At 38.5% G+C, this 72,089-nt stretch overlaps 3 protein-coding genes and 1 long non-coding RNA gene across 6 annotated transcripts; 1 reads left to right on the top strand and 3 right to left on the bottom strand.

The window, feature by feature from the left end:
- Positions 1–25,789: 25,789 nt before the first annotated feature.
- LOC149768438 (putative disease resistance protein RGA3) lies at positions 25,790–30,998 on the bottom strand. The gene has a single exon (XM_089929249.1). The coding sequence runs from the start codon at positions 30,943–30,945 to the stop codon at positions 28,132–28,134; it is 2,814 nt and encodes a 937-aa protein (XP_089785375.1). The 5' UTR covers positions 30,946–30,998; the 3' UTR covers positions 25,790–28,131.
- A 1,129-nt stretch (positions 30,999–32,127) lies between these two features.
- Positions 32,128–36,107, top strand: LOC149768437 (ADP-ribosylation factor 2-like). Its single transcript, XM_089928509.1, has 5 exons — positions 32,128–32,316; positions 33,532–33,651; positions 35,405–35,523; positions 35,659–35,740; positions 35,843–36,107. The coding sequence occupies exons 1-5, from the start codon at positions 32,128–32,130 to the stop codon at positions 35,846–35,848; spliced, it is 516 nt and encodes a 171-aa protein (XP_089784635.1). The 3' UTR covers positions 35,849–36,107.
- LOC149768436 (putative disease resistance protein RGA3) lies at positions 33,381–41,469 on the bottom strand. 3 transcript variants are annotated; one of them, XM_089929248.1, is made up of 4 exons: positions 37,703–41,469; positions 37,464–37,549; positions 37,081–37,183; positions 33,381–35,836 (listed from the first exon to the last, which is right to left on the bottom strand). In XM_089929248.1, the coding sequence occupies exon 1, from the start codon at positions 40,898–40,900 to the stop codon at positions 37,820–37,822; it is 3,081 nt and encodes a 1,026-aa protein (XP_089785374.1). In that variant the 5' UTR covers positions 40,901–41,469; the 3' UTR covers positions 33,381–35,836; positions 37,081–37,183; positions 37,464–37,549; positions 37,703–37,819. The 3 variants fall into 3 exon arrangements, with proteins under 3 accessions (XP_089785374.1, XP_089785373.1, XP_089785372.1); XM_089929247.1 differs by lacking the exon at positions 33,381–35,836 and having other exon boundaries at positions 36,742–37,183; XM_089929246.1 differs by lacking the exon at positions 33,381–35,836 and having other exon boundaries at positions 36,742–37,549.
- A 9,979-nt stretch (positions 41,470–51,448) lies between these two features.
- Positions 51,449–52,675, bottom strand: LOC148714300 (uncharacterized). The gene is made up of 3 exons (XR_016399612.1): positions 52,600–52,675; positions 51,813–52,497; positions 51,449–51,710 (listed from the first exon to the last, which is right to left on the bottom strand). It is a non-coding gene; the product is annotated as an uncharacterized LOC148714300 (long non-coding RNA).
- Between the last annotated feature and the right edge of the window lie 19,414 nt (positions 52,676–72,089).

Raw genomic sequence — 72,089 nt, 5'->3', positions numbered from 1 at the left:
CAAGGACACCCATGTGAGGCAATAAGAAGATTTATCAAAGTCAAACCAATTTCTTATTTTCAGAAGCAATTTAGCTTAGATTCTATTTGCTTAAGATAATTATCAATAAGATATACCAGTTAAGTTTTAATCAAATTATCTTAAATAGTTGTTTCTATCAAAATTCTGGTTATGATTCGGCTTTCAATACAAATAATCTTGTTTCAGAGAGATAGGCAATTTTCTTTTAGATTAATTAAGATTTTATATTTGACTTATGGGAGATGGTTCAAAGGAATTAATATTTATACTTTTAGAATATTTTTATGCTCAGATTAAACATGACGTGTTAACATTAATCAGTAGAATTTGAGATAATTTTATGTAAGGATATTAATCATTCAATCAAGGATACAATGATTATACTAAATGAAATACTTTAAAGATCAGATTTATTAATCTTAGATTTTTAGAATAGTCTTGAGAATTACTTATAAAGGAAAAACAATCCATTGTTATAAAACTTTTTAGTAGAATTCCCATTATGATCACGACACATTAATCATTTATGATTGAAACATATGATGCATACATGCGACTTATAGAGTAAATCATAATATATTTCAAATAATCACATAAGGAATGAGTGATATAATGATAAATTATACTCATACCTTCACAAATAATGAAATAAGATTTCATAAGTATTATGCTCAATAAAGTTTTAACATGAAGGTATGAAATCAGCATCAAGTGTTTATACTAGAGAGGGAATTTAAATTTTGTAAACTTGAAAAAGAAGGTTATATATATATCCATTCATTGTTTTCTTATCATGATGCAAGCACTAGAAAGTTTCATGCTAAAATCGTTGAGATAAGATTTAACATATGAGGCATTTAAGAAAAAAAAAAAAACTTTGATGCAGAGAGTATCGTAATTTCATAAAAAGATAATTTCAATACACGAAGTAGAATGTTAAACCTTATACTAGATTTAATGAATAAATTGAGACTTATCTTTAATTATGTGTCAACGCACCCATTTGTATGAAAATTTCATTTGTTCCATGGGTAGCTTGGCACATCTACATCTACATCCTCATATTTTCATTTTGGGTACCCAAGCTTGCTTGGATCCTTAAGGGTTAGTGCATATGGTTCCTTTTGGAATCCAAATCTGTTTAATCGTAATAACTTTACCATTTGATTTATTCGTATTAGAACCATAGGTAAAGTTGTTATGCCCATTCTTTTCATGTTTGAGATAAGTTATCTTATTTAATGGTTTGCTTGGTGAATTGATAATCTTTTTCTCTAGAGATTTATTGTTAAGTAAGGAAGTCGAGCCAAATTTTGATTTATCATAATCAACATGTTGGCTTTCAAACATCATTTTTAATCTTTCTGAACTTACAGTGAATTTGTTAATAAAAAATTTTAATTGGTTGATTTCTTCATTTAGGTTTTGATTTTCTTTAATTAAATTCTGATTTTTCTGAATCAATTGTTCTGAATTTAACCTTAAGCTTTCATTTTCAGAATTTAGTTTGTCTTGTATGTCACCAAAAGAATTTCTTTCTTTTGAAATTTTCAGATGTAGCTTTTTATTCTTTAAACTAAGCTTCTTGTATTCTAAGTATAAATCAGAAAATGCATCATGAAGTTCATCAAATGTAAAATCAGATTGAGCTTCAGTATGTACTTGATTTTTGAATGAGAAATCACTTTGTATTCGAGTACATACCTCATCTTCATGTGCCACAAAGCAAAGATCTTCAATTTCAGTTTGCTGCTCTTCTTCTTCTGAGCTAGTTTCAAATTCACTAGAAATGTTAGTGCATTCATATTTAACTTCAAGCATACTCCATATTTCCTTAGCAGTCATGCAAAAAGATATGTTATTAAGTTCACTATCATCCAATGCACAATATAGAATATTCATGGCTTTTGCATTTTGCTGAGCCATTTTCTTATCATGATTAGCATTTGTATGTAGCCCATTGACTATGATACTCCATAAATCATAGTCATGTGCTTGAATGAAAATGCGCATGCGTGCTTTCCAATGTGTGTAGTTTATACCATTAAATAGTGGAGGTCTATCAATTAATTGTCCCTCACTCATAGAACATCCCACTTGGGTTGTCATGATCTTTAACTCTTGATTGTGAGATCAATAATTACTATTGGAGCACCTTGCTCTGATACCACTTGTTGCCCAAGGTGACAAGCCAAGAGGGGGGGGGTGAATTGGTTTCTTTTAAATTTAAACTATCTTACTCAAGTCAAATAGATGGTTAGTAAGCTTAAACAAATCACAATACAAACAACAAGAAGTATAGTGGTTCGGTGCTCTCCTTAGCACCTACGTCCACTCCCCAAGCGACCCCTTGGGAATTCACTATAATCCCGCGGATTACAGTTGGATTGTTTTCCGGGCTCACAATCCAAAAATCTTTGTTGGTTTTACGGGCTCACCAACGAACCTTTACACTTTGGTTTTCCGGGTTCACCAAAAACCTTTGTTGGTTTTACAGGCTCACCAACGAACCTTTACAATTGGTTTTCCGGGTTCACCAAGCAACCTACGTTGGTTTTAGGGGCTTACCAACAACTTATGTTGGTTTTACGGGCTCACCAACGAACTTTTACAATTGGTTTTTCGGGTTCACCAATCAACCTATTCCGTTGGTTTTGCGGGCTAACCAACCAACCTTTACAAGTAGTTTAATAAACAAAGGAAGAAGATTTAAACTCCTAGATGAGCAAATATAACAATATAATCTACAAAGAAGAGTTTAGAGAATATTTATCGCTTGATGTGACTTCTCTCTTCTTTGTCAAGGATGCTTCACTCTTCAAGGGTGGATGGAGCTCTTGATGACTCTTTGAATCTGCTCAACCACTTTCTTTTGATTCTTGAATGAAGCACTTGGATGAAGCTTGCCTTGCTAGGGTTCTCTCTTGAATGCACTTGATGTATTTTCCCAAAGCTTGCTTCCTCTGATGAATACTCCCTCTTAAATACTTCTCCAACCTCCAAATAGTCCTTCCTGACCGTTGGATTGAAGAAACTAGCCGTTTATAGCCGTTGGGAGTCCAAAAAGCACTTCTGCACAACTAGCCGTTATGCTTCAGCCCGTGTTTGGGTCGGCTCAACCTGTCCTTGGGTCGACCCAACTTTCACTTGGGTCGACTCAAACATTCCTTGGGTCGACCCTCTCAGAAAACACAGAAACTTGAAATTCAGCCTTCCTTCCCTTGGGTCGACCCAACCTTTCTTTGGGTCGACTCAAAGTTCACTTGGGTCGACTCAACTTCTTCTTGGGTCGACCCTCTCAGTAATTCCAGAGAACCATTTTCTGTCTTCTTTTCTGTCTTGCCTTTGGGTCGACCCTCTCAGGGTTTGGGTCGACTCAAGCTTGGGTCGACTCAACCACTGTTTGGGTCGACCCTCTCAGTAAATCCAGAGAACATATTTCTTTCATGTTTTGAGGATCTTGATCCTTGGGTCGACTCATGCTTTCCTTGGGTCGACCCAACTCACTGTTCATCTGTGCCAATTTTGCAGAATGACTTCTTGATGTGCCGGGGTCGACCCAATCATCTTTTGGGTCGACTCAATCCACACTTTGCTGCATCTCAATGTTAGATTCATTCAAATGAACAATGAAATATATCTATGTCAATTCATACAAATATACTGAGAGTAATGGACTTATAAATGAAGTATTGATTTAACTTATAACATACTCTAGATAATTGCTTGTTAATCATCAAAATAACACTATCATCCTCAACTTGCAACTTATCTATGGTTTATTGCACTATCTCTGGGCCTAATAATTTCTCTCGCCCACATCATCCCAACAAAATAGAAGATCCATGTTAAAATATTCCAAATCTAAGATCAAACAAGAAATCACCAACCGTTAACGCTAAATTTAAGATGCCCAAGGTTCTCCCAAAAATTGTCAACAATAGGAGAACCCACTGGTGAAAATTACATAGCTACCTCTAGATCATCCATAGAATCAATAATATTCTCCTCTGCTAGAAACTAAATCAAGTATTCCATCATAATACCTTTTAGATCAAATATTAATGTCCTTAACCAGTTTCAAAATAACTCAAACCACCACACTTCCGCTGCGCACTCTGATCTAATTCATTAAATACTCTAGAGCCTCTAAATGATTTATGACTGAAATATCACTTTGCACTGGGAGTAAGAAAAATCTTTAAAACTTTAATTGAGCAGAACCTCCAGATCTCTCTGTTCTCAATTTATGTAGAGTATACTAACCATAGCTAACCCTCAAGCCATTAACCAAGTTTAAGGTTACTATATAATATTCACAATCATTTTAGAATTCAAAATATCTAGATTTAATTTAAAATAAGTTAACCTTGGATTTCCTCAGCAATTCGATTAGACAATCTACGTTGATCTTCTTTCAAAAAAAAAAAAAAAATACTTCAAATTCAATGGGTTAGAAGTTATTGAGCCAATATTACTATGAATAGAATTAACTCCATTATCCTCCAAATCTTTCTTCACTAAGATTCTTAATGTTTAACATCAATGCTACATGTGATAACTCATATAAGCATCTCAAAATCGAAATCTCTACCCAATATTGTATTTTACAAAGATTCCTGGTTAGATCATAAATCTAGACTTGTGTTCAAGTTAACACATCCAATAGTCTCCAACAATTATAGAAAAAATTTCAGTAGCCCAATCTGAATATACAAATTCAAATAATTAGAATTCTCCACCAATTTGCATACTAGCCTTAAGAATCTAACCCACCAATAGAAATACACCTATTTAAAATATCCAAACATACCAATACCACGTATAGATTCACCAACATATTCAACTTCGAAGAACATTTCTTTCAATATTATGAAATCTTCTTAGCTCACTTCAATACTATGGAAGATCTACGTACAAATCTCACTCTAATAATTAGCAACAAAATCAAAAGTACAATCACATCAAAACCTATATCAAGTTTGAACTTTCAAGTCATTTAAATAATATATGAGCATGGTATAACCGATATGCCATTGTTGACCTTCCTACACTTATCTTAGGTCAAACCCCTCTTATCATGATCAAAGACAATTTATACTTTCCTTCCACACTCATCAAAAACCAAATCCGATACATACATTATATCACAATGCCCAGTGATCTTACATCTTAAGCACTGAATTTAATTGTCATGTTCCAAGTGATCATAACCTTAAGCTATGATATATTCCTGTCACAGTACCTAGTGATCTTAAACATATACTCAGATTTCGATTTGTCACTATCCCCAATTATCTTAAACGTCAAACTTTAATGCCACTAACGCCACAGTCCTTAGTGATCTTAAACCGTAGATTATAATATCATTTTTGTTACAATCTCAAGTGCTTATAAACCAAGGCTCTGTTAGTTTTTCTATCATAATTTCCCACTCACACTCATCTGAACCTAAACCTTAGGATACCTTAACCTTAAGCTCTGATACCACTCTGTCACGCCCCGAACCCAGCACCCGGGTCCGGTACGCGACCGGCCGCATGAGCCCGAGAGCAGTGCCCTAAAGATCATGCAAGGCCTATGATTAACAAAAATTCCAATAAATCCACAACTAATTTAATAATTCAAATAGACAAATCCGACATGTCCAAATAAACAAATTGGTTCAATTACAAAGTCTTCAAATGTTCATCGACATCAAAGAAGGATAAACAAACTAACTAACTAATAACTTTGGTACTCGCACTTTGCGCCCATCCCATCCAAATCTATGCATCCTGCAACTCTGGTAAAGAAAAAGAAGAAGAGGGGGTGAGCTTTACAGCCCAGTAAGAATCCCTACACATCCATACCAACACAATAATAATATGAATTCGAAAACCACGACAAATCGATGCACATTTCATGAAATCATAAACAGTTTCCATAAGACTCAAATAATCAATATAATTATGAACATCAAGCATCAATAAAAGTCCATAATTATACATCAAACATCAATGAAAGTCTGGCCACATAAGAATGATATAGTATATATATAGCTTATAAATCACTATGACTATTTTCAATGCTTTTTCTTCCTATTCCATGTTAACTTGATCCGGATCAATTATCTTTCCGACTTTGGGCTACATCCCGGTCACGTTTCCGGCCCGTGACGGGGCAATCGATAGTATCACATTTCCGGCCTGTGATGGGGCAATCGATAGTGTCACATTTCCAGCCTGTGACGGGGCAATCGATAGTATCACATTTCCAGCCTGTGACGGGGCAATCGATAATATCACATTTCCAGCCTGTGATGGGGCAATCAATAATAACGAGATAAGCCCAAAGTCCCTGTTCATTTAATCAATTCACAAACACACATCCATTCCCTTTTCCACTTTATCCGACCTAGACTAACCATGGTCACGTTTCCAGCCCATGACAGGGCAATCAATATAACATGGTTAGTCCATGCCACCACATCCATAAATCCAATTATGCAGATATAGGTTATACACATACATGCATCCATCATAATTCCAATCACAAGCCAACACGACCAAAATATAATTTAATATAAACTATTTTTTTTGCTTTGTCTGGATCATAGCATATCAAACATATATATAGTGCAAAATATTTATATCATGTAGGATTGGCGTACAAGGAATCTTATCCTTTATTGAAAACTCAGACAACTAATCACCCGCTCTCACGGCGATCTATAAACCGGAACGCACAGGACTCCGCTCAGCGTTCCTCCCGTCCAATAGATTGTTCCCCTACAGAGTCAAATCTCGCGGATTACAGTTGGATTGTTTTCCGGGCTCACAATCCAAAAACCTTTGTTGGTTTTACGGGCTCACCAACGAACCTATACACTTTGGTTTTCCGGGTTCACCAAAAACCTTTGTTGGTTTTGCGGGCTCACCAACGAACCTTTACAAAGTGTTTAATAACAAAAGGAAAGATTCAAACTCCTAAATGAGCATATGAAACAATATAAGCTACAAGGAAGAGTTAGAAAGTATTTATCGCTTTGAAGTCGCTTTGCTCTTCTTTGTCAAGGATGCTTCACTCTTTAAGGGGGATGGAGCTCTTGATGCCTCTTTGAATCTGCTCAATCCCTTTCTTTGATTCTTGAATGAAGCTCTTGATGAAGAAGATTAGGGCACTTTTGTATTCTTGGGTACTCTTTGATATTCAACTCAAAAGTTGTTCTCTCTGATGAATAGTGCCCCTTTAAATAGCTTCCCACCTTCTTAGGACAAGTCCCAATGGTTAGATTTGAAAAACTAGCCGTTACTCACCTTGGGAAGGACAAAAAGTACAGTTGCAGAACTAGCCGTTACTGTTCAGCCCGTGTTTGGGTCGGCTCAACCTGTCCTTGGGTCGACCCAACTTTGCCTTGGGTCGACTCAAACATTCCTTGGGTCGACCCTCTCAGAAACCACAGAAACTTCAATTTCAGCCTTCCTTCCCATGGGTCGACCCAACCATTCTTTGGGTCGACTCAAAGTCCACTTGGGTCGACTCAACTTCTTCTTGGGTCGACCCTCTCAGTAATTCCAGAGAACCAATTTCTGTCTGTCTTTCTGTCTTGCCTTTGGGTCGACCCTCTCAGGGTTTGGGTCGACTCAAGCTTGGGTCGACTCAACCACTGTTTGGGTCGACCCTCTCAGTAAATCCAGAGAGCATTCTTCAGTTGTGTTTTTGAGGTTCTTCAAGGTTGGGTCGACTCATGCTTACCTTGGGTCGACCCAACTCACTGTTCATTTGTGCCATTTTTGCAGGAGTGTGCCAAATGATTTCTTGATGTGCCGGGGTTGACCCAATCCACACTTTGCTGCATTCTCAAGGTTAGATTCATTCAAATGAACAAGGTCATGTATCTATTTTCAATTAACCAAATATACTGAGAGTAATGAACTTATAAATGAAGTATCAATTTAACTTATAGCATACTCTAGATAATTGCTTGTTAATCATCAAAATAACACTATCATCCTCAATCTCCCCCTTTTTGATGATTACAAAATAAAGAGTATAAGTCTATTGATACTTGTCTTTAAAATCAGTTTATAAAAGGGATTAAATTGCTGAATTTCAGCTTTTCATATATACTTGTGAAATCTCCCCCTATATCATTCAAATGTTGCCAATTTGACTTTTTGAATTGCTCCCCCTTTCATTTATAATTCATTAGCAATGAAACTTCAAAAATTGGAGATAAACTCTGAGTTTCAGGTTATGTATCGGGGTGCGAGAGGTGCGTGCCAAATTCTGAATTTATATGTGCCAAATTCTGAACTTTGATGGAAATTTTTGATTTAGTCAATTTCATTGTTACAAATTGCTCCCCCTTAGATGTATAAGCTTTCTTATATGATTTTCAATTTGTTTGCCCATTTATTTCTCTTTTCTTTACATAACTTTTATCTTTATTTCTCCCCTTTTGTTATATTTCTTTACTTCTCCCAAAATTAATACTCTTTCTTTACTTCTTAAATAAAATACTCTTTCTTTACTTAAATTGAATACTCTTTCTTTTCTTAATACTCTTTCTTTTCTTAAATACTCTTTCTTTTCTTCTCCCCCTTTTTGTTATCATCAAAAATATATATATGGGAAAAGATGCAATAAATAATAAACTTCAAACTTCATTGATCAAAATAGGAACATTTTCATACATTCATGTCAAAAACAAAGACAGATACAATGTTCCTTAATCAAGATTTAAAGATACATAAGATAAAAACAAGATACATAGGAGAAAAGCAAGATACATGTGAGAACTAGATATCTAGCCTAGGCTCTAAACATAGACGCTAAGATCAGCCTAGGGGGAATCTAATGGCTGGGATCTAGTCCTCATCCTCCTAACATACGTGGCGAGGGGAGGTCGAGCCTGGTGAGACTGTGTCTGGCGTGGAGCACGATGAGCGGGATGACTCTGTGCCGATATTTCTGACTCAGCAGCCTGTGGCACAGACGGTCCATGTGTCTCTCTCTCTCCGGAGTGCTCCTATCTGCTGCCTCAGATCACTGATCTCAGCAGACATGACATCCAACCGGGCGTCCAATCGGCTCGTGAGCCCGTCAGTAATAGTCCTCGCCTGAGCTGTCATGAGCTCTGTCATCCTGCTCCAGAAGTCATCCGTATCTGTCGGAGGAGCGGATGACGATGGTCCAGCCTCTGAGGGTACAGTAGGATGATCCATAGGCTCCTCATCCTCATCCTCTGGTGCCTCTCCCTCTGGTGCCTCACCCTGAATGCCTGCACCGGTGTGAATCCACTGCCCGTTCACTTTCGCATATCCCATGCGTATGAGTGTCCGTGCAGTGTACGTGTCCGTGTGATGCAGACTCTTGGATGCCTCCTCCTCAAGAGGTAAACCATGCTGACGGAAGATCAATGTAAGTATCATACCATAAGGTAGTGATACCCTGTTGCTGCACATCACCTTCCTCATCTGCCTTAATATCATAGCCGGAAGATTTAGAGGAGTCCCCCGAATCATACACTCCATAACTGCTAGATCTCGCTCTGAGATGAGATCAAATCTCCCGGTCTTCGGAAATAAAATTCTATTTATCATATTGAGCAATAACCTCATCTCAGCGGAAAGAGAACTAGCTATTACCTTCTGAGAAAAATCGAAGTTCTCGTTTTCCATGATCAATTGCAGAGCTCTCATTTTGTCTTCTGGCCTCTCCGGAGTGGCTCCTATGCAGGGTAGGTGTAGTAACTCACTCAAGCTCTCCTCGGACACACGGATCCGAACCCCTCGAACTTCCGACACAAGCCCTCCCATACCAGTCTTGAGGAAGGCATAGAACTCTTGTACCAACCCGCGGTAGATGACCACATCTAGGGAGCAAAGATACTCCCAACCTTGTCTTTGGATCCATTCCCGAATCCGAAACCCTTCTTGATTGAAAAACTCCGAATGGATCCTTCTCCCGGTAGTAACCGGCCTCCCCGCAAATCTTGCAAGGATCACTGAGGGGGAAGGAGGAGGAGGGACCTCCGCACGTGCCTCACGTCTTGGAGACACGGGAGAAGGCTCGGTAGGGTGCCTTTCCTCTGGTTGGACCCGGGTCACTCTTCCGGATCTCTTGGCTACGGCTCGTTTGGGTCCCATTTCTCCAAGATCCTTAGGAAATCTACTGTTTGGAGGAGTTTAGTGGAGATTGGAGAGTGGGAGCTAGTCTTTTCGGAAGAAGACAAAGGGCAAACAGTGCCCTAGATGTGCTCTCGGGCCCCCTTTTAACAGTGGGGTCCCGACGTTGGGTCGACTCAAGATTTTTCTTGGGTCGACTCAACGTTGGGTCGACCGATGTTCTGGGTTGGGTCGACCCAAGTGCAGAAATTTTCTTTTCTCTTCCTTTTTGCTTCTAAAAAGTTTTTCTTGCTTCCAATCCTTATAAACTCTTTATGGAACAATGATACATGAGTAAGAAATCTATAGATAACAAATTTGACTCATGTTTCATGGGATTTTTGAAATTAGAGGAATGTATCATGAGACTACTATCTCCCTTTTATATTTCTTTAATAAAAAGGATCACATATGCCTAATTCCCTCCTGAGCATACAGAATCTATCTTCACTCAATGGTTTGGTAAATATGTCGGCCAATTGTTTTTCCGTGCATATATGCTCAATACATACATTTCCATTTTGCACATGATCCCTAATAAAATAGTACCTTATTTCTATGTGTTTGGCTTTAGAGTGCTGAACTGGATTTTTAGTGAGATTGATAGCACTAGTATTATCACACTTAATAGGAATATTATCTAGTTTGACTCCATAGTCCTCTAGTTGTTGCTTGAGCCATAATACTTGAGCACAACAACTACCAGCAGCTATGTATTCAGCTTCAGCTGTGGATAGTGCCACTGAGTTCTGCTTCTTACTAAACCATGATACTAAGTTATTTCCTAAGAATTGACATGTGCCACTTGTGCTCTTCCTATCTAACTTGCATCCAGCAAAGTCAGCATCTGAATATGCAAGCAAATCTAGACAGGAGTCTCTCGAGTACCATAATCCAATGGTGGTAGTTCCTCTTAAGTATCTAAGGATTCTCTTAACAGCACTTAAATGTGACTCCTTAGGATCCGATTGGTATCTAGCACATATCCCTACACTGAATACAATGTCGGGTCTACTAGCAGTAAGATAGAGCAAGGATCCAATTAGTCCTCTATAGAGCTTAATATCAACACTTTTTCCTTTTTCATCTTTGTCTAGCTTACTAGTAGGATTCATTGGAGTGCCAATTTCCTTATGATTTTCATTCCCAAACTTCTTCAGTATTTCCTTTGTATACTTAGTTTGATGAATGAAAATGCCTTCTTTGGTTTGTTTGATTTGTAATCCTAGAAAGAAGCTTAGTTCTCCCATCAAACTCATCTCAAATTCTCCATGCATTAAATCAGCGAATTCTTTGCATAGAGTATCATTAGTGGCACCAAAGATTATGTCATCTACATATATTTGCACCACTAATAGATTTTTGTCCTTTCTTTTGATGAATAAAGTTTTATCTACATTTCCTCTACAAAAATCATTTTCAAGCAGAAATTTACTTAGTCGATCATACCAAGCCCTAGGTGCTTGCTTTAATCCATATAATGCCTTATGTAGTTTAAACACATGATTTGGCAATTCATGATTTTCAAATCCTGGAGGTTGTTCTACATATACTTCCTCCTCAATAATACCATTTAAGAATGCACTCTTCACATCCATTTGATATAATTTAAAATCCATGAAACATGCAAATGCCAGAAGCAATCTGATAGCCTCTAATCTAGCTACAGGAGCAAATGTCTCATCAAAATCTATTCCTTCTTCTTGATTGTATCCCTTAGCTACAAGTCTAGCCTTATTCCTTATAACTAATCCATTTTCATCTAATTTATTTCTAAATACCCATTTTGTTCCAATTACTGAATTATGCTTTGGTCTTTCAGTTAATGCCCATACATTACTTCTTTTAAATTGATTTAATTCCTCTTGCATGGCATTTATCCAGTTAGTATCTTTTTCAGCCTCTTCATAAGTTTTAGGTTCTAATTGTGAAACGAAAGCAAGATAATCATTTAAATTTCTAAGAGATGATCGAGTTCTTATCCCTTGAGATGGATCACCAATGATTAAATCTTTAGGATGTCCATGTGCATACCTCCATTCTTTTGGCACGTCTTGGGGTTGTGGTGGCACGCAATCATCTCCCTTATCTTGATTTGGCACGTCATCAATTTTCAACTTTTCAAAGTCGATAATTCCTGTATCATCATCAATAGTATTTTCTTTCCTAGCAGACTCACTATCAGACTCATCAAATATAATATTGACTGACTCTTCTACTACTAAGGTTCTTTTGTTGAATACTCTGTATGCCTTGCTAGATGTGGAGTATCCTAAGAAGATACCTTCATCTGACTTGGCATCAAATTTACTTAAGTCCTCCTTGCCATTATTTAAGATAAAACATCTACATCCAAACACTTTAAAATATTTTGCAGTTGGTTTCTTATTCTTCCAAAGTTCATAAGGAGTTTTCTTAGTTATAGGTCGTATTAAAACTCGATTTAGAATATGGCAAGAGGTGTTTATAGCTTCAGCCCAAAAGTACTTTGGAAGATTTGACTCGCACAACATTGTGCGTGCCATTTCTGCCAATGTCCTATTTTTTCTTTCAACAACCCCATTTTGTTGAGGCGTTCTAGGTGCTGAAAATTGATGTGATATTCCATTTTTAGTGCAAAATTCCTCGAAGTGTTGATTTTCAAATTCAGTACCATGATCACTTCGAATGGCCACTAAGGTGAGTTTCTTTTCATTTATGATTTTATTATATAGTTTCAAAAATTCTGAAAATGCTTCATTCTTATGTGCCAAAAATGAAACCCATGTATACCTTGAAAAATCATCAACAATAACTAGTCCATATTTCTTTCCTCCTAGACTTGTAGTTCTAGTAGGTCCAAATAAATCCATGTGTATGAGTTCAAATGGTCTAGTTGTTGATACTACGTTTTTCGATTTGAAAGATGACTTAGTTTGTTTTCCCAATGAACATGGTCCACATATTTTGTCCTTTTCAAAAATCAATTTTGGCACATCCTTTATTAATTCCTTCTTAACTAGTTTTGATATTAATTCCATACTAGCATGTCCTAATCTTCGATGCCAAAGCCAACTAGTTTCAATTTTTTTTCTTCATTAGTAATTAAGCATAAACCATTTTTCTTGCCTAACTCATGAAGATCTACTAAGTAAATATTTCTTTGCCTTTGTCCTACAAGTACAATGCTATTATCTTTAGGATTTGTGATTATGCATACAGATGCTTCAAATGTAACTTTAAATCCTTTATCACAAAATTGACTTATGCTAAGAAGGTTATGTTTCAAACCCTTAACTAATAAAACATTTTCTATAAAAATAGATGGAGCAATGAAAATTTTACCCTTTCCAATGATATACCCTTTACCATTGTCTCCATAGGTCACTACTCCACCTTTCTTTGGTTCCAAGGTGACAAATTGATCTTCGGCACCGGTCATGTGTCTTGAACAGCCACTATCTAGATACCATCGTTTTTCCATTTTATCAGCTGCAAGACACACCTGCAATCAAGATCAAGAAGAACCTTTAGGTACCCAAGCTAAGTTGGGTCCTTTAGGGTTAGTACTCCATGTTCCTTTTGGAATCCAAACTTTCTTGAATTTTATCTTTTGATTATTACTTGATCTGTTTTGACTAGACTTTCTAAAATTACATTCATATGCTCTATGTCCTATCTTATTACAACAATAACAAGTAATATTTTCTCTTTTAGCTTTTACAAAAATATTCTTTAAGAGTTTTTGTTTCCTATTTGTTCTATACCCTAAACCGGCCTTATCATATACAGCTTTTTGGCTATCAAGAATCAAGTTTAATTTGGTAGAACTAAGAGTAAATCTATCTACCAAAGATTTATATTTTTCAGCATCTTCTTTTAGCTTGACATTTTCAGCAATTAGATTTTTGGTTTCATTTTCAAGTTTCCTACTTAATGTTTCATAGTTATGAGACAGTTTTATCTTATCTTTAATGAGAGATTGATTTTCTTCTTTTAGAGCTTTATTTTTATTAATTACTTTCTTATGTTCTTCCATGAGTTCTAAGAATGCATCATGCAATTCATCAACAGTAAAATCACAGTCAAGTTCAGAATCTACCTCATCGTCATTGGCCATATGACATATTTGGGCCGTGTCTTGATGATCTTCGTCCTCCGAACTTGATTCCTCACTTTCACTCCAATCGGCCATAAAATTCTTCTTTTTCAACTTTCTTGCCATCCTCTTCAAATCTGGGCAATCTATCTTATAATGCCCGGGTTTGTTACACTCATAGCAAATGGGAGTCTCCTTTTCTTTTTCCTTATCCTTAACCTTTTCTTTGCTTGAGTTACCTTTAAGAAAGGGTTTCTTTTTATGGAACTTATTCTTACCTCTCATGAATCTTCTGAATTTTCTCCCAAGCACTGCCATCCCTTCTTCATCAATATCTTCATCATCATCTGAATCTTCCGATTCAGTTTGTTGTCTAGGGGTGGTAGTCTTTAGGGCAATGGGTTTTCTTCTCTTGACCTCATCTTCTGAATTTTGCCTCATTGTCAACTCATGGGTCATGAGAGATCCTAGGAGCTCCTCTAACTGCAGTGTGTTGAGGTCCTTTGCCTCTTGAATAGCGGTTACCTTGGCCTCCCAATTCCTTGGTAGAGACCTGAGAATTTTACGCACCAAATCAGAGTTAGAATAAGACTTTCCTAAACTTTTAAGCCCATTTATAATATCAGTAAAACGAGTAAACATATCAGTTATGGACTCAGTAGATTCCATTTTAAACAGTTCATACTTGTGTACTAATATGTTTATCTTGGACTCCTTAACTTGATTGGTCCCTTCATGTGTGACCTCAAGTCTATCCCAAATTTCTTTGGCGGTGGTGCAAGTGGATATTCTATTAAATTCATTTACATCTAAAGAGCAGTAAAGTGTATTTACAGCTTTTGCATTTAACTGTGCTAATCTTCTATCACTTTCATTCCAATCCATTTCTGGTTTGGGTATGATAGTGCCATCTATGTTAAGTGTGGGTATGTGAGGTCCTCTAGTGATGATTTGCCACAGTTCATAGTCCGAAGCTTGAATGAATATCCTCATTCTAGCTTTCCAATATGTGTAGTTTGTGCCATTAAATAGAGGTGGTCTATTTGTGGATTGCCCCTCACTCATTGCACATCCCACTTGGGTTGTCATGATCTTTAACTCTTGATTGTTAGATCAATGAGCACTATTAGAGCACCTCGCTCTGATACCACTTGTTGCCCAAGGTGACAAGCCAAGAGGGGGGGGGGGGGGGTGAATTGGTTTCTTCTAAATTTTGGTGCTTTAAACGTTTTCTTAATTAAGTGCGGTGGACGCTTTCTTAAGCTATTTGAGTGAGTTAAACTAACGCAAGAGTAGAAGATGATGCAAGAGTAAATGAAAACACAAGCACAACACAAACACAACAATATATAGTGGTTCGGTGCTCTCCTTAGCACCTACGTCCACTCCCCAAGCGTCCCCTTGGAAATTCACTATAATCTCGCGGATTACAGTTGGATTGTTTTTCGGGCTCACAATCCAAAAATCTTTGTTGGTTTTACGGGCTCACCAACGAACCTATACACTTTGGTTTTCCGGGTTCACCAAAAACCTTTGTTGGTTTTACGGGCTCACCAACGAACCTATACACTTTGGTTTTCCGGGTTCACCAAAAACCTTTGTTGGTTTTGCGGGCTCACCAACGAACCTTTACAAAGTGTTTAATAACAAAAGGAAAGATTCAAACTCCTAAATGAGCATATGAAACAATATAAGCTACAAGGAAGAGTTAGAAAGTATTTATCGCTTTGAAGTCGCTTTGCTCTTCTTTGTCAAGGATGCTTCACTCTTTAAGGGGGATGGAGCTCTTGATGCCTCTTTGAATCTGCTCAATCCCTTTCTTTGATTCTTGAATGAAGCTCTTGATGAAGAAGATTAGGGCACTTTTGTATTCTTGGGTACTCTTTGATATTCAACTCAAAAGTTGTTCTCTCTGATGAATAGTGCCCCTTTAAATAGCTTCCCACCTTCTTAGGACAAGTCCCAATGGTTAGATTTGAAAAACTAGCCGTTACTCACCTTGGGAAGGACAAAAAGTATAGTTGCAGAACTAGCCGTTACTGTTCAGCCCGTGTTTGGGTCGGCTCAACCTGTCCTTGGGTCGACCCAACTTTGCCTTGGGTCGACTCAAACATTCCTTGGGTCGACCCTCTCAGAAACCACAGAAACTTCAATTTCAGCCTTCCTTCCCATGGGTCGACCCAACCATTCTTTGGGTCGACTCAAAGTCCACTTGGGTCGACTCAACTTCTTCTTGGGTCGACCCTCTCAGTAATTCCAGAGAACCAATTTCTGTCTGTCTTTCTGTCTTGCCTTTGGGTCGACCCTCTCAGGGTTTGGGTCGACTCAAGCTTGGGTCGACTCAACCACTGTTTGGGTCGACCCTCTCAGTAAATCCAGAGAGCATTTTTCAGTTGTGTTTTTGAGGTTCTTCAAGGTTGGGTCGACTCATGCTTACCTTGGGTCGACCCAACTCACTGTTCATTTGTGCCATTTTTGCAGGAGTGTGCCAAATGATTTCTTGATGTGCCGGGGTTGACCCAATCCACACTTTGCTGCATTCTCAAGGTTAGATTCATTCAAATGAACAAGGTCATGTATCTATTTTCAATTAACCAAATATACTGAGAGTAATGAACTTATAAATGAAGTATCAATTTAACTTATAGCATACTCTAGATAATTGCTTGTTAATCATCAAAATAACACTATCATCCTCAAGCATTGATACCAAAATATGAATTTATGCAATGTAGGATTCATAAAATTCAGGGCTTTGAAAGTTCTTTTAAAGCTCTCTTAAAGACCTTCTTTTACTCCTTTAAAGATCATAGCATCAAAATCAATTAAAATGAATTGGCTCAGGATTGAAACACTAAAGTGCAAGCCAATGAGAGCTCATTAGTGGATTCCAAAGTAAATTTTCAATACTAAGACAAATGGAATCCTTTTCACTTAGTTTTCAAAACAAGTGATTTACCAATTAAGTACAGATGAAAATCCAACTTTCAAAAGATATTCAATGAAGCACAAAGTTTAATACCACTTTACATTTAGTATTCTTTCTCTCATCTTTAGTTGTGAATTTATATGATTAAGTTCTATATGATCTCTCCCTCTGAAATTTTCTTTCTCCTCCTTAATTAATCATTCCATTTGAGAGTTTTAGAATTTGAAAATAATGTTCAATAAAATTGTCAATCTCGAAAATATATTTTATTTTCATAAGACTCAAGGTTTGAGATAAGACAACCTTTATAGAACTCATCTCAAGGTATAAACTTATTATATAATTAAAGCAAGTCTTGCAATATAAGGAGGTTCATCAAAATCAATCCATAAAATTCAAGGTATGCATCAAATTAAGGTAACTTTAGGATAAGATACTGAATATCTAAAGCTCCCCCTTAAAAGATGCATTCTTCTTTAATTATTCTTATCTTTTGTTGAATTTCAGATTTTAATGATAAACGTGAATAAAACTGAAACTTTATGATATCAAGAATGTAGAGTGATCTAGAATTATTCAAAATTTATAGCAATCACTCTTTTTAATCTTTTAAGAACAAGTTATGCTTCCTCTTAATCTTTGAGAAAATGTACTGAAATATTAATCAGAAAATGATCTCAAATTCTTTCAAAAGCATTTATATTTTCTTTCTTTTAAGAATCATTTGAGTGAGCTGAAATATTTCTAGACTTAAGATCATTCACTCTTTTAATAATATATATATACATATATATTTTGATGGAAGTCTTTAATAATGTAGGAGAGGAAAAAAGCATATAGATGATCATTGAAGTATATATATTTATAGAACTCAATTTCTTAATCAAAGTTTTTCAGCAATGTATATATGAAGCACAATAAATCTTTTCAATATCAAAATAAAATCATATATTAAAACTATTTGTTTGCAATCAAGATCATCGAAAGACACATCATTCAGACCAATATTAGTACACTTTGAAGATAAGAAATGATATGTTTCAGATGCGTATCGGGGCAAGCAATCAAGGCATCAGAATTATTCTATTTTTCTTAAGCTGTAGTTTTATCTAGAAATTCATATTGAGTTTAAGCTTTTATACAAAATCAGATTCTGAATTTCATAAAGATTCTCAAGGAGGCTTTCAAAGTTGTAATTTGAGATATGTATCTTCACATTGTAGCTCATCTTAAATCATTACGATTGAAAACACATATTTCAAACATATAAGAGTATATTCAGAATATTTGTATTTATGTTGAGTTTTGGTATGAATTATATACCAAAGTTAGGCAAGTTGAAGGATAAAACAAAATCAATTCATTTTCCTAAATAGAGATATCCTTCTCTTCTTCTTTTTACAAATTTATTCAACTTTCAGATTTTAAAGATGATTGGAGCATTACAAAATATTGAGAACCCATAATTCAAGACATCATACCATATGCAAAATATATTATGTGTTAAGTTATGCATTAAAGTATTAAGAGCAAGCATGTCAATGATCAAAATCAATTCTTTTCAAATAAACTCCTCCTATTTAAATATAATCTTGCACTGATTTCATCCTTAAAGTGTGTTTTCAAGTGATTAAAAATTTGACTTGATTCTTCTTATATACTTTCATTTTTACCTTCTTATGCTCTATACTCTATTTGCTCCCTATCCGGTGGAGTTGGAAGGGGCACGAGGTACTACCACTAGCCTCCCTCTTGTGCCGTCCCTAATATACCCTACACCGAATAGTTGGGTCAAATAGTGCCGGGTACTACCACTAGCCTCCCCATTGGCACCATCCCTATGATGAGCAATATAGAAATGTTAAAATGTTCACTTCAAACTCTCCCTGTTTAAGTGTAATTAATTACGGATTTTATCCCTTTCACTAGTCTCACAAATGTGCCGAATGTATTATGCTTGTTTTGCTTTTCCTTAAGATTGAAGTATTTGCCTTTACTTAGATTTTACTTCTCTTGAATAATATCCATTTTCTTTTCTTTATCTCTCTCTCTTTTTGTTATTCTCAAGTAATTTACATGAAAGAGCAGAATAAAGAAATAATCTTATATGCTGCATATAAATGTATATCATGCAAACAGCATTTTCATTATGCCCAATGATTCATAGCTTATCACAAGTTATTTTGAATTAGAGATTTGAGGCATAAACTTGTGTATTTCATGGTTATGCATTATATAGGAAAAAGTAAACTTCAATTTAATCACACCATGAAACAATCATTACTAGCATGAGAATGAAGCATGATATCAAGATGATCAGCAATTAAAGGTTTAATCATGCTACCATATAATTTCAGACTATTGATTTTGCTCGACTAACTCACAAGAGAAGAGTTTAGATTACCAGTGCATTTAGCATTCTTCAAGCCAAATACCTTTTAGATTCTTTACACCCTTGGCTGAAGAAAATCTTCCTTTTTTTTTGTTTCCACGGGAATGTTTATTGTATCTTTCATCGAGGTGTCCTTCAAGTTGAAATTTCTTGCTCACAAATCCTGTATCATTAGCAAAATCTTTTTCTTTTCTTGAAGGCAATTCATTAGGTTCTCTAGGATACAAAAACATTCATACAACATATTTCTTAACTAGATGACTCAACATGAGACATGACAATAATTGAATTTGAGTCACTTTACTCAAGAGATTGCCTAAATATAAGCAAGCACAAGTCACTTGAACTAAAGAGATAATTTTATTAAATAATATGGTTCAAGGACACCCATGTGAGGCAATAAGAAGATTTATCAAAGTCAAACCAATTTCTTATTTTCAGAAGCAATTTAGCTTAGATTCTATTTGCTTAAGATAATTATCAATAAGATATACCAGTTAAGTTTTAATCAAATTATCTTAAATAGTTGTTTCTATCAAAATTCTGGTTATGATTCGGCTTTCAATACAAATAATCTTGTTTCAGAGAGATAGGCAATTTTCTTTTAGATTAATTAAGATTTTATATTTGACTTATGGGAGATGGTTCAAAGGAATTAATATTTATACTTTTAGAATATTTTTATGCTCAGATTAAACATGACGTGTTAACATTAATCAGTAGAATTTGAGATAATTTTATGTAAGGATATTAATCATTCAATCAAGGATACAATGATTATACTAAATGAAATACTTTAAAGATCAGATTTATTAATCTTAGATTTTTAGAATAGTCTTGAGAATTACTTATAAAGGAAAAACAATCCATTGTTATAAAACTTTTTAGTAGAATTCCCATTATGATCACGACACATTAATCATTTATGATTGAAACATATGATGCATACATGCGACTTATAGAGTAAATCATAATATATTTCAAATAATCACATAAGGAATGAGTGATATAATGATAAATTATACTCATACCTTCACAAATAATGAAATAAGATTTCATAAGTATTATGCTCAATAAAGTTTTAACATGAAGGTATGAAATCAGCATCAAGTGTTTATACTAGAGAGGGAATTTAAATTTTGTAAACTTGAAAAAGAAGGTTATATATATATCCATTCATTGTTTTCTTATCATGATGCAAGCACTAGAAAGTTTCATGCTAAAATCGTTGAGATAAGATTTAACATATGAGGCATTTAAGAAAAAAAAAAAAACTTTGATGCAGAGAGTATCGTAATTTCATAAAAAGATAATTTCAATACACGAAGTAGAATGTTAAACCTTATACTAGATTTAATGAATAAATTGAGACTTATCTTTAATTATGTGTCAACGCACCCATTTGTATGAAAATTTCATTTGTTCCATGGGTAGCTTGGCACATCTACATCTACATCCTCATATTTTCATTTTGGGTACCCAAGCTTGCTTGGATCCTTAAGGGTTAGTGCATATGGTTCCTTTTGGAATCCAAATCTGTTTAATCGTAATAACTTTACCATTTGATTTATTCGTATTAGAACCATAGGTAAAGTTGTTATGCCCATTCTTTTCATGTTTGAGATAAGTTATCTTATTTAATGGTTTGCTTGGTGAATTGATAATCTTTTTCTCTAGAGATTTATTGTTAAGTAAGGAAGTCGAGCCAAATTTTGATTTATCATAATCAACATGTTGGCTTTCAAACATCATTTTTAATCTTTCTGAACTTACAGTGAATTTGTTAATAAAAAATTTTAATTGGTTGATTTCTTCATTTAGGTTTTGATTTTCTTTAATTAAATTCTGATTTTTCTGAATCAATTGTTCTGAATTTAACCTTAAGCTTTCATTTTCAGAATTTAGTTTGTCTTGTATGTCACCAAAAGAATTTCTTTCTTTTGAAATTTTCAGATGTAGCTTTTTATTCTTTAAACTAAGCTTCTTGTATTCTAAGTATAAATCAGAAAATGCATCATGAAGTTCATCAAATGTAAAATCAGATTGAGCTTCAGTATGTACTTGATTTTTGAATGAGAAATCACTTTGTATTCGAGTACATACCTCATCTTCATGTGCCACAAAGCAAAGATCTTCAATTTCAGTTTGCTGCTCTTCTTCTTCTGAGCTAGTTTCAAATTCACTAGAAATGTTAGTGCATTCATATTTAACTTCAAGCATACTCCATATTTCCTTAGCAGTCATGCAAAAAGATATGTTATTAAGTTCACTATCATCCAATGCACAATATAGAATATTCATGGCTTTTGCATTTTGCTGAGCCATTTTCTTATCATGATTAGCATTTGTATGTAGCCCATTGACTATGATACTCCATAAATCATAGTCATGTGCTTGAATGAAAATGCGCATGCGTGCTTTCCAATGTGTGTAGTTTATACCATTAAATAGTGGAGGTCTATCAATTAATTGTCCCTCACTCATAGAACATCCCACTTGGGTTGTCATGATCTTTAACTCTTGATTGTGAGATCAATAATTACTATTGGAGCACCTTGCTCTGATACCACTTGTTGCCCAAGGTGACAAGCCAAGAGGGGGGGGGTGAATTGGTTTCTTTTAAATTTAAACTATCTTACTCAAGTCAAATAGATGGTTAGTAAGCTTAAACAAATCACAATACAAACAACAAGAAGTATAGTGGTTCGGTGCTCTCCTTAGCACCTACGTCCACTCCCCAAGCGACCCCTTGGGAATTCACTATAATCCCGCGGATTACAGTTGGATTGTTTTCCGGGCTCACAATCCAAAAATCTTTGTTGGTTTTACGGGCTCACCAACGAACCTTTACACTTTGGTTTTCCGGGTTCACCAAAAACCTTTGTTGGTTTTACAGGCTCACCAACGAACCTTTACAATTGGTTTTCCGGGTTCACCAAGCAACCTACGTTGGTTTTAGGGGCTTACCAACAACTTATGTTGGTTTTACGGGCTCACCAACGAACTTTTACAATTGGTTTTTCGGGTTCACCAATCAACCTATTCCGTTGGTTTTGCGGGCTAACCAACCAACCTTTACAAGTAGTTTAATAAACAAAGGAAGAAGATTTAAACTCCTAGATGAGCAAATATAACAATATAATCTACAAAGAAGAGTTTAGAGAATATTTATCGCTTGATGTGACTTCTCTCTTCTTTGTCAAGGATGCTTCACTCTTCAAGGGTGGATGGAGCTCTTGATGACTCTTTGAATCTGCTCAACCACTTTCTTTTGATTCTTGAATGAAGCACTTGGATGAAGCTTGCCTTGCTAGGGTTCTCTCTTGAATGCACTTGATGTATTTTCCCAAAGCTTGCTTCCTCTGATGAATACTCCCTCTTAAATACTTCTCCAACCTCCAAATAGTCCTTCCTGACCGTTGGATTGAAGAAACTAGCCGTTTATAGCCGTTGGGAGTCCAAAAAGCACTTCTGCACAACTAGCCGTTATGCTTCAGCCCGTGTTTGGGTCGGCTCAACCTGTCCTTGGGTCGACCCAACTTTCACTTGGGTCGACTCAAACATTCCTTGGGTCGACCCTCTCAGAAAACACAGAAACTTGAAATTCAGCCTTCCTTCCCTTGGGTCGACCCAACCTTTCTTTGGGTCGACTCAAAGTTCACTTGGGTCGACTCAACTTCTTCTTGGGTCGACCCTCTCAGTAATTCCAGAGAACCATTTTCTGTCTTCTTTTCTGTCTTGCCTTTGGGTCGACCCTCTCAGGGTTTGGGTCGACTCAAGCTTGGGTCGACTCAACCACTGTTTGGGTCGACCCTCTCAGTAAATCCAGAGAACATATTTCTTTCATGTTTTGAGGATCTTGATCCTTGGGTCGACTCATGCTTTCCTTGGGTCGACCCAACTCACTGTTCATCTGTGCCAATTTTGCAGAATGACTTCTTGATGTGCCGGGGTCGACCCAATCATCTTTTGGGTCGACTCAATCCACACTTTGCTGCATCTCAATGTTAGATTCATTCAAATGAACAATGAAATATATCTATGTCAATTCATACAAATATACTGAGAGTAATGGACTTATAAATGAAGTATTGATTTAACTTATAACATACTCTAGATAATTGCTTGTTAATCATCAAAATAACACTATCATCCTCAACTTGCAACTTATCTATGGTTTATTGCACTATCTCTGGGCCTAATAATTTCTCTCGCCCACATCATCCCAACAAAATAGAAGATCCATGTTAAAATATTCCAAATCTAAGATCAAACAAGAAATCACCAACCGTTAACGCTAAATTTAAGATGCCCAAGGTTCTCCCAAAAATTGTCAACAATAGGAGAACCCACTGGTGAAAATTACATAGCTACCTCTAGATCATCCATAGAATCAATAATATTCTCCTCTGCTAGAAACTAAATCAAGTATTCCATCATAATACCTTTTAGATCAAATATTAATGTCCTTAACCAGTTTCAAAATAACTCAAACCACCACACTTCCGCTGCGCACTCTGATCTAATTCATTAAATACTCTAGAGCCTCTAAATGATTTATGACTGAAATATCACTTTGCACTGGGAGTAAGAAAAATCTTTAAAACTTTAATTGAGCAGAACCTCCAGATCTCTCTGTTCTCAATTTATGTAGAGTATACTAACCATAGCTAACCCTCAAGCCATTAACCAAGTTTAAGGTTACTATATAATATTCACAATCATTTTAGAATTCAAAATATCTAGATTTAATTTAAAATAAGTTAACCTTGGATTTCCTCAGCAATTCGATTAGACAATCTACGTTGATCTTCTTTCAAAAAAAAAAAAAAAATACTTCAAATTCAATGGGTTAGAAGTTATTGAGCCAATATTACTATGAATAGAATTAACTCCATTATCCTCCAAATCTTTCTTCACTAAGATTCTTAATGTTTAACATCAATGCTACATGTGATAACTCATATAAGCATCTCAAAATCGAAATCTCTACCCAATATTGTATTTTACAAAGATTCCTGGTTAGATCATAAATCTAGACTTGTGTTCAAGTTAACACATCCAATAGTCTCCAACAATTATAGAAAAAATTTCAGTAGCCCAATCTGAATATACAAATTCAAATAATTAGAATTCTCCACCAATTTGCATACTAGCCTTAAGAATCTAACCCACCAATAGAAATACACCTATTTAAAATATCCAAACATACCAATACCACGTATAGATTCACCAACATATTCAACTTCGAAGAACATTTCTTTCAATATTATGAAATCTTCTTAGCTCACTTCAATACTATGGAAGATCTACGTACAAATCTCACTCTAATAATTAGCAACAAAATCAAAAGTACAATCACATCAAAACCTATATCAAGTTTGAACTTTCAAGTCATTTAAATAATATATGAGCATGGTATAACCGATATGCCATTGTTGACCTTCCTACACTTATCTTAGGTCAAACCCCTCTTATCATGATCAAAGACAATTTATACTTTCCTTCCACACTCATCAAAAACCAAATCCGATACATACATTATATCACAATGCCCAGTGATCTTACATCTTAAGCACTGAATTTAATTGTCATGTTCCAAGTGATCATAACCTTAAGCTATGATATATTCCTGTCACAGTACCTAGTGATCTTAAACATATACTCAGATTTCGATTTGTCACTATCCCCAATTATCTTAAACGTCAAACTTTAATGCCACTAACGCCACAGTCCTTAGTGATCTTAAACCGTAGATTATAATATCATTTTTGTTACAATCTCAAGTGCTTATAAACCAAGGCTCTGTTAGTTTTTCTATCATAATTTCCCACTCACACTCATCTGAACCTAAACCTTAGGATACCTTAACCTTAAGCTCTGATACCACTCTGTCACGCCCCGAACCCAGCACCCGGGTCCGGTACGCGACCGGCCGCATGAGCCCGAGAGCAGTGCCCTAAAGATCATGCAAGGCCTATGATTAACAAAAATTCCAATAAATCCACAACTAATTTAATAATTCAAATAGACAAATCCGACATGTCCAAATAAACAAATTGGTTCAATTACAAAGTCTTCAAATGTTCATCGACATCAAAGAAGGATAAACAAACTAACTAACTAATAACTTTGGTACTCGCACTTTGCGCCCATCCCATCCAAATCTATGCATCCTGCAACTCTGGTAAAGAAAAAGAAGAAGAGGGGGTGAGCTTTACAGCCCAGTAAGAATCCCTACACATCCATACCAACACAATAATAATATGAATTCGAAAACCACGACAAATCGATGCACATTTCATGAAATCATAAACAGTTTCCATAAGACTCAAATAATCAATATAATTATGAACATCAAGCATCAATAAAAGTCCATAATTATACATCAAACATCAATGAAAGTCTGGCCACATAAGAATGATATAGTATATATATAGCTTATAAATCACTATGACTATTTTCAATGCTTTTTCTTCCTATTCCATGTTAACTTGATCCGGATCAATTATCTTTCCGACTTTGGGCTACATCCCGGTCACGTTTCCGGCCCGTGACGGGGCAATCGATAGTATCACATTTCCGGCCTGTGATGGGGCAATCGATAGTGTCACATTTCCAGCCTGTGACGGGGCAATCGATAGTATCACATTTCCAGCCTGTGACGGGGCAATCGATAATATCACATTTCCAGCCTGTGATGGGGCAATCAATAATAACGAGATAAGCCCAAAGTCCCTGTTCATTTAATCAATTCACAAACACACATCCATTCCCTTTTCCACTTTATCCGACCTAGACTAACCATGGTCACGTTTCCAGCCCATGACAGGGCAATCAATATAACATGGTTAGTCCATGCCACCACATCCATAAATCCAATTATGCAGATATAGGTTATACACATACATGCATCCATCATAATTCCAATCACAAGCCAACACGACCAAAATATAATTTAATATAAACTATTTTTTTTGCTTTGTCTGGATCATAGCATATCAAACATATATATAGTGCAAAATATTTATATCATGTAGGATTGGCGTACAAGGAATCTTATCCTTTATTGAAAACTCAGACAACTAATCACCCGCTCTCACGGCGATCTATAAACCGGAACGCACAGGACTCCGCTCAGCGTTCCTCCCGTCCAATAGATTGTTCCCCTACAGAGTCAAATCATCATTAAAATTTACTCAAGATATATGATAATCCAGGACCCCTGTTTAATCCTCTAAAGGGTCCTCTAAAATCTAGCATTTCCAAGACTATGTAGAGCCCTCAAAACAATGAACTCCCCGGAACTAAGTTTAGAGGGAGAGAGGGCCCCATCTAGAGATAAACTAGAGAGAGAGAAGGGGAAAGTAAAGACGAGTGGCTCTCCCTCTCTCTCTCTCTCTCCCTCTCCTTTCTATTCTCCTCGTGGGCATGCTCGGTGGCAGTGGCCACCTGTGGCCGGCGACCCCAGCGGTCGACGGCCCCTATCGTGGTGTCGGCCATGCGCCACGCCTGGCGACGGCCGGCCACGCGCCACCCCCTGACGATGGCGGTCGAACGGAAGGAGAACGAGGCAACCGGGCTCCTTGTCTCCAAATCCAACGGCTCACCGGCCGTGTTCAAGAGGCTTAGAGACCGAAGAAGAAGAAGGAACGACTCACCTTGCCTCCGGCGAGATCCTCCCGACCGGATCGACGGCGATTGGTCCGATCCCTTCCGCAGCAAGTTTAGAACCCCAATCTCCCCTCTTCTTTTCTTTCTTCTTCTTCTTTTTTTTTTGTGGAAGCCTCTCGGTTGATGCCCTAGGGAGAGGAGGAGATCTCGGCCCGATTGCTAGGGTTTTTATCACCCTAAGATCCTCCTTTCCGGTGGATTCGGGAGGAGGGGAGGTATTTTCGAAACAGGGGAGGGAGGGCATTTCAATCGGGAGACTCCCTCCCCCTTTTTCACGTATTGGGCCGGCCCAAGCCCACCAAAAATGTGGGTCCTTACAAGTATAACATCCCTTGCTTGCTGAAGCAACTACAAGATATGAAGAATAAATTTATGAGCCTATTTGCCAATTATCTTCCGTTCATAACTACAGAAAGAGGAAAGAAAGGAGAAATAGAGGTGGAAACCAGTTCTGACCTTTTTCTTGTAGAGTTGACCGCCATTGGCCGATACTTGATTGCTTCAACCTGAGGTGGGTGATGCGCCATCAGATCAGAGGCCAATCGGGCAGTCCTTGGCGATAGATTTTGTTGGAGAGAGTCAACTTGTGGAGGGAAGGGAAGCGTGGTTGTTCTTCACCAGCACCTACTAACCACTCTGGGAGAGACTCTGCTTCTCGATCATCGAGCTGTATGTGCTCCACGGCATTCACAGCCTCCACAACCTTCAATTCCTCACAATCCTCAACATGCAAGTGTTTGAGTACAGGAAAGTTGGACACTCTTTCCAAACTTGAGTTGTGGACCAAGATCAACTCTGTAAGAGAGGGGAGGTTTTGTATATTTCTCATGCCGTGGGCACGTGTAATTTGTAATGTCTTCAGGGCGGTGACATGATAGAGGAGGCTCTATGGAAGAGACCTCAACTCCGGACATCCATTAATGATCAATATCTTAAGAGAAGGTAGCAACGATGTTGCTTGGTTGTCCTCCTCCTCCCACCGCCACCACCATTCTTCCCAATTAGGCATGTTTTCAAATCCAAGTTTCTCTAGTTTGGGGAAGTAGGAGGAGAAGCAAGAGTCTATTTTTCTTCCATTCTGTCCTCTTGCACCAGTACTACCACCTGCCAGCAATATGAATTCAGGCCCGATGCTCGTGACCGCAGAAGCACCTTTAATCCAGAGGTACTCCAGTTGTGGCAGCATTCCCAAGGGTGGAAGTTGCTGGCATAGACCACAATTCATTAGATCCAGCCTTCGCAGGTTAGGGAGCCATGACGAGGAGGGTGTGATCATCCAGCTGGGAAACTCATGGCCGAAGTAGCCATTGATTTCAAGCAGTTCAAGGCATGGCGGTGGGCAGAGCTCCTCGAATACCTCCCCCATTCTCTTGATATCTTCCTCCTCGTAATAATTTGCACGAGGCTGCTGCACATCAGAAGAGCTGCTCAGTAGCGTGCAACTCAGAAGTAGGCGGAAAAGATGGGGCTTGGCTTGAAGTGCAGCGGCTTTTGCTTCAGCCCTGTCTGATACCCTCTCCAATTTGACCATGCTAATATTCCGGAGCTGGACGAGAGATTTCAACTCTTTCAAGGTGCAGAACCTCTCGTCTTGATGCCCCTTGTGCTCCTGCTCCCTATCAGTTTCTCCTACTCCAGATCTGCAGCCCTCGCAACCATTCGCTACAAATCCCCGAATTGAACGTAGTTGTTTCAGTCTCCCTATTCCCACAGGCAGACCATCAAGTGGTGCACCCCGGATGTCTAGAACCCTCAAATTGATTAACCACACGACACCATTAGGGAGGTTGTGCAAATATTCACAATCCTCGAGTATCAGGAATAGGAGATTTCTAAGATTTCCTATACTCTCCGGTATCTCTCGTATTTTGGTATGAGAGAGATCAAGACGTCTAAGGTGCACAAGATCTCCCAAGGAAGTTGAGAGATTGGCAATGGCTGTTTCCTTTAAATTCAGGACCCTTAACTTTCTTAGCTGTCTGAAGAGATCTTCTGGAAGATCGTGAATATGCGGGGTATGAAAGAATGACAAGGTCCTCAAGGATGTCTGTTTCATTATCAAGTCAGGTATGGTTTCTAAGTTTCCATCTACAATTGATAAACGGCGTAGTTTTATCGATAAAGAGGACTTGATCTTGTTTTCAAATGCTCGTGCATCCCCGATGAAGCACTCATCCCCTGCTATATGTTGAGCTAGAGACCGCAGGAGGTCATGCATCCTGCAAACAAATTGATCATACCACTTAGAATCTGGCTGTAGAAGGTTCCTTTGCACCAACTCCTTCCAATACCCTTCTGCCCAATCTTCCAAGGGCGCATCGTCTTCGGATGTTACAAAGCCATCTGCAATACAACTATTGGCAAAAGTTATCCCAAAAATTAGGGAGTCCTTAGGAAATAATGAAAGGGAGGTGAAGCATTGCTTTAGAGGAGGCGGTAAATCCAGATAACTCAAGTACAACGGGCCCATCTTCTCGTTTGGAAGTTTCGTAAAAGACCATGCTGGACTAGCGAGGACTTTTTCCCATTCTGAATGCCTTTTCTCCTTGGTTCGAAGAACCCCTCCAACAGTCCGAAGAGCAAGCGAAAGGCCATCACATTTCTCTACAATTCTCATCCCGACATCACTTAACACATGCATGTCTCCTTTCTCACATTCCTCAAACACCATCTTGCAAATTAATGACCAACCATCCTCTTGAGACAACTTCTCCACACTATGGATGTATACTGCTCCCATCTGTCTAGCAATGGTTTCATGTCTACTTGTTATCAAAATTCTACTATCTGCCGAACCACTATGCAAGGGCTTTCTCAGTAGCTCATCCCATACTTGCGCATCCCAAACATCATCCAAGACTAGGAAGAATTTCTTGTTCATGATGACTTGGCTAAGCATGGGTTCAAGCACTTCCTTCTCCTTAGCCTCTTCAGGATCACCTCCAGCTTGCTTTATTATCGATCTCAGTAAATCGGACTCGGAGAAATCTTGGGACACGCACAACCAAATCTGTGACTTTGGGTTGAAGTTGTCCCGAAGCTTCTCATCATTATAAATCTTCTGAGCAAGAGTAGTTTTGCCTATCCCCCCCATGCCAACAATGGCAAACACTTGGATTTTTTTGTTATCTTCCTTTATCAGCAAATCCGCCAACCTCCTCGTATCATCCTCAATTTTCTCTCCCATAAGATCAGGTTCAACAATAGAAGGTGTCTTGCGGGTTATTCTACACTTGTAACGGTCATCACGAGGAGCAGGCGTAAGATGGAGGTTATCTTTGCGCTTGGCAAGTTGTTCAAGCTCACGGTTGAGATCTCTAATTTTTTTGCCAATCTCATGACGGAATCTGACTTTGTGCAAGCAAGCAATAGGAGGGTAGCAACAACGTACCAACTCAGTATGACGAGATGTGGATGAGTTTGGGTTGAAAAGCTTTTCGCCCTTGATCCGACATTCATCGAGGATGTCGTCTGCATCGTACATGAGATCTCGTAACTCGTTCAGCCAACGGTTGATGGGCTGGTTGTCCTCGAGGCGTCTATTCTCTGCATCAGCAAGAACGTCCTGTATCATCTCCAGCCACTTGCGGACCTTCTTGATTTCCTCGGGCACACCCAAGATCTTGGCAGCCTCTTCCTTTGCATAGGTTGATAGCATCCAACACAAACGAGAGACGAAAGCATCCAGGACCATCGCCATTTTTTCGCTTCAACTTCTACAAAGACGAGACACTAGTTGAAGGATGGTGGGAAGGAAGAAGAATCACGGACTGGAAGGCATCCAGGACTAAAGGACAACCGTTGTAGAATAACCATGTGAACATAACCCTATAAACCAACACCATCTTAAATACTAAATTATATATGACAAAAAAGACCAGTTCTGTGGGTAGAGTCAACTCACAAGTTGACTGGAACCACGACCAGACCCAGCCTACCCTTTGTGGCCCAGAGTCAAGCCGCAGTGGCAGGGAAAACCGCGTCCCATTTTCTAACAATACGCGGCCAAGGTAGAAGACAGGGCACCCATTTTCTAACAATATGCGGCCAAGGTAGGAAACAGGGCACCCATTTGTCCCATTTTCTAACAAAACGCCGCCAAGGTAGAAAACAGGGCACCTATTTTCTAACAATACGCGGCCAAGGTAGAAGACAGGGCACCCATTTTCTAACAATATGCGGCCAAGGTAGAAAACAGGGCATCCATTTGTCCCATTTTCTAACAAAACGCGGCCAAGGTAGAAAACAGGGCACCTATTTTCTAACAATACGCGGCCAAGGTAGAATACAGGGCACCCATTTGTCCCATTTTCTAACAATACGCGGCCAAGGTAGAAAACAGGGCACCCATTTGTCTTTAGCTCCAGAAAACTAAGTTGCAGCTTCATCTAAAGGACAACCGTTGTAGTATATGACATAAATTATATCCTAAAATTAAATACTATTTTAGGCCTTAGGTTGAAAGATAATGTCAGAAAACTATCCCAGTAATATTTTGCACCATCTTCCATCTAGATTCATTACAATTTTATGCTTCCCGTAGACGATGAAGCTGGCTCAAGGCAAAACTATCAGGGCCATATTGGCGTGAGTAGGAATTTGCTGTGGTACTTAGAAAACATCACTGAACCGTAAACTCGGTGAGATTTAAAATGCATTTTGATATGCAATACACAGCAACTTCAGCAAGATCATATAAAATTTATGGGAGTTATTTCAAGATTTCAGGCCGGCGAGTGCAAAGAGAACACTACAATGAGAAGAGCCATCTTACGGATTCTATAGAGCTGGGCGATAGGCCACTGGAAGCTGATGCTTCCTGACTTGTTCATCAGGACACATACATGCTGAATTCCTTGTCCACTAGAAGCTGGTTACGGATATGGACATATCAATTTCTGATCCGAATCTGATCCGTTTTCAGCCTAGTATTTCATTATTTTCAAGTGAAGCCTGTGGGGGTGCCTTTATTCTGATATCATTTCAGATACAGATCTGGACGAGCAGTTATGGATTAGATTTATGTTGTGTGCAGCTTCTAGAAGCTAAACTGTGTGTTATTTCTCTCAAGGTAGTGTGACTTGGCTTGAGTGCTGACCTTTCTAAAAAATTGGGGGTTAAATCTTCTCACCTGATGACATGGTTCTTAGTTTATTTGCAATGCTGGGGCTGGACCTGTTATAATCCTACCCTTTACACCCGAAAAGCCAAGGCATTAAGAGTGGTGAATGCTGGGGTCTTAACTAGGATTATAACAATCCACCATGCCCTGTAGTTGTTCTCGTCAGCCTACTATCATGACTCTCACTTGGGTCTAGGTAGTCCTTTCCATTTGATGACTTCTACTCTAGGACAATCATGTAGCCTTTTCCTTGTGATGGCTGCACTTTGGCTGCTATGCATCCCTTTTCTACAGGTGTTTTTCACTTTAGGCTATAGTATTCTTTTCTTTTCCACTTTGTCTTTTTGCACAAACCAACACTTTTCTGACTTGAAAACTGGATGGCGGCCTGGCTCTTAAACCAAACACTATGACGGCAATCCATTGTACCTAAAATGTGTAGGTATTTGCAGAAAGCTTGGGGTCTTAACCAGCACCATTACAGGGCAGACTAGCTAGAGTTTCAACTATCTCTAATTTCCTGTTCAAGTTTAGGGAAATCCCTTGCGGAAGCTGAGAAGTTTGTCTCTAGTCTAGCTAGATTTTCAACAATCTCTAATTTTCTATTCAAGTTTAGAGAAATTCCTTACGGAAGAGAAGCTTGTCTGTCTTTTCAAGCTGAAGTTGTTAGTACATGAATTGCAAACTGATATTTAATCTTCAATGCCAGAGATCCTTCATTCTTCAGAGTATGTTTCATCTTTCCTGTTGTTGTTTCTAAAGCAGCAAATTGTTTGTATTGGTATCACCAATTACTCAAAAGTTAGTATATAAAAACCTAATGATTACATGAATCCTTTTTAGTCTAATTATCCCAATGTGATAAATATTTGCTGGGAGGTATACCAGTGCTTACTGCATTCCTGAGATATTTTCCCCAACTTATAGATAGTGGTTTTCATATGTGTATACATGCCCGTGCACCCACCCACACACACACACACAGAGAGAGAGAGAGAGAGAGAGAGAGAGAGAGTTCAAAGCTTCTGTATAATCTCTCACTTTGTTTCTTTTCAATCCACTACAGCTTGAACAAGTTGGGTTTAAGATCTCAAGTAAAAAATACATTTCTCATGGCCTGCATATACTTGATGGTAATGATCTTTTGTGTGCTGATATTATCAGATCCGACCTCTATGGAGACATTGCTTCCAGAACACCCAGGGCCTTATCTTTGTTGTCGACAGCAATGACAGAGATCGTATTGTTGAGGCTAGAGATGAATTGCACAGGATGCTTAATGAGGCATCTTTGTAAAATCATTTTTCATATAGTTTCAATTTGATTATTTTGTGTAGAAAATTGAACTTCTTCGTGTTTATGGGGGCTCATTAAGTTTTCAGTTGGGGGGCCGGCCATATTTATCCTTCTCTCTTTTAGACTTTTCTTTGAAATGTTTGATGCCTATACTACTAAATAGGTAATTCTTGAATAGAATGAAGTAATAGGATAAATTTGGCTGTTGTATAATAAAAATAACTAGTTTCTTATTTTTGTTAAAATAATTCGTTCCATACTGCGGTAGCCTTACTGTGAGGATGGATAAATTTGGCTGCTCTATAATCAAAAGAATAGTTTCTTTTTCTTAAAAAAAATATATCCATACTGCAGTAGCCTTACTGTCAGGATACTCTATCCAGACTAGTGGAGTATTGCTTCCTCACCCCCCCGACTTCTTTTCCAAAAGCTATAGTTTTCCATACCGTATTGCTCCAATCACTCATAAGAATGCCAACTTATGTCAATAATGTGCTTTGTTTTATTCCTCTTGTGCAGCATGTCTGATACTGTAAACTACCCCTGAGCCTCTTTTTATTGCTCTTGTATATTTATTTTGGAAGTGCTTAGAGAAATATTCTGTTGTTGATGATGATGATAATTATCATCATTATCATCACCATCAGGAGGAATACATTATGCCATCATTATTATTAATATAAGGATCACTTTGGTTTGTAACCTTCTTAGAAAGCATTGTGAAAAATTATAGTGGAGTTGCAAGAAACATGCCATATGGCAGTCCACCAAACACAGTAGATGTAACCTTATAATGACTCATCTGTATTGGTTTCTGTTTGGGCAACTTCTGGTTCCTGGTTTACCTGCCATCCGAGTTGACATCAATTTTCATTCCTGGACCCTAGTTTCAATGGCTGTGTAATTTATGTTCCACGCATTGTGTATAAAGCAAGACCTCTGGATGTAGAACAGTCATGGTTGTGTATTAAGTATGGCATATTAAAATGAAAACAAGCTGGCCGTGATCATTAAATGGAAGTCAAACAAAGGTGATGGCGGACCACTGCAGGGAGGAAGAGAGAGAGGAAGAAGAAGGGAAGAAGGAAGAAGAGGTTATAGAGACGCAGGAAGAAGAGAAGAGGAGGAGGAAGAAGAAGAAGAGAAGAGGAGGAGGAAGAAGAAGAACAAGAAGGAAGCTAGGGTTTTTTTATTCAATCATCAATCGCCTCATACATGAGAGCGGTGGTCTTTATATAGACTTTACATTTTGACCAAATCAAGTAATCAATTGACCAAATCAATCAATTGACACCGACTAAATTTGGACCCTTACATCAATTAATTTCTTACCAAAATTGATCCACTAAATTGACCCAATTACATAAATCCAATTGACTAGTCTAATAACAAAACAACCTACTAAATTGACTTGACTAAGGCAAAAGTAAATAATGTAATAAAAGAAAATGACTCGGACTCAAATGAACCCAATCCGGGTCTGACTTAATCCGGGAGCTCAGAATCATCTGAATGAAAGGCTCTGATGTCCCCATCAAAAGGGCCTGGAAATAGTTCCACCATAATGTTTTCATCTAGGTCGGTTGACAAAAATCAATATTTATTAGGGTAGGAGTCCTTGGCTGGCCCTTCCGTGGTTTGCCAACTAAAGCCTGCTAGCGTCGAACATTACCTAAGAAGCTCTAAGTGCTATCGCTACATCTCATGCAAAATGGAAAACTGAGATTTTTTTGCTTGGCAGGATGAATTGAGGGATGCAGTGCTGCTGGTTTTTGCGAACAAGCAGGATCTTCCTAATGCCATGAATGCCGCAGAAATCACTGATAAGCTTGGCTTGCACTCCCTCCGCCAACGTCACTGGTAAATATTGCATGCTCTTCACTTGGTGCTTAACCTTTCAAGACTTCTCTTAATAATGCAATTTCTATGGTACTTTTGAAGTACCCGAACCTCTCTGCTTCCAATACTTTGATTAGTAAAATTTGATTCCTCCAGGTACATCCAGAGCACATGTGCCACGTCTGGGGAGGGTCTGTATGAAAGATTGGACTGGCTCTCAAACAACATTGCTAACAAGGTCTGTCTCATATATGCATGATCGAGGCCCTTCTTATATTTCATTTCTGTTGAAGTGCAGCCTTTTGTGACTCGTGATCGTTCCTGCCCCATTTTCCTGCAGGCATAGATAATGCTGGTTGGGAACGTTGTTGGAGCTGAAAACATTAGTACATATCGAGTATGCAAGAGTGCTGCCCCAAGGATCAATTTGCTTATTTTTCTACCTCCATAGACTTGAGCATCTGTTGTCATTTAGATAAAGAATGATCTGGAAATTTGTTCTCCTTACCTAGCTACTAATTTTTTGCTATTTTTCTTTTACCTGCCAATTGCGTTGTTTGAAGACCTTGCTTGGGTGATATAATAGTTTTATTTCTACAAAAGAACTTGGTTCGTATAAGACCTATCTGCCACTTCCACCACATGATTTGTTTGTATTTCTGTACTGATATTTTATATACTGTTTGATGCTTCGTACTTGGAATAATTTTAGGAAAGTTTATTTAGTTTCTTCTTTCAAAAGTGATTTCCAGACTTAATCTTACCCATTCCAGGTTAAGGGGAGAAATTCTGCTATTTTAATTTGATCGACAATCAGATGATATTTGATGTTAAAAAATGAGAGAGCATGTTATCCTAAACAGGCATTGAATTAGAGGGTGTTGATTTTTGCTAATTTCAAGCCATCAAGAAAGACGGCGCTGCTAGGGATTTATAGGTGCCAGAAACCTGATCTGGCGCAAGTATCAGTGAGAGGAATGCGAAGGTACGCATTAGCTGTGTCTTTCTTATGCTAGACTTCTACTCAAGAATTTGGGAGGAAAAATCTTTATTAGTATCCGATCCATTTTCAGCCTTGGACTGAATACGACGGGCTCCATCAAGCCATCAGGTTTGTGATATAAATCATATACTTTAAAAAATATTTCATGCACCATTTTGGGCCTATCTGAATCTTGCATGAACCCAAACCACCTGCATCCAAATGTTAACTGGGGAAACAAATGTACAGACATTCAATAATCCCACAAAGAAGCTTAGTTAAAAAAAAAAAACAAAATCGAAAGTAGCAGAGCTTAAGATCGGGCTGAAAGACATTGCTACAAAATTATCCTTGATCCTGTATAAGTACCCAAGATCTACGCAGCGAATAACCGATGTGGGACTAAACACACGCCCGCATGGGTCCTCACATATGCTCTTCATATCAAAAAAATCAAAAGGTGGAAGGATGTTTTTCACCAAGCAATCTTTTACTTTTGAGAATAAATTATCACCAAATTTCCCCCCTCCCAAGCAACTAGTAGAGCTATTTTTTCCCCTTAGATTTCACTAATTGTGGGTCTGACAGCGAATTACCTCTCAAACTTCTATTTGCATGTCATTATTGCTGTTGAAGTTGTTGAAGACGAGAGATACTGGTTTTGAAGGAGAATGTGCCAATCCTGTCCCGAGAATCAATCTGCTTGTGAAAGAAAAGAAGAAAATTCAGATCACATAGATATTAGACCACATAATGAAATATTGTCTTATTGGGGATCGGTAAAAGAAATGTTCCTAACGATCGTTCAATTTGCATCTCTTCGAGCAATTTTAAGACATCAACTGACTAAGCCAAATGGACCAAGGCAACAGCTCGGGCCTAGAAAGGCTTGTATATCATGCTTTTCCCATGCCAAACAAAGGGAAGGATTGATTTCGGGTCATCTAATTCACAGTGCAACTAAGATGAGTAATCATACGGTAGCCAGTGGAAGGCATTGTTATGCATATCATCCAGTCCTGGACCTCCCTTCTTCCTTACTGCTGCAGTCCTTGGGTGAAAGTCCTGTACAAAAAGCTCCATATCATGCAATATACACACAACGATTCCATGTATTCAATGGAAGAAGGCAGCCAAGAAAAGAAAATAAATAAAAAATTGGTATCACATAACCTCTCTTGGAGGCAAGGTCATGAGTAATATGATCAGAATATGTACCTGAAATGATGAGAATGATGCAGAGTCACATGGAGTTGGCAAGTAATCTCACATCTCTTGCTTTCTAAAGCAGATGTAAACAGAGGAGGAACTGATTGCTTCAACATGGGTAATGTGTCAGAAGATTAGAGGCCAATCCGGCAGCCCTCGGCGATAGATTTTGTTTTTGAGAGTCAACTTGTGGAGCAAAGAGAAGCGTGGTTGTTCTTCATCAGCACCTACTAACCACTCTGGGAGAGACTTTTCTGCTTCTCGATCAGGGAGCTGTATGTGCTCCACGGCATCCACACCCTCCACAAACTTCAATTCCTCACAATCGTAAACGCCTAGGTGTTTGAGTCTAGGAAAGTTGGACACTCTCTCCAACCTCGAGTTGCTAATCAAGATCAATTCTGTAAGAGAGGGGTGGTTTTGTATTTCTCTCAGGCTGTGGGCACCATCAATATATAACTCCTTCAAGGCGGTGGCATGACAGAGGAGGCTCTCCGGAAGAGACCTCAACTTCGGACATCCATCAATTTTCAATGCCTTGAGAGAAGGTAGCAATGATGTTGTCTGGTTGTCCTCCTCCTCCAACCGCCACCACCATTCTTCCCAATTAGTCATGTTTTTAAATCCAAGTGCCTCTAGTTTGGGGAAGTAGGAGGAGAAGCAAGAGTCCGCCAGCAACAAGAATTTAGGCCCGATGCTCGTGACTTCAGAAGCACCTTCAATCCAGAGGTAATCTAGTTGTGGCAGCATTCCCAAGGGTGGAAGTTGCTGGCATATAGCACAATTCTTCAGATCCATCCATCGCAGGTTGCGGAGTGATGACGAGGAGGGTGTCATCATCCAGCTGGGAAACTCACGGCCGAAGTAGCCATTGATTGTAAGCTGTTCGAGGCATGGCGGTGGGCAGAGCTCCTCGAAGACCTCCCCTATTCTTTTGATATCTTCCTCCTCGTAATCATTTGCACGAGACTGCTGCACATTAGAAGAGCTACTCGGTAGCGTGCAATGCAGAAATAGAACTGTGAGATGGGGCTTGGCTTTAAGTGCTGCAGCTCCTGCTTCATCCTTGTCTGATACCCTCTCCAATTTGACCATGCTAATAAACCTGAGCTGGGAGAGGGATTTCAACTCCTCTAAGGTGCAGCCCTCGTAACCATTCGCTACAAAACCCCAAAGTGAACGTAGTTGTTTCAGTCTCCCTATTCCCACAGGCAGACCCTCAAGTGGTGCACCCGTGACGTCTAGAATCCTTAGATTGATTAACCCCACGACACCACGAGGGAGGTTATGCAAATATTTACAATTCTCGAGTGCCAGGAATTGGAGATTTCTAAGATTTCTTATACTCTCCGGTATCTCTCTTATGTTAGTATCAGAGAGATCAAGACTCCTAAGGTGCACAAGATCTCCCAAGAAAGTTGGGAGATTGTTAATGGCTGTTTCACGTAAGTTGAGGACCCTTAAACTCCTCAGCTTTTTGAAGAGATTTTCTGGAAGATCACAAATAAGTGGGGTATGGAAGAATGACAGGTTCCTCAAGGATGTCTGTTCCATTATAAAGTCTGGTATGGTTTCTAATTTTTCATCTACAATCGATAAACGGCGTAATTTTATTGATGCCAATGAGGAGGAGGAGGACGTGATCTTGTTTTCAATTGCTTGTGCATCTCCGACAAAGCACTCATCCCCTGTTATGAGCTGAGCTAGAGATCGCAGGAGGTCATGCATCCTGCAAACTGATTGATCATAATATGCAGGATCTGGCTGTAGAAGGTTCCTTTGCACCAACTCCTTCCAACACCCTTCGGCCACATCTTCCAAGGGCGTATTGTCTTCGGATGTGACAAAGCCCTCTGCAATACAACAACTGACAAAAAGATCTTGAGGAATTAGGTAGCCCTCGGGAAATAATGAAGGGCAAGTGAAGCACTGCTTGAGAAGAGGTGGTAAATCTAGATAGCTCAAGTATAGCGGACCCATCTCCTCTTTTGGAAGTTTTGTAAATGACCATGCTGGACTAGAGAGAACTTTATCCCATTCTGAATGCCTTTTCTCCTTAGTTCGAAGAACCCCTCCAACAGTCCGAAGAGCAAGCGGAAGGCCATCACATTTCTCTACAATTCTCATCCCGACATCACTTAACACATGCTTGTCTCCTTCCTCACATTCCTTAAATACCATCCTGCATATTAATGACCAACCATCCTCTTGAGACAACTTCTCCACCCTATGGATTTGTCTTGCTCCCATCTGTCTGGCAATGTTTATGTTTCTAGTTGTTATCAAGATTCTACTATCTGCCAAACCACTCTGCAAGGGCTTTCTTAGTAGGTCATCCCATACTTGCGCATCCCAAACATCATCCAAGACTAGGAAGAACTTGTTCTTGATGACTTGGCTAAGCATGGGTTCAAGCACTTCCTTCTCCTTAGCCTCTGCAGGATCACCTCCAGCTTGCTTTATGATAGATCTCAGTAAATCGGACTCGGAAAAATCTGGGGACACGCACAACCAAATCCGTGACTTTGGGTTGAAGTTGTCCCGAAGCCTCTTATCATTATATATCTTCTGAGCAAGAGTAGTTTTTCCTATCCCCCCCATGCCAACAATGGCAAAGACTTGGATTTTTTTGTTATCTTCCTTTATCAGCAAATCCGCCAACCTCCTCGTATCATCCTCAATTTTCTCTCCCACAAGATCAGGTTCAACAATAGAAGATGTCTTGCGGCTTATCCTACTCTTATAGCGATCTTCACGACGAGCAGGTGTAAGATGGAGGTCATCTTTGTCCTTGGCAAGTTGTTCAAGCTCACGGTTGAGATTTCTAATTCTATTGCCAATCTCATGACGGAATCCGACTTCGTGAAAGCAAGCAATAGGAGGGTAGCAACAACGTACCGACTCAGCACGACGAGATGAGGATGAGTTTAAACTACGAAGCTTCTCGCCCTCGATCTGGCATTCATCGATGATGTCGTCTGCCTCGTACATGAGATCTCGCAGCTCGTTCAGCCAACGGTTGATGGCCTGGTTGTTCTCAAGCCGTCTATTCTCTGCATCATTGAGAACATCCTGTATCCTCTCTAACCTCTTACGGAGCTTCTTGATTTCATCAGGCACACCTAAGATCTTGACTGCCTCTTCCTTTGCATAAGTTAATAGCATCGAACACAATCGAGAGACGAAGGCATCTAGGATCATCGCCATTTTTTCGTTTTCAACTTCCACAAAGACGAGACACTAGTTAAAGGATGGTGGGATGGAAGAGAAGAAATAATTGCCCGTGACTGGGAGGACAAATTGTCTGGGTCAGAAACACATTGTTGTAGAAGAAACACGTTGTTGCGACTGGAAGAGGAGAAATAAATGTTGCTGTAGAAGAATCACGTGGACTCTAAAGCAACACGTATCTTGAAAATATTCTAATGAGAATCATTGGTTTTTTTTCTTTTTTTGAGGCAAGGAAAAACTGAGCCACCCAATTTATTGAATATATGAGAAAAGTATATACATGAGAGTCAAAGAAGACAGGGATGCAATGTACAATTGGAAGGCATGCAGAAGGGGAATAAGTAATATCCTGTGAGAAAAAGTAGATGAAACAGCAGGCAATATGATCAGGAGAAGATCGCACCCGACTGATAGTTAGAAGTTAATTAAGTTCAGCTTCTTGTTAGACTGGTCTTTGATTCAATTTAACTTCCTATCAGATTGCTTCCTTCTTTTGTTGTAAGGCTCCACCAAAAGAAGAAACAAGAACAACCCTTGAAAGGTTGTGGTTCAACTGAAGTACTTCTATCAACTGAGCAAGCATTTTTTATTTTATTTTGAAACCATTGTTCATTTTCATTCTTTTATTTTTATTTATAAGGAAGGTGTCATTTACCTTCTTTCTATAGTTTTGATTTGGTGGGATAGCGCTTTCAATGAGACAAGCATCTCTTACTTTATTTTTCAAAATATTATTTATTTTTATTCTTTTATTCTTATCTTTCGTGCGGTAAGCCACTTGGGTTCACCAATGACTCTGGCCATTTGATTGTGTCGTTAGCCTTCTTTTTATATTTTCTGTTTGTTGGAATAGAGCTATCAACGGAGCAAGTATTTCTTTTTTTAATTTATTATGAAACCATTATTTATTTTCATTCTTTTATTTTTATTTATAAGGAAGGTGTTACCTTCTTTTTATATTTTTGATTTGGTGGAATACCGCTTTCAATGGGACTAATATTTCTTAATTTATTTTCAAAACATTGTTTAGTTTTATTTTTTTATTCATATGTTTTGGGTAGGAAGCGAGCTGGATCCACCACTTGCGCATGCCATTTGACGGTGGCGTTTGCTTTCTTCTTACATTGGGCCAACTTTTCTTCTTGTTTTTTTTTTTTTATGGTGTCATTTACCTTTTTTTTATATAATTTCGGTTTGTTGGAACAGTGTCTTAATATCGGAATAAATTAAACCTCAAGTCACATGCATGAAAGTGTCTGAATGTTGGAATAAATTAAACCTCAAGTCACATGGTAAGAAGGGTAGCTGCAGTTGTATCTTCCATGCAATAATATAATTGATCTTCTTTCGCCACATCAACTATTGAATCGTATTTTGTACAGATTTCAAAGCACTTCAATTTTTTTCTTTTACTGCAGCATAGATCAGGAAGTGGACATCATACTTTGAAAGCTATGCAAAGTAATCCAACGGTTGAAGTCGCGAAAGGAGATCAATCAATCTTTCGTGCCGAAGATACAACCCAAATCCAGAATAGCTAAAGTAATTGAACTTTTTATATTAATTTCATGTAGAGAGTTTGATTAAACAAAAATTCTTGGTGGGCAACGGTGAAGAGAGATTCGATTCAGAATACGTCGTTGCCTTGGTGGACACATGGCGGAGTAGGAGAGAAGAGGCACAGAGGGTAGAAAACAAAAATACTCCCAAGATTCGTTTGGTTTGTAGGATGAGTGACAAAAAATGCAGCCAAAAAAAAAATCATATATTTGATTAATTTTTTTTAAAAAATATGAAAAAATAATTTTCATATGAAAATAAAATTTTTATATTTTATAGAAAAGAAAAATCTATATGAGATACGAAAAAATATAATTTCTACCGATTGGGAATTGAGGTGATCTGGCATGAAAAAATAAATCCGAAATCATATTTTCATATTTGGTATGAAAAGTGGATGAAAAATATGAAAAAATAAATAGTAAATTTCATATCTATTTTTTTAAGAAAGAGAGTAAAACAAATACCCCTATGAAGATGGTATATATTTTTTTCACGAAAGATTTCTGAGTGGTACTAATCTGACAATATCATTTCTTGATAGAAATACCCTCACATATATTATATTATTATTATATTAATATTATATTCATTATATTAATATAATTAATTAATTATAGTAATATATACTATATTAGTATATTATATATATATATAAATATATTAATTAATAATATTTATAAATAATAATATATTTGATATTTTAGTATATTTCTTAATAAATATTAATTATTAATAACAAATATTTATTAGTTATCAATATATCTAACTTAGGATTTATTAATAACTAATATATTAATAATTATAACAAAACTTACTAATTTTTTTATCATAAGAAATATATTTTCTAATATATGTATAATTAATTTAAAAATATTTATACACTTATGTAAATATATGTTAATATTCTAAATAGCAAATATTGATAATGTTTATCTTATTGGGCCATAAATGGCCAACAAATGAGAAAATGTTATTATGTGAATTGTTTATTAAAGGGTATTATGGAAAATTTGGCAATATTGCCATATAAGATTGGCTCCCATCAAGCATAGTAATTTTTTTCCATTAAATGCTGCTATTTTTTTTTAAAAAAAAAGTGAATCTAAGGATAGTTTTCTAAGCTCAAAACCACATCGCTTAAATGAAGGAACACCAACGTATATAACCAGCCTAGAAGAACCCGGCCACCAATTGGGAGTGATGAGCAAGTACATTTAAGATGAGGGAGTGATGAGTAAGTATATTTAAGATGAGGGAAGTGCAAAATAATTCGACAATTGGAGAGTTGCTGCGGTGTTTCTTTCTATACCAGCTAATGACAATCTGGCCCTGGCAACAATGTCTTCATGTTGGAATAAATTAAACCTCAAGTCACATGAAAGTGTCTGAATATTGGAATAGATTAAACCTCAAGTCACATGGTACGAAGAGTTGCTAAAGTAATTGAACTTCCTATATTAATTTTCATACAGAGAGTTTGATAAAAAAAAAAAAAGTTTCTTGTAGAGAGGATATCGCTTTCCAACCAGACACCAAAGAATAACTATCCTGGAATAGCCCTACCCTTCAACAATAGTGGGGATATCGCTTTCCAAGTTATCCCTTCTACCAAAAAAAGCCTTCATGATTGGACTTGCCACTCTTTTCGCTGCTACAACGTGGTGCAAAGTGGTTGAGCTGGGCCAGCCATGTATTGCAGTTTGCATGCTCAGACATCAGCTATTCCTATTCTACGGCACAAGGATATATAGCTCGGGAGGGGGAACGAGACCCCTCCAATTTAACCTTCCTCTGCGTTCTTGTATTGCATTGATTTCTACTTGCTCTATAAGATGCGAAAACTGAGCAGAGAACAGTTGCAATTTTGGTTTTGATTAGTTCAATACCCGATTAATTAAAAAATATTACGTCTAAATATTTCCATGAAGCAGCAAAAATGTGCATACCTGTTGCCTATTTGCTTCCACTACCTCGAAAGCTATGGTCATTTCAAAAGTCCCCATTGTTTATACATCAATCTACAGGATTGATTAAAAAAGTGTGACGTCTGACGCTTTCAACACTTGGCTACCATTTCAGAAAGGGGTTAGCTCAAGTCTGCTGTGAGTGTGGAATTCGCTATTTCCATTGGAACAAGATCCAATCCAGGGAGGGATTTTAGATTGATGTCCAACAAATCATGCTGAGGTTATAGGTAAGCACATGCCAGATCAACCAATCAAAGTGCGCCATGCATCAGACCCTTGTCTTGGTGTAAACGAAGACTTCAACTGCACCATAAGTGAAACAATACATCCATAAAAATGCTCATATATCTGTAATTATTTCATGCCCTTTGGTCCCTATCCACTCCGATTCAATATTATGTATTGGAGTTTATACGTACATCAAACTGTATGTATTAGAGTCTATCATGCATTCTTTTAGCATTCCGGTGGCTGAGAAAATGTGTTCCCGAAAATGGCATGAGAGTCACTAAAATATGCATCCTATCAGAGCATAAATTAGAAAATTATGAAATAAATAGGGATTAATATGACCCTTATATGATTAATTTAGGTGATCAAGAATTTGTCACCTGGACGTAAGAAATTGGAAAGCAAATTGCGGTAAGTAACCCTGGCACCATCTTATTGATTTCCAATTTACTGTTTAATTGTAAGTATGAAATTATGAAATTGTATTTGATATGATATATTTTCTCAAAATTAGGATCAAGTATATGATTGCATATGATTCATGAATTTGATTAAAGAGCATTCTTCATGAATATTTAATATTGTATGAGTTATGAAATTATGATTATGTTAGACTGCATGAAAAATGATATTCGAGGCATGTTTATGCATTTTAAATTATATGATGACATTTATCATTTTCTAACCTATTTATGATGATTATGATTTATGAAAGAAAAAGAATAATGATTTATAAACTCTCAGATTGCTATGTACGGCCCTCGCCAGCGGGTTATAATAGCTCGGCAGACGGCCCTCGTAAGCGGGTTATAATAGCTCAGCATACGGCCCTCGCCAGCGGGTCATAGTAGCTTGGTGTAGACCTTACCAACGGAAAATAATTGTTGGCAAAGATTATGGCTCTCGCCAGCGGGTTATAGTAACTCGGCATACGGCCCTCGCCAGCAGGTTATAATTGCTTGGCTTAGACCCTGCCAACGGGGAATAATAGTTGGTAAAGATTATGACCCTGTCACGGGTAATAATAGTGACCATAGCTGCACTATTATCTGAGAGCACGAATTTCAAAGCATGAATTATGATGAGTACGGATTTCAAAGCATGAATTATGATGAGTACGGATTTCAAAGCATGAATTATGATAAGTACGGATTTCAAAGCATGAATTATGACAAGTACGGATTTCAAAGCATGAATAATGGCAAGAATTTTATATGATGCATATTCATATTTATGAACTTTCATTGATAGAACATGCATTGCTTTATGACCTGATTTGTGTATATCATCTATAAAATGCTTTATTTTGCCATAACTATTAGCTTCTTAAACACTGCATCGGCATAATTATGCTTGATCTAATAAGATAGTACTTGGTTACTTACTGAGCTGTGTAGCTCATATCTTTTTATCTTCTTTTTCTACAGAGGAATAAGACTAATAGGAGCAGGGAGCTTGGTGTTATTCAGGGTTGGAGTAACTGAAAATGTTATGTAATAATCAAATTTTAGAAGCTCTGTACTGCTCCAACTTCATGAATAATGTTATGACATTAGTAAATGAAACTATTTATTTTATTATGAAATTTTAAGTGGCTTCGTGTTATTGTGTGCATAAGATTGCAATAGCACGGCCGTGTCATGATCCGAATTTGGGGCGTGACACATCCATGGTCTACAAAATCAATCAGAGCTAAGGCATTAGAAAGCAAGTCTCATAGGTAATAATGTCAATAAAATCAAACATTATCACTTATTCTATTCCTTCTTTTGGATTGTTTCAAGAGGAATGAGTAAATGTCACATTATTCTATTCCTTACCAAAAAAAAAGTCACATTATTATTATCATTATTATTTTGAGGCTCCCATAAAGTGCCCACTAAAAGGTCATTAGATCTATGATTGCTGACTTGGCAACTCCACAATCAAACAAACCACCATGTTTGGAAATAAATTCATGAGATACTCCAATCCCCTCTTGTCATATCATTACTGTTGAGGAGCGTATCATTACTGTTGTACAAGTGTCGTTGGGATACACAAGACAAAATATGGACTGATCTTACAACTGATGGAAGATATCAATTTTTTCCCAATTAGCTGAAGCAAAAAATCTTGAATAGATCTGTTAGACTTTTTCCATTTTCCCTTATCTACTCAACTTATTTTTCTTGAAATATCTAGTTTTCTGTTTTTATGTTTCATTAGAAAATTAACAAACTCAGAAAACTTATAAATAGTTTGCTGAAAAACATTTTCTTTTTCATGAAATGTCTGTTTTTTTATTTCCTTTTTTGACTTTTTTGCCACCAAAATACCCTAAACAGTAGGGTAGACAGTCAAGACAAACAAACAAACAAACAAATAATATGAAATGTAGTTGTTTCCCTTTCCTTCCCCTTTACTTCCCACTATGAATCATATTATTTTATCAACAATACCTTGTAGAGCGCCTTCACTTGAAACCAAGTCACAGATGCTATAATATATTTTATCGTATGGTAACAGTTCATCTATCAGCAAATTACTGAAGCAGAACCAAAGGAGCCTGCAATGTTTTACACAACAAAGACCATGAAGCATCAAAACAAATAAATTCTGAGTACCAGCTCTGGACAAGCCCCAGGTAGTGCCTTCACAAGGACTTCAGCCCAAAGAAGGGGAACCCATATTCTGTCATCATTTATAAAGAAAGTGCCATTTATCTTCTCTCTATATATTTGATTTGGTGGAATAGAGCTTTCAATGGAACAAGTATTTCTTATTTTATTTTTCAAAACATTGTTTTATTCTTCCATTCTCATCTTGCGTATAGGAAGCGAGCTGGGTCCACCATTTACTCGGATCATTTAAGCTTCTTTTTATTTTTTTTTGGAATAGATCTATCAACTGAGCAAGCATTTTTTATTTTATTTTGAAACATATTTGTTTTTATTTTTATTTATAAAGAAGGTGTCATTTACCTTCTTTCTATAGTTTTATAAAAAAATCCATTTGATAGATGAAAAAATCCAATTCCTATCGATTGGGAATTGAGGTAATTTGACACGAAAAAATAAATTTGAAATTATATTTTCATGTTTGGTATGAAAAGTGGATGAAACAAATATAAAAAAATAAACGATAGGTTTCACATCTATTTTTCTAAAAAAGAGAGAAAAACAAATTTATTTATTTATCATAAGAAATGTATTTTCTAATATATATAATTAATTTAAAAATATTTATTTACACATGTAAATATATTTTAATATTCGAAATAACCAATATTAATAGTGTTTATCTAATTATGCCGTAAATGGCAGAGATTAACAGCATCTCAGAGAAACTAGAGACGAACACTTCCAAGATCACCGCCATTTTTTCACTTGAACTTCTATAAAGACGAGACACTAGCTAGTAGAAGGATGGTCGGAAGGAAGAGAAGAAATAATTGCCCATCCGCAGCTGGCTCCCACAAACTCCAACTTGCATCAATAATTGCCCCTCCACGCGCTCGAGATAGCACGCGATTGGAAGCACAAGATGTCTCGATGAGGACAAAAGGACTTGTGTTGTCATAGAAGAGCCATCTTAGGGACTCTAAAGCAACACGTACGTGTCTTGAAAATATTCCAATGAGAAACATTTTGGAAGAGGGAGGTTTGACGTATCTATAGATTATTTGAATGGATTCTCAGATAACAATTTTGATCCGATCTTGTAGTATTAACCAAATTTCTTTTGAGAGAATAGTATCAGACCAAATTGTACAATGAGTTGGATCTTTCGGGACCCGTTCGCGATTTGCATGAGATTTTAGTGAATTAGGAGATTGCTTCGGTCTACGTACACCATTCCCCTAGCTTGCCTTCAAACTACCACATTCCATTGGTTCCATCGTGCACTCAATATTCGGCATCCTTCAGCAAACCGTGCGGAAAAAAAAAACAGTTAAACCTTTTATGAAAAAAATACAAGTTAATTACTCAAACCTTTTCTTAGAAAAAGACAGAGGAAAAATTAGCCCATTTAAACCTAATAGGACATAATTATACAAAGCAAATATTGATTAAAGATTTTGGGTCCAGCGTATCAAATTTAGTCTCAACTGGAATTGAAGCCATCTTCCATCTAGATTTATTACAATTTTATGCTTCCCGTAGATGATGAAGCCGGCTCAACACAAAGATATCAGGGCCATATTGGCATGAGTAGGAATTTGCTGTGGATCTTCAGCAATAAACAGCAACTTCGCAAACTCGTTGACATTTAAAATGCTTTTTGATATGCAATACACAGCAACTTCAGCAAGAACATGCAAAAATTATAGGACAAGATTTGAGGCCAGCGAGTGCAAAGAGAACACTACAATGAGAAGAGCCATCTTAGGGAATCTTTAGATCTGAGCGAGAGGCCATTAGCGAGAAGTAACATCCCCATTCTGCTTAGTCTTGATTAAGAAGAAGAAGATGAGCACTACGTCCATTCCACGCAGCGAGAGTAGGTTAAAGGGTCAATTTTTCCTTCTTGTTTCTTCCAATCATGCTGGCGTTCAGTCCTTGCTCGTTTCACGGCCTAATCGGTCGCATGTCTTTTCCTAGAATTATAGCCGTCCGATAAAGCGAACGGGACAACTTCGGTGGGCCAACCATGGTCCCCAACGTTAGACCTGACCGCGACGGACGTGTCCTTATTAGCACGCCTCCTGTAAATGCGTGGTTGTTACCATCGCGACTTCCTAAACAAAAGCAATCCATAGGAAGCGCCCTCACAGCCCAGGTTATGGGGATAAGATAGATGTGGACTGCATCCAAGGTTTAATTGGTCGGATTGAGATTCTTCTTCTGATTAATTTGAGGTCACATCCAAATTCGGCATATGTTCATGTTGGATTCCCGCAAGACACAGACATAATGACTTGGGTTTCTCGATGTCTCTCTCTAGCTAAAATTACGTTAATCATTGAGAAATATCATGCCGTGTTTCGCATGGTATGATCTTTTCATGGCTGCTCACTTTCTTCTCGCCAATCGGATTCAGACCTGGAATCTTTTCCTCGAGTTTGGTTCCTCTTTGGTGCTTGTTTTGCACCACAGAGGATTATAGAACCCTTGATTGCTGCCACGTGATCTTGTTGCGGAGACGGACGGCCGTTGCATGCCAAACATGATGCGTCGCCACAAAGATCATTGGATGTTCGACAACCATCCCTCTCTATGATACAATGATGTGTGGCGATCGACGACTGTACAACCTTCTACAGTGCAGAACATGCATCGCGCAGGATCCCGATATCCTCTTCTTGAGCAGAAGGGTGCTGCCGGTTTGCTATTTATAAACTAAAATATGGTAATCAACTGATTAGAGCTAATTTACTTTTCAGGTTGCTCTTTGGCTCTGCTCAACGACGTAACTGCTACTTGCTATTAGCTTTCAATTGTGTTAAAGCCAAAGAAAGGAGTCCGGGTATAGGAAACGGCCATGTATCCATTGTTATATGGCGATATCTATTGGATGAGGGAGAAATATATGGTTGATGTTCCTCGCGTAGAAGCTGCAAGACAAGATCTTTGCAAAAAAACACTCTGGATATCGTGTGTTTCATAACAAACCAACTCCAGGATCATCTCTTCTTCATGGGAAGAAGGGAGTAGACGAGGTCAGAAATCAGGTGACACCAAGGCTTGAATGGATGTTGGATCAACAAAGACTTGAATGGATGAGCACGATAATAATTGATGAGGGAATGGAAGACGAGAAATAATTGCTCATCCACTGGCCCCCACAAACTCCCAACATGCACCAATAATTGCCCCTCCACGCGCTCGAGATAGCACGCGATTGGAAGGACAAGTTGTCTGGATCAGGACTAAAGGACTTGTGTTGTCATTAGAAGGATCATGTGGACTCAGAAGCAACACGTGTCTTGAAAAAATATTCCGATGAGAAACATTTTGGAAGAGGGAGATCTGGCGTATCTTCAAATTATTGAATGGATCCTCAAATAATAATTTTGATTCGATCTTTTAGTATTAGACCAAATTTCTTTTGAGAGGATAGTATCAGACCGAATTGTACAATGAGCTGGATCTTTCGGACCCAGTTCGAGATTTGCATGAGACTTTAGTGAATTAGGTGATTCCTTCCGAACTAGTCTGGTCTAGCTTGCCTCAGTCAAGTATAAGAGTTTAAAGAAAGAGAGTTGAGTAGGTATGGAAAAGCAGGAAATTTATTGTGTGTACATTTGATTGACCGCCAATCCAGCATTTGGAAACCTTCTTAATCAGTAGACTTTGCAGCATGATGCAGAGGCCATGAAAGGTCACAAAAAAAAAAAAGAGTATATGGTACAAACACTACAGGAAAACAAACTTTTCCCGGCGCTTTTTTGGACCTTTAGCGACGCTTTTTAGCGTCGGCTAAAGTACCGCCCACGCCAAGACAAGCGTCGCCAAAGCGTTGGAGATACCAGAGTGGCAAAAGTTTTTGCCGACGCAGGCGGAAAGCGTCGGCAAAAACCCGGCTTTACCGACGCTTTTATAGCGTCGGCGCTTACCCGACGGACATTTTCGTCATGGGTGTGCTGTTGGTTTTCTCCGACGCTTTAGAGCGTCGCAAATTTCCGACGCTTTACAGCGTCGGTATATCCTCATTTGCCACGACGCTTTAAGCGTTTGAAGCGTCGGCATAAGCGTGCCGGTGCGGTGCCACGATGGCTTTTACCGACGCTTAAAAGCGTCGGGAAATATTTTTTTTTAAAAAAACAAAACACCATTCCATATTAAAAAACACACATTACAAAACATACATTATTACAATATGAACTTGTATTACATTGATACATTGACACAAACACTCAGATCATTCGAAATATGAATATTGTCATATCTGATTAAAAATTTGCTTAATAAGTTTCAAATTACAATGCACTCTGAAAAATAAGAAACATATACATATCAAACTCATAAAAGATAATCTAGAATGCATCAGGGACGGGATTCAGCTCCATCATCATCTCTACAAGCGTTTGAAGTATCAGAAATCTACAAAAAAAAAAACCGTAGAAGTTAGGAATAATGTGATACATTAACTCATATATCATAATTGATAATATGTAAAGTATTCAAATATATATAGTTATTTACCTGAGAAGGAAGAAATCGTTGTAACATGGATGAAATATTCGTAAGCTGAAACTGCAAATTTGCTTGGTTTTGCTTCAGCTCTTCAATAGTTGCTTGAAGATGACGAACTTCTGCAGTGTTACTAGATTCTCTAGCATTTCTTGTATATGTGCCCACTGAAGACAACTGAGTGGGGGTAACTCCAACGCCGTAACCCCTCACTCGACCATAACGCTCTGGGCCCATCAATTCAGCGAGCACTTGAGCTTCAATATTATGGGTCTCGTCAGATGATGATGATCCCCCGACGCGCTCCGAAATAAGATTTGTTGCCCTATCCTATATCTCTCAAAAAAAATTCAAATTAATGTATGCCAATAATAAAACCAAAAAAAATACAGCACAAGCCAAAGATGAATACATACAACTATATCTCTTGACTCCTCCCGAACAAAGCTGCCATCTTGGTGGGTGTGAGTCATCTTATAAAACTCCACCCTACCAGGCTCCCTCCCATTATCATCCATATACAACAAAAAGTATATTTCAAGAGTATACATGCTATATGATAGAATAATTTAAGATAAATTTAAATTATTTCAAGAAAGCTTACGAATTCAGCTCTACGCCTCGCATAACTCATGAAGCCTGAAGTGTGAGGAACAGTCTGTGATGCTCGAGCAGCTCTACCAATATTGGAATATGTCTTCTCCGCAAAACAATAAACAATGTAATGCATAAAATGTATAAATTTCTAATCTATAATAATAGTAAATACAATCTAAGGTATTGAAAAAATATACACAACCTGAGCTCTCTCGGAAAACCAGTAGTGGACAAGCTCCCTCCACTGATGAGAGATGACATCTGGAGGACAAACACGGGCCACCTCCTCTTCAGTCATGCCCTCGTGCTTCCAATCCGCCTTTAGCTTCGCCTTATATTCTTTCCATTTACGGTTGACGGACTTCAGCACCCAATCATGGCTATTTGCAGGAAGGACAAACTTTGTTAACATCAAAGTCAAAAATGTTATATCAATGTTAAATCAAAAAATAATTGAAGATAGTAAGCAAATTCAATTCTTTACCTCAACAACTCTAAGAAGCTCAACCTTATACGAAGGAAGCATTTTGTTCCATTTCATAAAGTTGAGCGGACACAATTGTCCCTTCGGCGCAACCGATCCTAAAAAAGTGGATAAAATGCTTGCTGCATTCTTGATGGGCTGCCCCAGTTCGTTGCAATGGACGACAATCTTCTCATCCTCAGGTAGGGTCCATACGTCTCGTGCTCGAGTGGGCCCTCGTGTTCTCCTCACTCTCCCTAGTCCATCTATAAAATAAGAAGTCCATTAAAGGCAAATGATTTAAAATAGTTAGGTTTGCTGGAAAGAACATTGGCGTATCACTGCTATTGTAGTAAACAACATAGGTACTATTACTGACAGCATATGATATATTTGTCTGTCCTATTCTAATTTAGTTTTGAACCTTGGTACAGAAGTTCATCCTAAGTCGGCCTTTGAATAGATTTCTGGGCCACCTCCCTGTTCTCTCAGCAATGCCAGGTGGGTTCACCATCTCTTTCCCTCACAGATACACACACAACATAGATTTCCTTACATACGGAAGAATATGTGGTCTAAAGCAAAGAATATGAGTGGCATGTGATTCCCATGCACCTACAACATGATTTACCTTTACTAGGATTCTTATTTGAAAACTGCAACTAGATGTAGTTCACTAAGTTTGCTGTGAATTCTTACAAAAAGAATTCATTGTCACACTACCTAAGTTTGCTGTGAATTCTTACAAAAGGAACTGTAGAAGACACTACATTGACTCCTGCCTTGTAAGAGGATGCAGAACAGCTTTAGGAAAACTTTCAACAAGAATCTCATGGAAGCTGCACAAGGAAGACATGATAAACAAATGACAAAAGTGAATATAGATCAAATTGAAAATAGATCAAATTGATAAACAAATGACAAAAGTGAATTTCCAGCTATTTACAACTTCATCAATGTATACGACAGGGAAAACCTGATATCATACTAGCAAAAAATTACAGGGAAAATAGATCACATTTTCCGCATTAAGGCAAAAAATTACATATAGAATAAGGATATTTTTAACTAAACATAGTCGCAAATGCAGGTTGTCTCGAAACAGCTTTGCACTAAGGCAACCACTTAAGCTTATTCTATTTAAACATGAATTGAGACTCATAAAATTAAAACATAGCTACAAAATTAAACTAAATTAACAAATTAAAGGAGTAAAATAAATTATAGAATTTTTAATTTATTCAAAACCTATTTTAGTATGACATGATATGTTTACTGTTATGCAACAATGGTAATTAATCTTAAAAGAAACATGTTGAATACTTCAAATGAACTGATGCAACAAGAGGTTCAACCATATAATGACTAATGAATCCAAAATCGAGTATAAGCAACTAATCAAGTATTAGTGAATTTTGTTGGCTGTAGCTAAGAAAGATAGAGTACCATAATAAAGATATCTAATCCACTCAACTAACAGGCCTAATATATTGACAACTCCATGATATTGTGTATACTAGTTCCCCTTGCCATCGAGGTTCTTGCAAGGTGGTCGGTCAACATATAAGATCTGCCAAAGTGTTTTGGTACTGAGTGGAAGGCCAGGTGACCACCTAAGCTCAGGTTGCTGCCTCCACAGCCTAGGTGGCTACTTTTCAAAATAATGAGAGGAAAAGTGATCAAGTACTGGACTATCTATGATTACATTGAAGCAGATGCCCATGAAGAAATATATGAAGTCCTGATCATTTTTCCTCCCAGTTTGAAATCCGTGTTTTGATTTAGAAATACATAACTGATATCAAAAGTACCATCATCAATATCGACAAAACCTTTTTCCCATCAAATAAGGTCGGCACCAGAGCTAACATTGAGGAGGCTCCATTAAAGAACTAAACAAAGTTTTATGACTGGTATCATATCAAAAGGATGTTTTCGATGCACATTTCCATACCAAATGAAAAAAAAAAAATCCTCTGTCAAATTTCATTTGTTTCACATAGTCATACTTTGTACAATGCATCAGCCATTCATAAATAAGTTCATAGAGGCCACTGAAACAAAGGACAGGCGCATGCATGAAATTCTAATATCTCAATCAAATTACTAAGCCCATGCGTGTCATTGTAAAGCAAAGCATCACGGTAATAACCAGCTGCTTCTCCCTCTAGTTTGCTCTCCTTGTTTGCTTCTGCTTCTGGTACGTTAATCTTCAAGATTTTACAAAACCTAAGTAGTTAAAAATTTTAGCTATCTATAATGGTTTCAAAAATAAGCAGATGAGACGATAGAGCAATACAAAAGCTCAATATATAAAACACTGACATGTATCAGACTACGATCTTAGATATTTAGCAACAGAAATTAGAAGTACCCAGGACGTCCACGTCATCCGTGTCTGGACGATCTGCAGGTGGGGCGTGCTCAGACTGGGACCCGGACTGAGTATGGGGCACATCGGGCTGCTGGGAACGATCAGAAGTAGATCCCACGGATGTGTGCTGAAACTCAATATTTCTGAAACGTTTTCCTCGCGGCATGTTGTAATCTAGTATACACAAAAAAGAATCAATATTAGTTAAAAATTAAATCCATAGAAATAATTTATTAATTGCAAAATAATTTAATGCATAAAAGTAATGTTTTTCTTACCATTAAGAAACTAGCCAGCTCTCATTCAACATTCATCCTAACCAAACTAGTAGAATTCAGTTCATCAATTGGCGGAACATTAAAAGGCATACACTGAGTATAAGTCTCATCATCCTCCTCTGCTAACCCTTTTCCCATATCATACAAGTCCCTAGGTTTAGTCTTAATAATAACAGACCAATCTTTATCCTTCGAGTCTTGCACGAAGAACACTTGTTGAGCTTGAGATGAAAAAACAAATGGGTCATCTTTCAATAGCACACCAGTATGTATCAACCTTGAAAAATTTACTAGTGTGAAGCCATTTATATCTTGCTTCAAACCTCTAGATGAGTTTATATCCACCCAATCACATCAAAATAATACTACCTTAAAGTTTCCGTAATAATCTAACTCGTAAACATCTGTTAGGGCACCATAATAAATTTTTCCATCCGCCTCAACCCTAACTCCACTATTTTGGATTTTTCTAAATTTTTCACGTTTTTTTGTATAAAATTTAAAACCATTTATAATGAACCTATCATATCTGTTGACAATATTGTTCGGACCTCGAGCAAGGACTATTAATTCATTGGAACAATGTCTCTCCATCATAGTCGGTACCTAAAAAAATTTAAGTCAGATAATAATTAATTTTTCAAAGTTCCGATCGTAGGATTCAACGTCTAACCTGTTTTAATAACCATTCAGAAAATAACTCAACCAACCATCTTTGCTCAATCCTTGGGGTAGGATGAATGTTATTGTTAGCGCTTCGCTGAGCCACTAAAAAATCTCTGCACGAGAATTAATTTATTTGTTTTGAATATTATATCTGATATGACAGTAAATTTTGATTTCTTATAACCATACTGACCTGCGATACTCGGATATTAAGTCACTGTGAAGTAAGACATAACGATGTGCCTGTGCCAATAATTTGTGATGAACTACAGTACTTTCAGCTTTCCTCACAAATCTTCCACCAGATGAGAACTTGTACTCCTCTGCATTATGTATAATATCGTAATTCCTTTGTGGTCGATTAAAAGCAGTTTCAACTCCTTCAAGGTATCTCGAGCAAAATGTCAAACACTCATCAGCAATATATCCCTCCGCAATCGATCCTTCGGGATAGGCTCGATTGCGTACATATTCCTTTAAGCGCACAAGATACCTTCAACAAAAAAATTTAATGCTCAACATCAACATCGACGAAGATAATAGAATATATATTCATATTAATAATAAATATGGACATTCGAGTTTAAGAATATCACCTCTCAATAGCATACATCCAACGATAGTGAACCGATCCACCAAGTTTAGCTTCCCCAACCAAGTGAATGACTAGATGAACCATAATAGTAAAAAAATTAGGAGGAAAGATCTTCTCCATATGGCACAGTGTTAGTGCAACATTAGACTCCAATTGATCAAGCTCCTTGGGATCAAGAACTTTGGAACATAATGCCTTAAAGAAGGATGATAACTGAGACACAATTGCAAGAACTTGTTTATGTGTTGATGATCTTAAAGCCAATGGAAAGATATCTTGCATCAAAATATGGCAATCGTGACTTTTAAGATTTGTAAGTTTTCGCTCTTTAAGATTAACGCATCTTGAAATATTCGATGCACACCCATCTGGAACCTTCAACTTTTTCAAAACCATTAGAAAAAGATCTTTCTCTAAAGTAGACATTGTGTAACATGCAGGAGGTATAAAATATTTATCATTGGGTTGTTCTTTCGGATGAAGCTCTTGTCTTATGCCCATGTCTTTCAAATCAAGATGCGCTTTCAAGTTGTCTTTAGTCTTTCCTTCAAGATTTAACATTGTTCCAATCAAGTTATCACACACATTCTTTTCTATATGCATGACATCAATATTATGTCGAAGAAGATTATACTCCCAATAAGGTAATTCAAAAAAAATGCTCCTTTTTTTCCATAACTGCTTCTGTGTAGATACCGAGTTTGTGCCATTGTCATTTTTCTGTCCATAAATGCTGTCATCATTCTTGAAGTTGTCAGCGTCCTCAAAAACCTGTGTCATTGAGCTGCCAACATCCCCCCTTCCCCGCTTCTTTGAACTGTTGAATGCCTTACCAGGTATATAGTTAGTGCCATGAGTTTGTTTTAGAACTTTAGTTCCAGTTGGTGGAATAGGTGCAGATCGCAACTCTATGGTACCATCAAACTGATTATTCTGATGTCGAAATGGATGATTTGCTTCTACCATCTTCGATGACCCATATAACAGAATTTTCCTCCATGTTTTAACCAATATGAATGAGTTGAATCTCCACAAGAAGGGCATGCAATACGCCCCTTAGTGCTCCAACCGGATACATTAGCATATGCAGGAAAATCATTGATTGTCCAAATAAGAGCTGCACGCAATTTGAATGTTCAGCCAGTGAAAGCATCAAATGCATCAACACCCTGCCATAACTTTTTCAATTCATCTATTAAAGGCTGCAGAAAAATATCTATATCATTACCTGGGCTCTTATCACCGGGAATAACCATTGACAGAATGAGTGAAGACTGTTTCATACACATCCATGGTGGCAAATTATATGGAACCAAAACAACTGGCCAAGTGCTGTATGTAGAACTCATCGTTCGAAATGGATTAAATCCATCAGTTGCCAAACCCAGCCTTACACTGCGAACATCAGAAGCAAATTCGTGATGTCTATCATCAAATGCTTTCCATGCTAAACTATCTGCTGGATGTCTTAAAATTCCATCCCTTATACGTCCTTCATCACGCCATCTCATTAAGAAAGCCGTCTTTGATGATGCATACATCCTTTTCAATCTAGGTATGAGAGGAAAATACCTCAAAACTTTAGCCGGATTTTTTTTAGATTGTGCAGCATCCACTTCATTCGACAAATCAAGCTCGTCTTCATTTTGTTTTTTCCATCGTGAAGACCCACATGTTCGGCACGAATCTTCATTAATATTATCACCATGATATAAAATACAGTCATTTGGACAACTATGTATCTTCTCATATCCAAGATTCAAGTCTTTTACTAATTTTTTGGCTTCATAAGAAGTTGACGGCAAAATAACACCTTCTGGAAATGCATCTTTTAATAATTGAAGAAGCATAGTAAAAGACTTCCCAGACCATCCATTCAAATATTTCAAATGGAATAAATGCACCATAAAAGAAATCTTCGTAAAATTCTTACAACCCGGATATAGTTCTTTATCACAATCTTTCAGCAAGTTATGATACCGAGTTGTGTTATCTTCAGAGTCTATAGGTTCCTCAACATGTATAGATACAGTAACGGTATGCTCATCACCTATTGGAGCTCCTTCTTGCTCTCCACTAAAATCTGTTAAATTTCTAATATTATGTTCAAGAGCATCTCTGAGTAAGCCCCTCATATCATCTTCTACAACAGAATTTCTGTCTGTGTTACTAGATCCAACACTAGCAGTGTATTCTATAATTAAGGGTTGGTTAGATGAAGACGACAATTTAGACTCTCCATGAAATATCCATTCTGTATAACCCTATCTATAAAACCATTCCATACGAAATGTTCTTCAACAATTTGTGGAGCGATAGCATAACAATTTACACATTTTTGACATGGACAAAAAATATTCCCATTCATTTTAGATTTCTCAAAAGCAAATTTAACGAAATTCTGAACTCCATTCAAATATTCGGCACTGGATCTCGACTTATTTATCCAACTTTTGTCCATTCTATTAAAAAACTGATTGAACTGCAAGTAATATAAAAAAATATTAAACTAAATTAGGGTATGAATCACCAATACGAACTCATGGTACAAAAAGATCTTGACAAATTTTATTAATACAAAATATAAGATTCATATACAAAAAATTGTAAGACATTCATATAGATGAAATTATGAATATTAACATGAATGTTACATTGCTGTGATAAACCTATACTTCAAAAATATACGAATGTAAAACTTGTCGGGCCATGACGTTCATGTTTGGTAACTGATTCACTTTCAACAGTTGCTGATCCAGCTGAACTACCTTATCCACAAGGTTGGCATACGGATTGGGAGGGGTAATTTATGATCTAATCTATCAATCTGACAAATAGCTAAACTAAAATAAGCAAATTTTGATTTGGCATAAATAGATACAGGTAATGTTCAATCCTACTTAACCTGGTTATTAGATAAATTTGGTTCCCGAGTTAAGAGTTCCAAGCACTCTTAACTCATAAATTAACCTTAGCCTAATTATTGCAAACACTCAAAGCGGCAATAATGCAATCGAGGTGAACCTTAATCTGACCTATAGTCTTTATTTACCCCCTTCTTGTTTGTCTCATACAAGTAGGAACTTGTTCTGATTTTCAGTTGTAGTTTGCAAGGATTCAAAAGAAATTGTATGTAATTTTGATTATGGTTGCAGTGTAAGCAGTAACGCATTTTGATATCACTATATCAGTATCATATACTTGTGTGGTGAGCAAAAGGCCACCACAGATTTGAAATCTTAAACCAGTGATGACTAGAAGCCTTTTCTTTAACTCATGGTAAAAATATTATTTAGGACTTGTTTAGATAATCCAGCAGAAATATTCTGCACGAATCAGACCTACTAGCCTACCTAGCTCGGCATCCTTTAAAAGTTCGCCGAAGTCCTGAGTCTAAACCCTAACCCATGGGCTTGTTGGTCTATAAGAAGATGGAGATTTTTTTTTTGTTTTACCTTATCACAAGATTCGATGATGAGATGCAATGCAACTAAGAACAATGGTTATTGAGCATTAAACATTGGCATATTCTTTGAATGGCTTGGAAAATTTCTATACGGAGAGTATGAGGATCACTTACCTCAGACGACGGCGATGTCAACGGCGGCGGAGTAGCTACGGCTCGCTCGGGATGGAGGTGAGATGTCGGCGCGCAGCTAGGGCATCGACCAGCAGAGGATGAGGAGACGGGGCCGGGCGAGAGTTAAAGACAAGAAGAAAACAAAGAGGAGGAGGAGGAGGAGGAGGAGGAGGAGTAGGAGGCTTACCTCAGACGACGGCAAGGTCGACGGCGGCGGAGTAGCGGAATCTTCAATCGCCGATCGGGGCTAGGGATGGAGGTGAGATTAGTTTGAGGAGGAGGAGGAGGAGGAGGAGGAGAAGGAGGTGGCTTACCTCAGAAGGAGAGGTCGACGGCAGCGGGGAAGTCGGCGCGCTCGCAGCTAGGGCATCGACCGATAGGAAATGAGGAGAGGGGGCCGAGCGAGGGGTTGGGGGTTTTAAGTTTTCTAACGACGCTTATAAGCGTCGTTGTTTCTTAAACTTTTAACGACGCTTTAGAGCGCCGTTGTTTGTTGAGATTTTCCGACGCTAACACAAAGCGTCGGCAAAGGTTGGCGCTGAGCCAAACTTTACCGACGCTTTCCCCTAGCGTCGGAAAAAGTCAGTCGGCAAAACCAACATTTGTTGTAGTGAAAGCGATCAGATTTTCTGAGTTCTGCTGTGTCTGCAAGGGAAAAAATCAATGGCTTTAGTTTTTATTTCAGTAATCTGTCCATAATAAGGGGCTTTTCAGAATTATTATGACACCAGTCTTACATTTTCTGGAATAATAGCATCTGGAATCAGGGAATAAGAATGATCTATTGGGCTCAACATCCAGAAGTACCACTTAAAAGCAAAAGAAAGGGTATGAACGCAAAAATTATTCGTTGAGAGAATAAAGGCTGATGGGTTAGTTTACGGGCACCCTAAGAAGCTCTCTCTCTCTATATATTACACTACTGGGGATCCAGATCTGGAATCTTTCCCTTAAGTTTGGATCCCCTTCGGTGCTTGTTTTGCACCACGGAGGAATGTAGAACTCTTGATTGCGGCCACATCATCTTGTTGCAGAGACGGACGGCTGTCAAACATGGTGCCTCACATTGCATGCCAAATATGATGCGTCACCACAAAGATCACTGGATGCTTGACAGCTATCCATCTCGATGATAGGATGATGTGCGGCGATCGAGGATGATGTTTCATGGGAAGAAAGGCAATAGATGGGAGAAGACGAGGTCAACAATCAGGTGAGACTAAGACTTGAATGGATGAGCATGATACAGGGGGAATCTCACGGCAGCAAGAAGCACGGGCTGGCTTCATTCTAAGGTGGCATGGTTTTAGTGGACGATAAGCTAATCTCTTTTTCCCATGAAACATCGGCTGCATGCATCCACTTATTCCCACGTAATGCAGAGGTCATGCAACGCTGAGGTCTCTGCTCATGCATCATGATGTTCCAATGAGCATATGAATGACATTGCTGTTTGCATGACGTAGTCTAAATTATTACATATAAAACGTGAAATACTTTCGAAAGTTGATTCAAAGACATAGGTAAATCCTTGATGCCTGTTCTCTATACTCACATCCTTTCCCCTGTACACAGAAAACAGCATTATCAAAAAACAAAAGAGTTTATGTAAACCCCGGACCAGATGGACCGGCATGGACCAAAGTCGGCGGTCCATCTGGTGATTCCGGAAGTAAGGCGGTGGAGAATGGCAGCTGTTGAGGCAGTTAAAACTGGCTAACAGCCGCGGTCCCCCACCCCTTGGAGGTTGATGGAGGGTTATAAAAACCCCTGGAGTTCTGAGGACGGGACCCCACCGACTACACTCCTCACCTTCGTTCTTCTGTGCAAGGAGTCGGACCGGGAGTAGTGGCGCCGGAGGAGGAAGGACTGACAGCACCACCACATTGTGCCGCCGGAGCAGACATAGGAGCTCGTCGGAAACACTTCACGGCTCCTCGGAGCTAGGTAAACTTCTAACTCCTCCATTTACACGCTGTTAAGCTAGATTTAACCTAGCTAGGAGATGGTTAACAGTGAGAGATGGGTAGGGAGATGATGTAGTAGAGGGGAAGATCTCATCATGGGCGGCATTCATCCGGCACTGGATCGGTAGACCGAAAACCATTGATGGCCCACGTTGAAGAACCTTCCCCTCCACTCAACGGTGGTTTCCCTTCCCATTAAAACCCTAGATCTAAAGATGTAAAGAAATCAACCTACCTTTGATGCACGGAAGGGCCCTCGGTGTTGGGAACCCGCCCACGCCGCTGATATTTCAAAAATTTTTCAGATGGCAGCGGAATCGGCATGCACGGGTTCGACGTTCATCGCATGAACGTTGTTTTGAGACCTTTCGTAATTAGGTAAGAATTAAAACTTTTAAAACTATTAGGAAGATCAGATCTTCACCTTGCGCGGGTAGATGATCACCGCAAATCTGAATTCGTGGTTTTGGAAGAGGGTTCGCTTGAAGCCGTTCAAACGTCCGGCCTCTACGGGTATCCACACGAAGCAGGATCCGATCCAAGCTCTCTATCTCACCGGGGTGCTAGCTCCCTTGCAGAGATAGCTTTGATGGCTGATGTCCTCTCTTTCAATCAACTCTTGATTGCACTTGAGAGGAGGAAGAAGAAGGATGAAGAAGAGGAAGAAGATCAAAACCCTTCGCAGCCTTCTTCTCTTCACACGCGTTGAAGCCAAAAGGAGGAAGAAGGTATGTCGCCAAGCTCTCCTTTGCTTGCACCTTGCTTGCGGCCCAACCAAGGGAGGAGAGGGGCTGGTGGCGGCAGCAAGAGGAGGAAGAAAAGCAATACCTAGGGCGCCGGCCCTAGGTCCCTTTTATAAGCATCAAGGGCTCCTACAAGTTAGGAGCCCTTGACTACTTACTTTCTTTGGAGCGTCGGCCCCTTCTCTCTTCTTGTCGCCCTAGCCAATTAGAGAGGGGCTGATGCCCCTCTTACTTGGTTAGCCTAATCCTCTTCCAAAGAGGATTAGGTGCCTCTCTCATGGTTTAATCCTAATCTAATTAGGATTAGCCAAATTGGGTTCAATCTATGCTAGTCCTAATCCAATTAGGACTTGAATGAACTATGACTCAATTGAACTCTTCAATCCTAATCCAATTAGGAGTCATGTTGATTCATTAATAATTAATTTAGACTTAAGGAATCCTAATCTAATTAGGATGTATTTAATTTTAGTCCTAATCCAATTAGGACTCTATTTGAATCCGAAGTCCTAATCCAATTAGGATTTCTAGGAATCCTACTCCAAGTAGGAATCCAATTTTAATTCAAAATTCCTAATCTCATTAGGATTGTAGGAATTCTATTCCAAGTAGGAATCCCAGTCCTACTCCAACTAGGATTCCCAGTCCTAATCCAGTTAGGACTCTAGGAATCCTACCCGAAGTAGGACTCTTGTTTCAAGTCCAATTAATTAGTTCCCTTTGTTCCTTCTTCAACTTCTTATCAATCAAATTGATTTCTTGTGATTCCTAATCACGATTTCAACCATCGGATCGGTCAATACTTCTAGTGTGTGTGACCCCATAGGTTCTATTCTGGCTGGTAGTGAGATATATTGTGATCTCTATCTCAATATCATTGAAAACTCCTTTCAATGGGTTGGAACGATTCCAACTCAACTCGTTAGGGTTTATCGATCATCAAGATAATCCCTATGAGTCCCACCATCCACCAGTGACACCTAGCAGCATATAGTGGCTACCCAGCAGAATGGAATGATGAACCTCTAGGTGCAGTTAACATGTGATACAGTCCTACTATCGTGGATCCCTACAGGACGGAGGTCATGGACAACTCGTCAAACCCCATCGTCTGTCATATGTCAAGATTCATTCGACTTGAGTTCGATAGTGGAAAACTCTTTCTCCACTTTATATTACTGCCCTGGCCAAGGTCTTAGAACTCAGTCTAACAAATCACATAGGATCACTCCTCTTCTATCAAGGTCGATAGATTCCTTATAGGTGCATACCCTACTCTTACAGTGAACTTACTGCAGCCAATCTACACTGCATGGACCCATATGGCTAGAGACTATGTATATGTGCAGTCAAACTACAATAACCTCACTGTGAGTAGCCGAAGCACCGCAGGTCAAAGGACCAGTCACACTACTGCAACATCAAGCAAGTCACTGACGAGTGGATAGACATCCAAGTGACTTCTTGTCTTGGTCACGCTCAGTACCCTTGTTCTCTAACAAGCACCTGCACTATCACTTCAGTGTCCCTACACTGTGGACTCAAGTCTCGTCCATCCAGAAGGAAAGTGATCTGTGCACTGATCGGATCGATCGCCGTCCTCGTGATGATCCATTGATCAGGAGCATTTAGAAATTAATCACCAATGATACATGGCTTAAATTCTCAACTCTTGAGAATATGTATCATCATCTTATTAATTTCTTGGACGATTCATAGACACATAAACAATATGAATGAAACGATGCCTTTTATTTATTCAATAATAAATAGTCAAGTACAAAATTATGTCCCTAGAATCAACAATGTGTCAGCCAAATTGGCTTCTAGGGCATACATCTAACAATCTCCCACTTGCACTAAAGCCAATTGGTCATATATCGTAGGCCCATCTTCTCAAGGTGGGCTTCAGTCTTTTGCTGACTCAGCTGCTTAGTGAACGGGTCTGCCACGTTATCCGCGGAGTCTACTCTTTGCACCTCTACATCATAGTCGCGTATGAAATGGAAGCGCCGCTCTATGTGCTTGGACTTCTGATGAGACCATGGCTCCATAGCTAGTGCTATGGTGCCAATGTTATCGCAGTAAAGTGTTATGGCATCTAATGACATTACACCTAACTCTGCAATTAACTTTTAATCAGAAGGTTTCCACTGCACCCTTAGATACGGCTTAACATCTATAATGATCGGTTGTTTGGAACTCTTCCAATTTACTGAACCACAATTGCACATATTCTGATGTAGACTTTCTATCATCAATATGTGTGCATCCTTCTACCTTCAACTCTGATCTTCTCCCAAAGACCAAGAACATGTCCTTAGTTCTTCTCAAGTACTTAAGACTATTCTTCACAGCTGTCCAGTGTTCTTCACCTGGATTCGACTGATATCTGCTTGTGACACTCACTGCAAGAGCTATATCAGGTCGTGTACATAGCATGGCATACATGAGGCTTCCTATTGCCGATGCATAAGGAATTTTGCTCATGCGTTGAATCTCTTCAGATGTGTTGGGGCACATTTTCTTGGAGAGATGAATTCCATGCCTAAGGGGTAAGAGACCCTTCTTGGAGTTTTCCATGCTGAACCTCTTCAGCACCTCCTCTATGTACATCTTCTGTGAAAGGCCAAGCATCCTTTTAGATCTATCTCTATAGACCTTTATTCCCAAAATATAGGATGCTTTCCCAAGGTCTTTCATGGAGAATTCTTTTGACAACCAGACCTTGACCGAGGTTAGCATGGGAATATCATTCCCAATCAGGAGAATGTCATCTACGTACAGTACGAGAAAAACGACAGCACTCCCACTAACCTTTTTGTAAACACACGGTTCCTCTTCGTTTTTGATGAAATCAAACGTTTTGATTGCGTCATCGAAACGAGTGTTCCAACTCCGAGATGCTTGTTTTAGTCCATAGATGGACCTTTGCGGCTTGCAGACCTTGTGATCTCCATCACTGGAAGTGAAACCCAAAGGCTGTTCCATATAGATATCTTCATCAAGATATCCATTCAGGAAAGCAGTTTTCACATCCATCTGCCAGATTTCATAATCATGAAATGCTGCAATGGCAAGCAATATTCGGATGGATTTTAGCATGGCTACAGGTGAAAAGGTCTCCTGATAGTCAATGCCTTCGAGCTGACTATACCCTTTCGCCACAAGCCTTGCCTTATAGGTCTCTACCTCTCCATCCGAACCTATCTTCCTTTTGTAGATCCATTTGCATCCAATAGGTACAATACCTTCTGGTGGATCTACTAAGGTCCAGACTTGGTTGGAATGCATGGAGTCTAACTCTGACTTCATAGCTTCCAGCCATTTCTCGGAATCGATATCAGATATCGCCTCGTTGTAGGTTTTGGGATCCTGTATGTGATCCCTATCTCCCACTAGGAACATTTCCTCGGTATCCTCTTCTAGTATACCTAAGTATCTATCGGGAGGATGGGAGACCCTACTAGATCTACGAGGTGGTCGAGGGACATCGTGTACTGGCTCTGTATGAATGGGTTCAATAGGATCCATGACTCGTTGCTTTTCAGAGACTTTCTCTTCAAGCTCAATTTTTCTCCCACTGCCTCTATCAAGGATAAACTGATTTTCCAAGAAGATGGCATGACGGCTCACAAACACATTGTGATCCTCTGAGACGTAAAAATTGTATCCTAATGACTCTTTAGGATATCCTATAAAACGAGCACTTATGGTCCTAGCCTCTAACTTGTCCGCCTGTAGTCTCTTGACGTGGGCCGGACATCCCCAAATCTTGAGATGACCCAGACTTGGTTTCTTACCATGCCATATCTCATACGGTGTGGTAGGAACGGATTTAGAGGAAACTCTATTCAATAAATAAATCGCTGTGAGTAAGTCATCTCCCCAAAGGAATATAGGTAAATCAGTGAAGCTCATCATGGACCTGACCATATCCAATAGGGTCCGATTCCTCCTCTCTGACACCCCGTTGAGTTGAGGTGTACCCGGAGGTGTCCATTGTGAGACTATGCCGTTTTCCTTGAGATAGTCCCGGAATTCCTCACTAAGGTATTCTCCTCCTCGATCTGATCGAAGAGCCTTAAGAGGTTTTCCAGTTTGTTTTTCTACTTCATTCTTGAACTCTTTGAACTTTTCAAAAGACTCAGACTTGTGTCTCATAAGATACACATACCCATACCGCGAATAATCATCGGTAAAGATAATGAAGTAAGAATAACGTCCCCTGGCTAGCACATCGAATGGGCCACATACATCTGTATGTACTAGGGTAAGTATTTCATTGGTCCTCTCCCCATGTCCTACAAAGGGCAGTCTAGCCATTTTTCCTTGAAGACAGGACTCGCAAACTGGGTATGACTCGGAAGTCAATGAGCCTAAAAGCCCATCTTTATCCATTTTGTTCATTCTGTCCTCTCCAATATGGCCAAGCCTGAGGTGCCACAAATATCTTTGGTTTATCTCATCTCTGGATCTTTTGGATCCTTTGGCACTCACATCTTGCTCGGTAACATTCACAGATACATCCATATGTAAATGATAGAGACTGTCAATCATGAAACCACGTGCGACTATTTTATTTCTTAAATAAATAGAACAGCAGTCTTTGTCAAATGTAAAAACATGACCTTCCTGTGCTAGACATGAAACAGAAATCAAATTTCTGCTAGCAACAGGTACATAATAGCAGTCTCTAAGTATTAAACTAAATCCAGACGGTAGTCGCAGATGGTAGGTGCCCACAGCCACAGCAGCAACTTTTGCCCCGTTGCCAACCCGAAGGGTTACCGCACCTTCCGCCAGCCTTCTACTTTCCTTTAGACCCTGCATGGTAGTGCACAAATGAACACTAGAACCAGAATCTATAACCCAACTAGAAGTAGAAGAAACCGTTAGATTAGTTTCAATTATGAGCAAGTCTATACCTTCCGAAGGTGTGTTACCTTTCTTGTTCTTCAGGCTCTCGAGGTATGAAGGACAGTTTCTCTTCCAGTGGCCTTCGACATTGCAGTGGAAATATTTTTCTTTGTCGTTAGCCTTTTTCTTTTGAACTTCCTTCTTTGGCTTCTTGTCTTTCTTCTGCTTCTTAGCAGGCTTCTTTTTCTTCCAAGTAGACTTTCTCTTGGAACCAGAAGTCAACTCAGCAGCAAGGACATTGCCCCTTGAACCTTTCAAGGCTCCCTCAGCAGTTACCAACATATTGATTAGTTCAGTCTTAGTGCATTCAATCTTATTCATGTGGTAGTTTACTATAAACTGACCAAATGAATCAGAAAGTGACTGTAGGATCAAATCCACTTGTAATTCCTTGTGCATGTCCATACCGAGCTTCTCAAGCTCCTCTAGGTCCTTGATCATGGTCAGACCGTGATCATGGACAGACTGCCCCTCGTGCATCTTCGCTTTGAAAAGCCTCTTGGACACTTCAAAACGAGCTGTGCGACTCTGCTCACCATACAACTCTTGCAGGTGTGCCAGTATGTCCCTAGCAGTCTTTATATTTTCATGCTGGCATTGGAGTTCATTAGACATGGATGCCATCATATAGCATTTTACTCTAATGTCATCATCCAACCACTTTTTATGCATCTCACGCTGAACATCAGTAGGACGTGTTGGTAGTATGGGGATATCTGAATCGAGTATGTAGCCTATTTTCTCACAGTTCAAAACAATTTTGAGGTTTCTAAGCCAGTCTTTGTAATTGGTTCCGGTCAGTCGGTTGGTCTCAAGAATACGGGTCAAAGGGTTTGAAGCTGACATTGTATCTGCAGAGAGTAAAGATTCTAGTTAGACTTTTGTACTTGATCCTAATTTGTTCTAAGGTCTTTTAGAACAAATGTAACTCCCACTATTTTCTCGAATCCCTCACACTCCCCTGGTAGAGAAACGGAAATCCCACACGACTAGGGTTTCTAGTGGGTACTGCGGTCCCACCGATTTACATGCCACCTCACCTAACAGTTATTGGTAACACATAGATGGATGAGTGTACAACTCTTGTACAATGCTTCTCAAGCATGTTGCAGTGTTACTTGGTCTCTAAGCCATGAAGACCTCACCTAACAGTTATTGGTCCCATTTCTTAGTTAAGTCAGACCCACTGTATAACCGTAGGAATAAAGTCGTCATTGGGTCCTCACCTAACAGTTATTGGTGCCCAACCCCACCTTTACCCTACAACATCTCATGTCTATAGAGAGGTCCAGCCCCCCGATGCAACTTGACCACTGTGTCCAGCCGAGACAAATCAACATCAGAAAGGCCTTAGCAGCTCTACTACAGTGGAAGACCTATTGACTTAATATTGGTTAATCAGGTCTTAGTGTTTGCAACTTGAGCCCTTCATAAGAGGTAATCGAACAATTGGCCAGGTAAGCAGGTGGGAGGCTCCCCTTACTCAGAGAGTAAGGTCCTAATTAAGTAACCACCTTTCATGCTTTCCTAGACACCAATTAGATCAATTAATCTAATATGACTTGCTCATGTCGGTTCACTCTCGACTTGATTGAGGAGGTTTTGATTTAGGTCTCAATTGGGTTTGCTACATCACATGTAAACCTATCTACCCGACTCGCATTCACATCTCATGCAAACGGTACATCACAGGCAGTTATAATCGCAGCATCAAATAAAGTTAAACTTTAAATAGGTGATGATCATGGATTCTAATTAGGTCGTATTACAAGCACATGCACATCAATCGATCAAGTGGTCTTCAACTCTTGAATTGGTTCTAAGCCTCCTTGATTCGATCCTTGATCAACTCTTGATCCCATCGCCATCAACCGCTTAGATCACCTTTCATCTCATGCCTTTGCTTCAACTTGATCGTTGATGTACATCACATCACAGAAATACAACCAGATGTAAAAATAAAAATAAAAATAAATTACATCTCCTTTTAGAAGGCACGCAGGCCTCTCAAAACATCAAATAAGATGCATGCAAGCATCTGAAAAATTACATGACATCGCAGATCACATCGCAGGTCATTACATTTGATACCAAAAGGGTTTGAATCCTATGATCATCACCGTATGCAACAATTATAATTTTCAGATCTGAAAACTAACTGATTATATCATGACATAGGTCGCTGATCATGCTAATCATGATTCTAAACTTTGTAATCTCATTAACAACGCAATTAGAATCATCATTTTATCACATAAAAATCAGCATGCAAAAATCAGCACCCCTGAAAAATCTGCATGCAGAAATTTTCAGCATGCATGATCATTCAATTTTCAGATCTAATAAGCCTTTAGATATTTAATTCTTACCTTAATCTACGAAGCCTAGGCTCTGATACCACTGTTGGGAACCCGCCCACGCCGCTGATATTTCAAAAATTTTTCAGATGGCAGCGGAATCGGCATGCACGGGTTCGACGTTCATCGCATGAACGTTGTTTTGAGACCTTTCGTAATTAGGTAAGAATTAAAACTTTTAAAACTATTAGAAAGATCAGATCTTCACCTTGCGCGGGTAGATGATCACCGCAAATCTGAATTCGTGGTTTTGGAAGAGGGTTCGCTTGAAGCCGTTCAAACGTCCGGCCTCTACGGGTATCCACACGAAGCAGGATCCGATCCAAGCTCTCTATCTCACCGGGGTGCTAGCTCCCTTGCAGAGATAGCTTTGATGGCTGATGTCCTCTCTTTCAATCAACTCTTGATTGCACTTGAGAGGAGAAAGAAGAAGGATGAAGAAGAGGAAGAAGATCAAAACCCTTCGCAGCCTTCTTCTCTTCACACGCGTTGAAGCCAAAAGGAGGAAGAAGGTATGTCGCCAAGCTCTCCTTTGCTTGCACCTTGCTTGCGGCCCAACCAAGGGAGGAGAGGGGCTGGTGGTGGCAGCAAGAGGAGGAAGAAAAGCAATACCTAGGGCGCCGGCCCTAGGTCCCTTTTATAAGCATCAAGGGCTCCTACAAGTTAGGAGCCCTTGACTACTTACTTTCTTTGGAGCGCCGGCCCCTTCTCTCTTCTTGTCGCCCTAGCCAATTGGAGAGGGGCTGATGCCCCTCTTACTTGGTTAGCCTAATCCTCTTCCAAAGAGGATTAGGTGCCTCTCTCATGGTTTAATCCTAATCTAATTAGGATTAGCCAAATTGGGTTCAATCTATCCTAGTCCTAATCCAATTAGGACTTGAATGAACCATGACTCAATTGAACTCTTCAATCCTAATCCAATTAGGAGTCATGTTGATTCATTAATAATTAATTTAGACTTAAGGAATCCTAATCTAATTAGGATGTATTTAATTTTAGTCCTAATCCAATTAGGACTCTATTTGAATCCGAAGTCCTAATCCAATTAGAATTTCTAGGAATCCTACTCCAAGTAGGAATCCAATTTTAATTCAAAATTCCTAATCTCATTAGGATTGTAGGAATCCTATTCCAAGTAGGAATCCCAGTCCTACTCCAACTAGGATTCCCAGTCCTAATCCAGTTAGGACTCTAGGAATCCTACCCGAAGTAGGACTCTTGTTTCAAGTCCAATTAATTAATTCCCTTTGTTCCTTCTTCAACTTCTTATCAATCAAATTGATTTCTTGTGATTCCTAATCACGATTTCAACCATCGGATCGGTCAATACTTCTAGTGTGTGTGACCCCATAGGTTCTATTCTGACTGGTAGTGAGATATATTGTGATCTCTATCTCAATATCATTGAAAACTCCTTTCAATGGGTTGGAACGATTCCAACTCAACTCGTTAGGGTTTATCAATCATCAAGATAATCCCTATGAGTCCCACCATCCACCAGTGACACCTAGCAGCATATAGTGGCTACCCAGCAGAATGGAATGATGAACCTCTAGGTGCAGTTAACATGTGATACAGTCCTACTATCGTGGATCCCTACAGGACGGAGGTCATGGACAACTCGTCAAACCCCATCGTCTGTCATATGTCAAGATTCATTCGACCTGAGTTCGATAGTGGAAAACTCTTTCTCCACTTTATATTACTGCCCTGGCCAAGGTCTTAGAACTCAGTCTAACAAATCACATA

Source organism: Phoenix dactylifera, chromosome 2, assembly GCF_051530095.1.
Source record: "Phoenix dactylifera cultivar Ajwa chromosome 2, Ajwa_hap1_PhDact_Kaust_v1.1, whole genome shotgun sequence".
NCBI classification, from domain to species: Eukaryota; Viridiplantae; Streptophyta; class Magnoliopsida; order Arecales; family Arecaceae; genus Phoenix; species Phoenix dactylifera.
This window is presented reverse-complemented; position numbering and strand designations above follow the sequence as displayed.

Excerpts from the sequence above, each read along its gene's own strand:
- LOC149768436 (XM_089929248.1), bottom strand. The coding sequence starts at position 40,900 with ATGGCGATGATCCTAGATGCCTTCGTCTCTCGATTGTGTTCGATGCTA.
- LOC149768437 (XM_089928509.1), top strand. The coding sequence starts at position 32,128 with ATGGACATATCAATTTCTGATCCGAATCTGATCCGTTTTCAGCCTAGT. Across the intron at positions 32,317-33,531 it reads TGTGTGTTATTTCTCTCAAG|ATCCGACCTCTATGGAGACA; the intron begins GTAGTGTGACTT and ends TGATATTATCAG. Across the intron at positions 35,524-35,658 it reads TCCCTCCGCCAACGTCACTG|GTACATCCAGAGCACATGTG; the intron begins GTAAATATTGCA and ends TGATTCCTCCAG.
- LOC149768438 (XM_089929249.1), bottom strand. The coding sequence starts at position 30,945 with ATGGCGATGGTCCTGGATGCTTTCGTCTCTCGTTTGTGTTGGATGCTA.